Consider the following 72089-nt stretch of genomic DNA (forward strand, 5'->3'; position numbering starts at 1 on the left):
TAGGTGTTAGTTAGGGAAGTAGGTTAATTAGGTTATCTATTTAGTTATGAATTTAGCAATTGTCCAAATCAACATCCCTTGTTAAAGCAAATTTAGGTAGGCTAAATTTATATGCAAATTTGAACTGGACATGTGATATGTGGATATGTCATGTTTTGGACATGTCATATTTGGAATTTGAACATGTCATTTGGACATGTGATGTTTTTGTTCAATTTTGGTAAATGATCCGAGTGGCCTATGTTACGCCGGAATGTTGATTCATTTCCGTTCCGGCGAATTTCAGGTGCTCGATATGTCCATTTTTTAGCAAAGGTCATGCCGAAATTAGCCGTGAATAAAGGCATGATTTGTGCTACATAGTTGGCATATCGAGTGCTGGCACATAAATTTCTTTTTTATGTCATTTCTAATTTATTCATACTTTTAGAAATAAACGAGGACACTTAATCATAGGAAACATGTCGAACAACGAAGAAACTGGGCCTTCTGACCAAGATGCAGACGAGATGGATTATGAGGGTGAACAAGAGTACCTCGACTATTTGACTGCTAAGCAAGGTTTGCAGGTCGGCCTCGATGATGGTACTGACACCGACATCGACACCGACGGCGCCGACACCGATGGCAGTGCTGAGACCGGCGGGCAAGGTACCAGAGGGGAAGATACTGGCGGGGAAGGTACCGGCGCCGATGCCGCTACCGAAAAGAGGAAGCATAAGAAGCAGAGGATACGAAAACCTAACAAACTAGGGATTGGACGACTTGTGATCACAAAGATGGCCCCTGGCAAGTTTGAGCCATTATAGCCGGAAGAACCTCGCAAGTGCTATCGGAACCAATTAGGATGAATCCTACGGGAATGCGTGAGCATCAACGACATTGACTTAAGGAGTAAAGAATATTTGACGCAGTTGCTCCTAACGAAGTTGCACAAGAGATTCAAGTTCCCCGACCAAGATGATAACATAGAACAACCGTGGGATGATCCGAAGATAAAAAAGATTAACAATCATGCCATGGGCATGTTTAGCAATGATTTGGCCTCCTGGAAAGGGAGGGTGAAACGAGCTATTGAGGCTGAGGAACCCCTGTCCAAGATTCTGGAGGAAAATCCAACACTTACGGAAGAGGAGTTCGAAAAGTTCAAGGACACTTGCGCTACCGAGGCAGCCAAGGCTAAGGCTGCAAAATTCAGGAGCCTTCAGCAAAGGAACACGGGGAAGCATCACCTCGGAAGCCGTGGCTACCTCGGTAAAAGGCCCATATGGGATAAGGAGGACGCGGAATGTGAAGCCGCGGGTCTCCTAGACCCCTTTGCGAAGTTTACCAACCCCTTGGACGTGACTTCATCAGGGCCCGCTACAAGTGGGACTAGGAGAAAAAGGTTTTTTACACGGACCAGATCACGAGGAAATTGATTAGACTACTGGAGAAGCATCACCAGCTTGCAGCCGAAAGCCCTACTTCTCCGACAACGCCCAAGTGGGACACCCCTCTAAACCGGGACATGAACGAACTTAAGGGACTCCTTTTGGGCCAGCGGCCGCAATATGGTCGTGTGCACGGCGCTGGAGACGGCGCCACATGGAAGGTGTTTTACAACGAGGGCCCGGAGGCCAAGAAGCAAAAAAAGAAGTTTAGTCAGGCAGACATCAACGGAAAGGTGAAGCTTGCGGTCGAGAAAAAAGCAGCTGAGGACGCGGAAAAAACAGCCGAGGAGAAAAATGAGTTGCTACAGCAGGCAGTCAATGCAGCTGTAACTACCTGCAGAAATGATTCCACTACTAACTTGGTTCCAGCTATCATCAACTGGACGAAGGAAAATCCAGACAAGACGGTACATGATTTCCTGATGCCCGGTTTCATCGGGAGCAACTCCATGAACAACAACAACATCGCACCATCACTTGCTCACGCAACCGGGCCTCCTCTCGTGGTCGCTCCCGCTCATAGCTGCCCGTCCTCAGTCTCTGGCGCGCTAGGTGGGCCTTCGTCTTTGCCTGAGCTCGACGCCGTCACGGTAATTACATGTCACGCCAACATATATATATATATATATATATATATATATATAGAATATTCCATTTCCGTTGCCTTTCGGATGTTTTACGCCACAAACATATGTGTTTGCAGGGCGAAGAAACCCCGTGCACCATACTCTACTTGATCAAAGGCCAGAAGGTGGACGTGGGAAAGGGGATGATAATGAACCTCATGCAACGCACGTTCCACAACCAGCCGATTCCCACTGGGCACTTCAGGGTTAACTTGTCCAGTGTGAAATCAGGGCACGAGCATTTGCCTCGTCCGGTATATCCCGTGGGAGAGGACGACGAGACCCCACCACGGATTGGAAACTGCAAGGGTTGGGTGCTGCTATGGCCGAAGAATCTTATTCGTCTGGAGCCGGCCGAGAGCACACCAATAACCACACATCAACAAGCATGTGCGGAGACCACCACCCCGCCTACGCAATTACCAGCTCCTGTAGTGCCGATTGAGAGCGGCGGACGACGTGATGAAGGGGGTGCAATAGCACTGGCTGATGTAATCAGTCCTATAGAGCAGATGGATGATGAGACGGAGGTCGACCCTATGGGTTTCCTCAATACAAACACGTATGACTGTGACATAGATCTGATGAGTCAACCATATGATGAATCAGGCTATCAGCATGCTAATGAGGATATGGATGATATGCCCGGGTAGGAAGGTCGTTGGAAGGATTGCAAAAAGTCTCTCTTCATGAATTCCTCACAGGACACGCCTGAAGATGTCGCCTCAACACAGGCTCAACTATCCGGGGGTCATACAGTGCTTAGCCCGGGAACCCTGGGGCAGGGGTCAAGGAAGGGTCTGGAAGGTGTGCCCAAGAAAAAGGAGAGGAAGAGATCGGGGAAGATAACTGCCTCCAAACAAGCCAGAGCACAAAGCAGCCAGACGATGCATTCTAAAGAGCGTGTACCCATGAAAGGTGCGGCCATGTTCCATCTCACGGGCGAGCCGATGCTACCGCCGAAACCGCTGGAGGCACTATCAGGGGATCTCAGGAGACTGCACGACCATGTGCTGTCGACTGAGAAAAGCCTACTAGCCTCAAAGGATCCAGGATATCCGACATACGCGGCTCGTGTGCCTGAGGGGAAGTGCTACATCGACACACGGCCCGCGGAGGTGTTCTTCCTGCGGTTTGACCATATCTTTGAGATGTTTCTGACAAGGCGGCTCGATTTTAAAATCGTCCTCCTTTTTGCGCTACATATGAGCTCCGTCATGAAGAGTGAAGAAGTCTCGCAAATCTGTGTGGTGGATCCATACTACATGCACGAGTCTTTCTTGAGTCTCGGCGACTTTCAGCGTGAAACTGCTAGGGAGTACCTCCAAAACTTCATGGTACAGGATAAGGACCGGGAAATTGTCCTTGAGCCTTATCATCCAAAGTAAGTCAGTTCCGGACAACCCTTTCGTACATTTCAATCATTCCTTCTCTCTCATATGGGGAATAATTTGAGGTGTCTTTTCCCCGCAGCAACGGGCGCGTCGTCATTATCGTTCTTTACTCGCAAGTCTCCCACGCCATGTATTTTGACCCTTCTAGAGACTACGAGAAAAAAGTCTACACCCACATAATGAATATTCTAGATGACGCTCTCCAAGGCTTCAGCATTAGAGGTGGCCACATGCAGATCAGGAAACAAAGGAACAAGAAGATGGGTTCCGCGCATAAAACTAACTTCTCATGCATCCATGTCCCAAAACCAAGCAAGAAGGATGGATTCTACATCATTCATCTCATGATTCAGTTCAACACGGATCACCAAAAGCTTCGCATGAAAAGTAGAAATGATGATCATATCCACAAGTGGCTAGAATCTCATGGAGAAGTGGATTATAAACTTAGAGATGACTTCTTTCGCATCCAAAGCGACATTGCGATGATCATCATGAAAGAATTCGTCGATGAGAAGGGGATGTTCCACCACGGCCCTATATCGCGAGCTGACGTCCGAACTTGCATAGGCATGCAACGTCTAGATCTCACGCCATTCAAGAAGCTAGGGTCCATCCTCGATGATAAGGAAGGATGGAACTTCTAGTGATTTATGATGCCGATGATGATGATATGTGTCGGTTGAACTGGTATACTTTTTGTAGCGATGAAACTTTGTGATGGCCACGGTCCCTGCCGAACTTGCGTAATGCTACTTTGTTAGTTTGTGTATGATGACCTGCGTACCTCTAGTTAATTAATTTGCATATTGTATGTTGCATCTAGTTGCTAACCCTTTCTTTTTTGGTGTTGCTCTAGTATATTTTGTTGCATATATATGATTGTACATCCTCTTCATGAACATGCATCTCTAACAGGTACCTAGTATCTTGATGGCGAGATGGAAGTGCTATGTCGTGTACAAAGGGAAGGTTCCGGGGGTGTACAATGAGTGGCATGAGTGTCAGGCGCAAGTGAATGGGTTCTCGGGCGCCAGCCATAAAGGCTTCAAAAGCAGACAAGAAGGAGAAGCTAGTTACTTGAGGTTCACGCTAGCGCGAGAGAGGACTCGTAACCACCACCTCATGTACTGCATAGTTTCGCTCTCACTCATGGTGATAGCTCTTCTCGTGTATACCTTTGTTTAGATAGATGACGTTGTAGTTGCAAGTATTCGAGACTTGCATGTATCACTATTTTCGAGATGATGACAAGATACCACTTTGTGTTGGATGATGATTATGATGAGACTATTTGTATGTATATGCTATGATTACATTTGTGGTCTCGCAGGCATTTGTATGTGTATCATGATGACATTTGTATGTGCTAAAGATTCTTCTATAAAGCCTGTTCAAATACAAAACAAATATGCCAAAAAAACAAAAAACTACTAAAATTAGCAGTAGCGAGTGGAGAAAAGTTAGCAGCAGCGCGGTAGTAGCAGTAGCGCGCACAGGAGAAGCGCGCTATAGCTATTAGCAGTAGCGAGCTTCCATTAAGCGCGCTGCTGCTACACTTGTGTAGCAGTAGCGCTGGTGAGCATGCGCTACTGCTACGTGTTAGCTATAGCGCCTTATTAGTAGCGCTGGTCCCCGCGCTACTGATACACCTAAAACCTGCGCTGTTGCTAGCCTTTTCCCTAGTAGTGATACCTGAGATTGTGAGCATGACATCATCTCAAGATTATGGTATATTGTCATCGTCCGTACCTACATTAGCTACGTCTTTGCGACAAGGTAACAGTGAAGGTATGATACGTCCATTTCGCATCATGCTTCTATATTGATACTTATTGCATTATGGGATGTTATTACACATTATGGAACAATACTTATGCCTTTTCTATCTCGGGGGGGGGGGGGAATCATCGTAATCTTCATCACCAACAATCCTCTCATCGAGAGGGGGTCAATCTCCATCAACATCTCCACCAGCACCATCTCCTCATCAAACCGTAGTCCGTCTCTTGTATCCGATATTTGTCACATGTGGGTTGCTAGTAGTGTTTATTACTCCTTGTAGTTGGTGCTAGTTGGTTTGTTCGGTCGAATATCATATGTTCAGATCCTTAATGATAATAAATACTCCTCTGAATATGAACATGAATATGCTTTGTGAGTAGTTACGTTTGTTCCTGAGGACATGTGAGAAGTCTTGTTATAAGTAATCATGTGAATTTGGTATTCGTTCGATATTTTGATGAGATGTATGTTGTCTTTCCTCTAGTGGTGCTATTTGAACATCGACTACATGACACTTCACCATGATTTGGGCCTAGGGGAAGGCATTGGGAAGTAATAAGTAGATGATGGGTTGCTAGAGTGATAGAAGCTTAAACCCTAGGTTATGCGTTGCTTCGTAAGGGGCTGATTTGGATCCACATGTTCCATGCTATGGTTAGATTTATCTTAATTCTTCTTACGTAGTTGTGGATGCTTGCGAGAGGGGTCACTACAAAAAAGAGACACATCCATGACATTTTGGGCCGAATGAAATTTTTTTCTGTCATACATATGACACTTCTATGACGATAATTGTGACAAAACCAAGTATCATCATAGATGTGGTGGGCTCCTACTTCTATGACAAAAAATCATGACAGAAAATGGGCTTTTCGTCCTGGGCGGGCCGAAGACGCAGCTGCATGACATTCTTTGGGCCGTCCATGACGGAAAAAACCGTGGTAGAAGCGAGGGGGAGGAAAATTTCGGGGAGTTCCCGGTTACGGTGGGAGGTCGGGGGCCGAGCGATGCGCGTTTCTCTCGTACATGTACGCGCGTGTGTGCGAGGCGTTGGCTCTAACTGAACCCGAGCGAGGCGTTCGCCTACTACACCTGAGAGATTGCACTGCAGGCTACGCGTTACTGAACATGAGCGATTGATTGATGGCTGTTAACTTAACCCGATCGAGCGATTCCTTCGCTACTGCTGCTAACTGAAGCCGATCGATTGGATGAACAGTGAGCGTTGCGGGGAGGGGGGGTTGGATGAACAGTGAGCGGTGGCGTTGAATAGGACCCCCATTTTGCGGTACACCACACCCCTCCCGATGAACAGGACCCCCATTTCGATCGTAGGAAGTCCGTTTCCTCCATTTAGCGGTATGCCAGACCCCTCCCGATCAACAGGACCCCGTTCCGAACGTAGGAGGTCCGTTTCCTCTGTTGTGCGGTACGCCAGGCCTCATTTTCATCGGTTGTTCCGTCCAAGCCCTCACCACGCATTCCGTTCCGACCCAGCCCGTTGGCTCCCACGCGTTCCGTTGCCTCCTGATGAACACGACGCATTCCATTGCCTCCCCATGAACATGACGCATTCCGTTGCCTCCCCATGAACACGACGACGACGCTGTTTCTCCGTTCCGACCCAGCCATGTACACGAGCCCTGGCCGTACGTATGCGCGAGTAGGCGTTCGAGACCCCGCCCGTATGTATACATACATGGCCGTATTTTCTTTTTTGCACACTGGCCGCTGTACGTACGTGTACATGCTACGTGTGCGCCTCTACTACGACACGTACGCGCCTCTACTACGACACGTGTGTGCCTCTACATCCACCAGTATATATGTACGTACACATTTGCGACCAGAATGACAACGCTACGTACGCTTCGACCAGGTGGGTCCCGACTGTCAGGCACTTCCTTGCCTACGAAGATGTAGCTGGTGGGTCCCAGCAGTCAGGGGGGCGAATCATTTTTTTTGCCCGGACACACTTCCTTGCGTGCGAAGATGTAGCTGGTGGTCCCAACAGTCAGGGGCAAACGTTTTTTCATGAAATACAGTGGCCTGTCCGGTGTGTCCCAGCTGTCAGGTGGAGGAATCATTATTTTCCGCGTAATAAGGAGGCACTTCCTTGTTGCGGCCGTGGACCCAGTTGCCAGCCTCTCCACGTACAGTCCACGTCCGATGGAAGTCATTCCTTGACCACGTTGACCACGCCGCGCCGAGAGAACCAGGGCGATGGACGACGGGGAGCCGTGGAAAACACGGTAGTGGAAGCCCGCGTAGAGAGGAGTACGAGGGTTCACTGGTTTGGCTGCGGTGTGAGGCTGTCGTCGCTGCAGGGCCTGGCTAGCGGTGGGAATAGTAGGGGGCGGTGAGGCCTCCGCGGCAGCACAGCCGGCCACGGGAGGCAGGAGCATGCGGCATGCCGGCACTGCTTTGGGCGGCTGCAGCAAGAAGACCAGAGGTTGAAGAAGCACTACGGCCGTTGGATGGACATCGTACGGTCACTGGAGCTAGAATTGTTCATATTGACTAAAGTTGACAAAGGCCCCTGTCCCAGTCAACTTAGTAGGCCCACAAGTCAGCCTCCCACCATGGTCGGTCCCAGCTAGCAGGGGGAGTATTCATTTTTTTGTGCGTAATAAGGAGGCACTTCCGGTGGGTCCGAGCTGACAGCGGGGGGGACGTTTTTTTCGCGAAATACGCTGGCCCGTCCGGTGGGTCCCAGCAGTCAGGGGGGAAACATTTTTTTGCAAAATAAGGTGGCCCGTCCGGTGGGTCCCTGCTGTCAGGTGGAGGAATAATTATTTTGCCCGTAATAAGGAGGCACTTCCTTGCGGCCGCCTGGACCCAGTTGTCAGCCTCTCCACGTACAGTACTCTTCCGATGGAAGTCGGTCGTTGACCATGTTGACCACGCCGCGCCGAGAGCACCAGGGCGGTGGTCTGGACGACGGCGAGGCCTAGGAAGGGGACGATGCGGAGCCGGGGAAGACGCAATAGTGGAAGCCCGCGTGGAGAGGAGTACGAGGGTTCACTGGTTCGGCTGCGGTGCGAGGCTGCCGTCGCCGCAGAATAACAGGGGGTGTGGGTGAGTAGAGGGATGGCCTGGCCAGTGGTGGGAGTAGTACGGGGTGGTGAGGCCTCCGCGACATCACAGGCGGCTACGGGAGGCAGGAGCACACGACACGACCAGCGCTGCTTTGGGCGGCTGGAGCAAGAAGATCAAAGGTTGAAGAAGCACTACGACTGTTGGATGGACATCGTACGATCACTACAGCTAGAATCATTTATATTGACTAAGTTGACAAAGCCCTTGGTACGCGTCAACTTAGTAGGCCCACAGCTCGGATTTGGCAGAGAACATATAGCCCATTTGCGATTTGTAAGAATGTACATCCCATTTTTTAATTCTAATAGAATTTACTACAGCCCATTTTTAGTTTGTTAAAAGTACAACCCAACTTCTAGCTAGGACAACGATTAATAATTTCAAACAACCGCTCAAAATAGAATTCAAAAAAATTCCCACATTTTGATGGGATCCGAAATATTTTTATCCGAAATTTCTAGTCAGGTTAAATGTAATTTCAAAATAAAGTTGTATTACGTTAAAATCCAACGAAATATTGCGCGTGCAACAAGTAATGAAATTAAAAATTTCAAATTCCGAAAATAATATATTTTTCAAACTAATTACGTGTTTGGTGCATAGTAACTGTCCAGTTATTATAATTACATCCCATTTATTATTTCTTAAAGTCCATTTTCTTGTTAAGCCTAATGCATACCTCCTAGGAAAGTTTGCGGCCCATCGGGGCGAAGAATAACAAGTTGACCCGGATATTGTGTACAACTGTCGGCCCAGTTGCATTGCTGATGTTCAAAAAATGCCTGTGTAGTACAGTACAACCTAACATGGTTACTCAGCCCACATTCAGCAATGCCGGAAAGGCCCAAACAAGGCTTATGTACAACTTTTTGAAGTCACTGAGCTCAATTAATAACTTAAGAAAAAAGTTAGATTACAGTGGAACCTAATTAAAAGCTGTCACGAGCAAATAAATAATTCAACGGGTCCCACTTGTGCGTGTGCGCGTGTGTGTGCGTGTGTGAGAGAGAGAGAGAGATAGAGAGAGAGAGACCCATCGGTTGATGCTCGTAAATACATCTTTCAGCCATATGAATTGCTGATGCTTAGTAAAAACTTATATAGTTGACACAATCATATAGAACATCATAGCACACTGAACTTGCATACAAAAATTTCACGCAGGCGGCACAATCAGGATGGAAGCAGTGGATCGCTGCGGGAAGGGCTATGTTGAAACCAACGAAGTCGTACATAACGGTTCATCATCTTTATCAATGACAGGGAAATATCTTGAATGTTGTGCAAAGAAAACAGACAGACAACACAATAAGTTCTGCTAGCACATTAAGTTGACGTACAGCCCTTTCTAAAAAAAGTTCAGGTACAAAATTAGAACAAGTCAGAATCAAATGTACTGGCATATCAGTGCTACACACCCATAGCTCAGATTTAACTAGTATCTGACAAGATTTAGTTGTTACTTCAAATTAGCGCACATCCAGGCAGCCAGCCCTGTCTCTTCTCCCAAAGAAGCAGTGGCCTCCGTCGTGCGATGGAGTAGGCCCTGTGCCATCCATCGTTCCGAGCAACACGGGGAAAGTCTGACGTTGACTCTTGTAATGGACATCGTCGACGGACCCTGGCATCAGCGGCGGCGGCGGGACTTTGATTGATGGATTGACCACTTCTTCGACATGCACGAACACTCGATACAGGTACATCCCTAACGTAGTCCGTGGCGGCCTTGGTGGTGATGAATAGTACAACCCCGGTTCCTGCACCGGTATCTCAACACCAATCACCTTCGGTATGGTGGACGGCTTCTTCATCCATGCCATAACCGTCAGAACCCAGCTATTTGGAGGAACAAACATACTTACGAGATCACCCCCAAGGTCGTTGATAAGCTCGTTCATGGACTCGCTATTCCAAGCACGTCGAGGCATGCCGTGGAAGGTAAGCTTTGTTAAAAACTCAAGCTTAGAGGGCACCGAGCCCCATCCTGGGTGCCACCGATCAAAGCTCACCAGCGCGCCATCGCAGAACAAACGCCGGGAAGTTTCGAACACACGACTGCACTCGAAAATTGTCCGGAACCTGACGAAGAAATCAGCCGGTGGTGGACAGACTTCGACGAGCAAGTCACTTATTTGGATGTCGTGCGCAATGCCAAGAGCTTTGACAAGGTCATCCGGCAAGATGGGAGGCCGGTCGCCGTTGATGGTTACCATCAGCACTTTGCTGGCAAACTGGTCGTCAAGTGCCGCCATGCCACTGTTGAGCGATAGCACGCAGCGACCGAAGGCAGGACGGACCTCAGGATCTCCGGCATGGAGATCCGCATTGACTGGCGACATGATAGTGCGCTTGAGTACAGGGAGTACAGGAGGGGGATTTGGAGGAAATGGAGTAGGAATCGAGATTCCATAGGTGGGGGAGGGGCGGGAGACTGGGGATGAAAAGGTAGCATGAATTTCGAGCACGCGCCAATATGCTCTCGGCGTGTAAGCGCACGAAAACACCAGTGGCGCCCATATGTCAGCCTAAGAGTCCTTATTCTTTCTTTTTTGGACAACCCGGCCTTTTTTCAGGATCTTTTGAGAGCCCGGCCTGAGAGTCATAATTGACCTGTTTGACATTGTGTTACTAATCGACCCATATTCAACGACACCTCACTGGCCCAAACAAGTGTACATCATCGAAAAGACACTGAGCTCAAATTATATAACTTGAAAAAAAGGAGATATAGTCTGAACACTGGAGAATGGTGATGCCCTCATTTAGCCCACCAGTAGTTCGAGACAATAAACAGTTCAAAACAATGATATATGCAACATTCTAACACTGAGTAGTGACTACTACTGTAAGTGCATCTAGTACCACCCCTAGTTGGTTTTGGAGTATTGACGACAAACCTAGTTGAGGGACTAATGTGTTTGTGAGAATTGCATGATAACACAGGTAGAAGTCTCTCATTGATTCTGTTTTCCTACCAGAGATGACCCCTAAAAATGTATGAAGACATTGAAGTCAAAGGTGGTATATGAAGATATTCACATTTGAAGACTATGACAAGAGAAGACACCACATGAAGCCTATGGAGCTCGAAGACTTAGATCTTTCGTAGTTCTTTTTCTTTTGTGTTGAGTCATAGGAACCACCGTACTGTTAAGTGGGGTCCAAGAGAACCAGTCAGACTGACTGAAGTGATGCCTAACCAAAAACCTATGTCTTCGAGTGAAGACTATGAGAGCGAATCTTGTCCAGAGTCGGACAAGTCAGCTTTGCTTGTAGCCCAAGTAAAGTTGGCGTGTGAGTTTGAAATCTGACCGTTGAACACGTGTTAGTTCTTAGTGACCCAGGGTCATTTCGCACAAATCAGGTCGGGTTGCCAAGTGGCTATAAATAGCCCACCCCCCACAACCATAAATGGTTGGCTGCTCAGATTGAGAGTACGGCTTTTGTCGTTTGAGAGCAACCCACCTCGAAGCCTTTGAGAGAGAATTCCTTGCGAGGATAAAGCCCTAACCACCCAGAGCCAGAGAGAATTGGGCATCACTTAAGTCTTCTTGTCCGTGTGATCTGAAGACTTATTACACTTGAGGACTGTGCATCCTCCAGCCAGTTAGGCGTCGCGTTCTGAGCATCCAAGAGACATTGTGGATTGCCGGTGAACGATGTCTGTGAAGGTTTGGGAGTCTACCTTGAAGACTTACCAGAGTGATTGGGCGAGGTCTGTGTGACCTTAGCTCAAGGGGAATACGGTGAGGACTAGGTGTCCTGAGCTGCGTGTTCAGGACTGGGTGTCCGGGACTATGTGTCCTAAGGTTTAAATACCTAGCCGCCCCAACTAGACGTACAGTTGTCACAGCAACTGGAACTGGTCCAACAAATCATTGTCTTCAATGAGTCACTGGTTTCATCTTCCCTTCCCTTTACTTATTGTTGCTCCTTGTGAAGTCATTGTATGTTTGCACTATCTTTTGTCTTCACTGAGTGACTGCATGTTCTGTATGGCTTCATAATATCTTCCTACCTGATCCTTACTACATTGCTGCTATTAAGTCATTGTGCTTTCACTTCATTGAATACTTGACTATGGCTTGTCTAGTGTAGTCTACCTTCCGCTGCATGGTAATAGGTTTATTTCTATCGTTTGTCTTCATAACTTCCACGTTTTGAAGACTTCAATAAAAATCGCCTATTCACCCCCCCTCTAGTCGATATAACGCACTTTCAATTGGTATCAGAGCAAGGTGCTCCCTTGTTCTGTGTGATTCAGTTTAACCACCTGGAGTTTTAGCTATGTCAACTGCAGGGATAATTAAAGTCTCTGCTGCGTGCCACGTCTTCGATGGAACTGAATATCCCTACTGGAAGAATAAGGTGTGCATGCATCTTGAAGCCATTGATGTCGACCTATGGTATGTCATCGAAAACGGTGTTCCCAAGGCTGGAGAAGGTGTCACTGCTGCTGACGTCAAGAAATTTGTTCAACTGGACTCTACTGCCAAGAATATCATCTGTGGTCACCTGACCAAAGGATAGTATGGTCGTGTGAGTGCTTTGAAGACATCTAAGCTGGTCTGGGACTGGCTCTCCAAGGTCAATGAAGGCATCTCAACCCAGAGAGATCAGAGAATCAGTGTCCTTTGCAACCTCTTCAACCGCTTCAAGCGAAATGACAATGAGAATGTCCAGCACACTTTTGACCGACTCACTGACATCACAAATGAGCTTCAAGCCCTCGGTGCTACTGAGATCACCAAACATGAAGTCGTCAAGACACTACTGAGATCACTTGATAGTTCGTTTGACATCCTATCCCTGATGATTCAAGAACGTCCTGATTTCAAGACACTCGATCCATCTGACATACTTGAGAGGCTCAACACACATGAGTTTCAGCTTTCTGAAAAAAGAGATATCTACGGTCCAAACTATGGGCGAACCCGTGCCTTGAAGGCAAAAGCTGTCTCCTCATCTGAAGAAGAATCTGACAGCAGTTCTGATGATCCTGAAGACATTGGAAGAGAACTTGCTATGCTTGTGAAGAAGTTCCAAAAATTTACCAAGAAGAAAGGCTTCAGAAAGTCTTCCCGATCAAGCTCAAGGAATGATGAAGCTTCTGCTCATGACTACAAGAAGAAAACATGTCACAAGTGCAAGAAACCTGGCCACTTCATCTCTGAGTGTCCACAGTGGGACAATGAGAACAAAAAGAAGAAGAAGAGCAAGGAATATGACTCTGACGACAAGAAGAAGAAGAAATACTCAAAGTCTTCGTCCAAGTCTTCCTCAAAGTCTTCATCACACAAGAAGAGCTCATCTGGCAAGGCACGTGCGTTTGTTGGCAAGGAAATGGACTCGGAGGAGGAGTCCGCTTCTGAGGAGGCGGAGGTGGAGTCTGAGGAGGAGTCCGATTCTGGTGTCGCAAGTCTGGCTACAGCATACGTTGCCAAGTCCATCTTCAATATTGAAGACAATGACCTCGTCACCGACACCGATGCAAATGACAAGGACTACTCCGCTTCTACCTACTGCTTCATGGCTCGCGGTGCCAAGGTAAACACACGCACTACTCACTATCAAACATCTAGTGACGATGACTCTAATTGTGATTCAAAACCCAGCTACAAAACACTTGCTAAAATTGCAACTGAACAGCAGAAAGCTATGGAACATATTCAAAAACTGTTAGACAGAAGTGATGATCGGTTAGGTGCTGAAATGACTCGATCTGAATCCTTAATTGCAGACATAAAAAATCTTCACGTTAAGTATCAGGAACTTGAAAGTCGTCATGAAACTCTCTCAAAAACTCATCAAAAGCTTTCCTATGATTATCTTCAAAGGAAGCAAGATCTTGAGAAATTGAGAGCGGTTCATGAAGATCTTCAAAAGGAAAACGAGTCACTTCACTCCAAACAGATCAGTCCCGCTCAGGAAGGATTTGAACCACCATGTCTTAAATGCATTGAGCGTGATAATGCTACTTCTGTTGCTGAATGTTCTACTGCTACTACTGTTGCAATATCTTCAACTGTTGATGTGGTAACTAACCCCTCTGCTGAGGATAGCACTGCTATTGCTGATGAGAATGCTAGGTTGGAGACATTGCTTGAAACAGGGATGTACAAAAGTCTTAAAGGGCATCAGACACTATGTGTGTCCTCAAAAAGCAGATTCTGAACCGAAACCCGAGGAAAGAGGGTGTTGGGTACGTAAGGAAAATGAATGCTGATGGCTCTTACTGGAAACCTGAGCAGTACCCCAAAACCATGTGGGTTGCTGCAAAGGAACCTTCAGCAGACCCATCCAATCTATCTGGCTTCACCTGTGCTAACCCCATTATCATTGATGAATCCTTTGATGCAAACTATATACTGTTTAAGAATCAGAATGGTGAAGTATTTGCCAGGTACATTGGTACTAACTGCAGGAATGGACCGCCTATGAAGAAGATTTGGGTTCCGAAAAGGTGTCTGGAGAATCTTCCTGTGAATGTCATGACACCTCACGTGAAGAAGAAAAACCTCAGACCAAAGGCTTCATACGGTCCAAAGGCTTCATACAGATAGAGGACTCACCTGAGTCGCACTAACGCAAATGTTTTGCAGGGAAACCATACTCAGGCATATGAATATGAGAGCGATTCATCAAACCGCCATGTTCATAAGACCAAGAACTATTCTGCTTATTCTTATGAGTACTATTGTCCGCCTGCAAGACTGTTTGCTAGGGCTCCAAAGCCAAAATTCTCAAATGCTGCACTTAGACTTATTGCTTCTCAGCCACCCTTGAAGATGTGGGTGGCTAAGAAAGGTTAACTCTCTTTTGCAGGGAAAGGTCTCCAGCAGAAAACCAAAATCGTCTAACGCCATTGCTGGGGACCTTAAACATCTTGTAGGGCGCAAGATCAAATGCCCAAATGGTCTTACTATGTACTTCGTTCCTGAATCGCTTGCTACTCTCCCTATTAGTCCTAATCTGGACCTAAGCTTTCATAACCCACTGGTTCGTCAAATGTTTTTGCTTCACAATGCTCTTGGTGAAGCCTATCCCCCTAACTGCATTGTAGGGTACGACACCAGCTTCTTCAGAATGGATTATTGATAGTGGGTGTACAAATCACATGACTGGCAAAAGAAGTCTTCTTATGGACTCAACCTTACGTCCATCCGACAAGAGCCACATCACATTTGCTGACACTGGTAAAAGTAAGGTATTGGGTCTAGGTAGAGTTGCAATCTCAAGGGATCAACACATGGACAAAGTCATGCTTGTTGAATCCCTTGGCTTCAACTTAATGTCTGTCTCAATGCTTTGCGATTTGAACATGATCGTAATATTTGGAAAATATCGTTGCCTTGTACTAATGGAATCTGAAAAGTCTCTAGTGTTTGAAGGGTATCGAAAAGATGATCTGTACGTAGTAGATTTCTCAGCAGGACCACAGCTTGCCGTATGTCTTCTAGCAAAAGCTTCAGAATGTTGGCTCTGGCATCGGAGGCTTGGGCATGCTGGCATGAGGAACCTCCACACCCTTGCGAAGAAGAAGCATGTCATAGGCATCGAGGGCGTCAAGTTCAAGAAAGATCACTTATGCGGTGCCTGTGAAGCAGGGAAGATGACGAGGGCCAAACATCCTTCGAAGACAATCATGACCACTACTCGACCCTTCGAACTGCTTCACATGGATCTTTTCGGTCCCACTCATTACTCAACTCTTACTACTACTGCATGCCTCTATGGCTTCGTTATTGTTGATGATTACTCTAGATACACTTGGGTGCACATAATCCTTTACAAGACTGAAGTGCAGTATGTCTTCAGACACTTCGCCAATCGAGCTATGAACAATTATGGCGCCAAGATAAAGCACATCAGAAGTGACAATGGCACTGAATTCAAGAACACTGGCCTTGATACATATCTTGATACCTTGGGCATCACACATGAATTCTCAGCCCCGTACACGCCACAGCAGAATGGCATCGTCGAACGCAAGAACAGAACACTCATTGAGATGGCCAGAATGATGCTAGATGAATACAAGACCCCAAGAAAATTCTGGCCTGAAGCCATTGATACTGCATGCCATACAATCAATCGTGTTTATCTTCACAAGCTTCTAAACAAGACATCTTATGAGCTCCTTACTGGCAAGAAGCCAAATGTCAGTTACTTCAGAGTATTTGGCACAAGGTGCTGGATCAAGGACCCACATCACACCTCAAAGTTTGCACCAAAAGCACATGAGGGTTTTATGCTTGGATATGGAAAGGATTCGCACTCCTACAGAGTCTTCAATCTCTTTCATTACAAAGTGGTTGAAACAGTGGATGTGCGGTTAAATGAGACCAATGGTTCACAAAGAGAGCAACTGCCAAATGTGCTAGATGAAGTTCCATCCAGTGAATCAATCAAGCTAATGGGAACAGGAGAAATTATACCTTCTGAAGCTCATCCTAAAGAAGAACTTATCATCTCAGCACCTGATCAACATGAAGACAATGATCAGCCTAAAGACATTCCTTCTAACAACGACAATGATCAGCAAGAGCAAAGTCTTCACCCTATACATCCTCGCGTTGCCAATGAAGTGCAGATTGAAAGAATAATTGATAGCATCAATGCACCCAGTCCACTCACTCGTTCAAGGGCAACTCAGCTAGCAAATTTCTGTGGGCACTTCGCATTTGTCTCAATAACAGAACCCAAGAAAGTTGAAGAAGCCTTCATGGAACCTGAATGGTTTCAAGCTATGCAAGAAGAGCTTCAACAGTTTGAGCTGAATAATGTATGGGAACTAGTTAAGCGTCCTGATCCACGGAAGCACAATATAATAGGCACCAAATGGATATACCGCAACAAGAAAGATGAGCATGGTCAAGTTGTCAGAAACAAAGCTCGCCTCGTTGCTCAAGGATATACTCAAGTGGAAGGCATTAACTTCGATGAAACATTTGCTCCTGTGGCTAGACTTGAAGCCATACGCATACTGCTGGCCTATGCAAATCATCACAACATACTTCTATATCAAATGGATGTGAAGAGTGCTTTTCTCAATGGCAAGGTTGAAGAAGAAGTGTATGTTGCACAACCGTCTGGCTTTGAAGATCCAAAACATCCTGACATGGTATACAAGCTCAACAAGGCACTGTATGGCCTCAAACAAGCCCCTCGGGCCTGGTATGACACACTCAAATACTTCCTGAAGAGCAAAGGCTTCATACCTGGTTCCCTAGACCCCACTCTCTTCACAAAGACATATGATGGTGAACTGTTTGTGTGCCAAATATATGTGGATGACATTATCTTCGGCTGCACCAATCAGAAGTACAGTGAAGAGTTTGGATATATGATGCAAGAGCAATATTAGATGTCCATGATAGGAGAGCTGAAGTTCTTCCTCGGTCTTCAAATACGACAACAACGCAACGACATCTTCATATCTGAAGAGAAGTATCTCAAAGATTGCCTGAAGAAGTTCGGTATGCAAGACTGCAAAGGCTTCACAACACCAATGCCAGCCAAACATCATCTGGGTCCCGACGACAATGGTAAAGAGTTCGATCAAAAGGTATACCGCTTCATGATTGGTTCTTTACTTTATCTATGTGCATCTAGGCCAGATATTATGCTTAGTGTTTGCATGTGTGCTCAATTTCAAGCGGCACCAAAGGAGTCGCATCACTTAGCTATGAAGCGAATTCTTCGATATTTGGCTCACACCCCAACTCTAGGATTATGATATCCAAAGGGCTCAGAGTTTGATCTGGTTTGACTCTCGGATGCTGATTATGCTGGTGACAAAGTTGATCGAAAGTCTACATCAGGCACATGTCACTTTCTGGGACGATCACTTGTATGTTGGTCTTCAAAGAAGCAGAACTGTGTATCTCTCTCCACTGCTGAATCTGAATACACTGCTGTTGGATCTTGCTGTGCTTAGCTTCTGTGGATGAAGCAAACACTCAAGGACTATGGCATTCATCTGAAGCAAGTGCCACTTTACTGCGACAACGAAAGTGCCATCAAGATCGCCAACAACCCAGTTCAGCACTCGAAGACAAAGCACATTGAAATCCTTCATCAGTTTCTCAGAGATCATGTTGTGAAGGAAGATATTGATATCATACACGTCAACACTGAAGAGCAATTGGCAGATATCTTCACCAATCCCTTGGATGGGAAGAGATTTTGCAAGTTACGGTGTGAGCTAAATATCCTGGAATCCTCAAATGTCCTGTGATCAGGCACACATCCTAACCCTTATGCATATTGATGACTTAGATGTGCAACACACGAAGTAAAGTATATCTTCAATCAATGAAGACATACATTCTAAGTGTGCATACATTAATGTGGAATTTGACTTCGGAGTGCCACGATAATTGTGTGCCGTGTCTGGGTCTAATACTTCCTATACGGTGGGTAACGCCACCACCAAATGTTCTATTTTGAAGTGTTTCACTCATGGCGTTACCTTGCAATGTCTTCACATTTGGTTTGGCTTCGATCTCAACATATCTTCATGATTATCTTCACTATGTTGATTATATATATATATATATTAGTGTTCTGTCCTCTACAGCATTCACTTATAGCTATGTCTTCATTGTTGAATCTTTTGAACTAAGTGAATGTGATCGGACCCTAACCTCTCTATGCTTTCTATCTCAAATTCTATCTCTCCAAATCATATGCATTCTATTGAAACTATCGAATGTCTTCTCTGCGTCCTTGTCAGCAGAAGATACAGAGACAACCATTAAGTCCGTTTTCAATGCTCATTCCTCCACATGAAGTAGGAACGACCACCCGACAATCAAGGCATGCGTGGGACATGGAACAAACCCCAAAATTCCGCATAATGGCCATGTGTTCCTCAGATGCGAATCGCTAGGGGCACCTGTGTAATAGCGCAGTGCCGCCCATGTACCTATAAATACACACTTCACAGCGGTCATTATCTCTTCTTCCACTCTCGCACGAACCCTAGCGCCAGCGCTAGCCCTCGACGACGCCGGCGACGAAGCGCTTCGCTGCCGCAACCTCTCGGACACCGTCTTCACGCCGACCGCGGACATCGTCCTCTCCGCCGTCGCCGTAGGTGTCCTCCGTCACCAAGTTAGGGCACGGAAGATCGAACTGCTCGGCCTCATCTTCCACTTCGTCTAGCAGTTCTTAGTGTGGTAAATAAAACTTCCTTTTTACAGCACCGTTGATCCTATGGATTTGTCACTTTCTACCACAAGCAGTTTCTATTCACACAAGTTAGATCTCTCTCATACTGCATCTCATAACATGCCTAGTATATTCACTTATGCTTCACAAAGTAGTTAGATTCCTCACTTGTACTGATCTGTGGATTCGTACAAATCTGGAACCAACTCCTTATCTATGAGTGAATGTCTTCGCAAAATGAGGTCAATGTCTTCTAAACTGATTTATCTTCAAAATCTTCTGAGAATGCCTATGACCTCTTCCCCTTCCCTCGCACCTTAATGCTGTCACAGGTACATGTCCGTGGGAGAATCCTTTGGTTCTCATAGTCTGCATTCATTTGCAGAATTCTTACAGCATCACATAAATTCTCCCGAAGCCAGTTCCTGTTGGTCCAGCAAACAAAAACCTTTGAAGCCTTTGAACATGTTGAAGCCTTTCAAGTTAAAGTTTATGGCTTCAGAGAAAGCAGCAAGGAAGGGTGGCAGAAAGCGTCCTGGAGAAACATCGAGAGATCTGCCAGATGAACTCTCAGAACTGTACAAGACAGATCCTGAAGAGGATTACAATCAGCGCAAGACCCGAATCCAATGGATTCGAAGATATTGGGCAGAACAATGGTTCAAATACCGATTTGTAACCCAAGAATATGCTGAGAAAAATGCCATCAAGAGACCGTGGGGAGACATCCAATACAAGAATCTTCTACCCAGGTCCAGAGATGAAGCCATTGCTCAAGGCTTCTATCCCTGCATGGTCCGTGGGCCACAGCCAGCTGATGCACACCCATCGTCACTACTATGGTGTCGTGACGACAATCTGTTCAAGCGCAACTTCCAGTTTGCCCAGAACTCAGCGAAGCAGAACAAGAAGACTTTGGGGTTAGACTTCAACCCTGGTCCCTCAGCACCAAGGGCAGATGGCACACGAGATGCAGAACCCAATGTCATTGATCCTTTCCACAACCTTGAAGGCCTCATCACCCGCATCTTAGTTCAAGGGACTATAGTGAATGAGCCTGCAGCTGACGCTGAATCAGAAGAAGCTCCCGCAACACCGAAGACAAAGAAGATGAAGAAGCCTAAAGCTTCAAAGCCTGCCCCCTCACCAAAAATCTCAAGGGCGAAGCCACTGGCAACTGCACCTCCTGAAGACAGTGTGCAGTCCGAAGACTTATCTCGCATCTCCAAGCCCCAGAAAGTCAAGATGCCTCTGCCTCACACCGGACAAGAGCTAACTGCTGCTGCCATTCTGCGCAATGACAACATTGATCTATCAAGTGATGAAGATCTAGCAGATGACGCTCTTGAGCAACTCATCAAGAGCAAAGAAGAAGCAGAAATCTTCAATGATCTGCCTCTCTTTGATGTGACCATCATCCACAACTTCATTGACGAGTGGCTTGACACGCCAAACATCATCTTTGAAGATCTGCAGCTACCAATTGGCCTCAGTGTCGCCTTCCAAGGCGCCATTGCTTCAGAACTCGCTATTGCCCAGCGCATTGTTGAACTGAAGCAAAAGATTGACTATGAGAAGGCTCAGTTCAAGAAGCGTATGGCCAAGCTCAACGTGCAGGAAGTGAAGAACTTCAAGGGTATGATGCACGAGCTCAAGGAAGCCTTTGTAAAGAAACGTGCAGAAGCTCAGGGTCCGCGTGAGCGCATGAAGACTCTAGCTAACAGATGTGTGCAAGCCTACAATGAGGCTAAGGAGCGCAAGGCCCTTGGGCGTCCTGGCATTGACCCCAGGATGGCCGCAAAGAAGAAGAAGAAGCCTGCTACGGCTGAACCTGACTCACCAAGGTAGGAAGCAGTTCCTATTGTCTTCCCAACTAAAATGACTGGCTCGAAGCCAAAAAGCCGGTCAACAGCTTTAGAGCTCAAGAAGACAAGGACTGCTGAGGCTGAAGCCAGGAAGAGGAAACATTCTGAAGCCTCTCCAACTGCCCCCTCCAAGAAGAAGAGGAAGACCAAGAAAGATCGGGCTGCTTCCACAGAGCCCTTGACAGTTGAACCCATTTCTATGGTCTATCCTGAAGCTGAACGCCAACTGACCATCCATGAGCCTGCTTCCGCAGAGGCTCATGAAGCTGAAGACTTTCCAGCAGCTGATCCCATCGCTGCTGAAGACATTGGTCAACATGACAATGTAGAAGATGGTGCAGTCCTTCCTTAGAATAGCGAACTCATCAGCATTGGTCGTCCACTGACGCCAATTGCACAGGATGCTTCATGGGCGGATCGCCCACAAGAGGAAGAAGACTTTGAGGCCCAGCCCATTCCAACTCCATAGGCGTCGCCCGCGTTGCACAGGCTTCGCAAAGGTCCAAGGCCTCAAGTCTCTGCTGAAGACAATCCGGCTGCATCAGCCGCGGAAGAAGAAGTCCCACAAGTTCCCACTCCTCTGTCCCAACAAGAAGAAGTTCTCAAGGAGAACGTGCCTGTGACTGACCCTCCAGCTTGTCAAGTGGAGGATGAAAATCTTGCGGCTGCCACAACCACCAATGAAGCTAATGTGGAGCCCTCCCCAATGGAAGAAGAAGACAGCGAAGCCACTGATCCCGTCACTTCTGTTCCTGAGTCTGCTACCGGTCCCCAGTTCGACTATCATGTTGAGCACAGGGCTCAGGTACAGAAGCCAATCCCAAGACTGCCAAGGTTCCCAGGTCCTGCATCAGCACCTGGCTCCTTCAATATCAATGGCTTCAGGGCAGACAACACATTCTTCGATAGCTCCAGGAACCCCTACTCAAGGGAAAGGATATCATCTGATCGGTTCTGGAGCTATCCTCAACGAAGCTATTACTCATGCATTCTTTACAACCAAGGTCGCATCTTCCCACACAAGCGCCTTGACATTGAAGCCATAGCTGGTCTGCCTTGTCTGGAAGAAGCTTTGGATTGCTTCAAGGAAGTTGGACTGCTGCCGTTCGTTACTGACCAAGAGCATTGGAATGAAGAGCTGCTGCTCCAATTCTATGCCACACTTCACATCCGCAGGTACAGTAGAGATCCGAAGACTTGGGTCCTGGAGTGGATGACCGGAAGTGTTCATCATGAAGCCAATGCATTTGACATCATTGAGCTCACTAGTTTACCCACTCCTAGCGATCTCTACGAGCATGGCTGTCAGCTGCATACTGAAGCTATTGAGAGCATCTTTAAGAGGTCGGAACATGATATGAGTCAGATGCTCAGCATGATGAAGCCATTGCCCCAAGATGCTACTTATCCAATAGAGTTCTTCATTGAAGACCTTGAGTATCTGCCATGAACCATCTATCACATCATCAGGCGAACTCTCTGGCCCATCAAAGGGCACTCTCCAAATGCCAAGCTTGAGGGTGCAATGAATACTTTGGTCTTCTATATTCTTCATGGAAAATGCTTCAATACACAGGACTTATTCATCCGCCAACTTGCTGCATCGGGCTCTGATCTGTTTGGCTTGAAGTTCTACGCCCCATGGGTAATGCGGCTAATTAAACTTCACTCCGATATCTCATATCAGCCATCTGCTCGCAATCATAGGATTTTTCTGCCTGATGTGGATATATCTACTGAAGCCATCTATCCTGAGCCTGCAAAGGAACCTCTAAGTCTTCAGAATGCAGAGCATCAGAGTTTCTCACAGAACATTGAAGGAGTTGAAGCAGTCACTCGGGTGTATCCTTTGGCTGGCACTACACGTGCACCACACCCTGCGTCTACTGAAGCCACTGATTGTACAACTGCTCCAAGACCCAAGAAGCGCACTCGTGTTCTCAACGGCCGAGAGCTTCTTGTGGCTCTTCATCAGAAACAGGATAGGCATCATGACTGGCTGAAGCGTCATATGAAAAGCCTCTTGGTGGAAGTTAATCGCATTCGCAATCTTGCCACCAAGAATGCTTTCGTTGCCCATGAAACATGTCGCCGTACATGGAAAGGGCTAACGATGATGTGTTCTGAAGATGATCTCCAAGAGGATGGCTTCACTGAGCGATTCAAGTTTGACTCCACACCTCCTCGAAGAGCTGTGCTGCTAGGAACTCCACCCCTTGAAGACTCTGAGTTCTCTGCATCTGCTGCAACAGTGACTGCCAGAGTTATCGAGGATGAAGATGATGCTAGTTCACCACCACCTCCTTCAACACGCGTCAACTCTGCTCCAAGTTCTTCAGCACCGCCAAACACCACCAACGGCCCTGCTACTTCACCTACTCCGCATGGGAACGAGTAGGTGCTCTATGTCTTCAAACCTTTTTGGTCCTTACTTGCAAATGGGGAGAAGCATATGAGGTTGATAGTCTTCAAGCGGGTCCATATGGGCGGGTGCTTTATATTTTGCTTCGTGCTTACAACTCTCGTTTTGCTACATTTGGTTCTTTGAGTTGTAACACTTAAACTCGATGGTCGTCTGCTACTTATCTGCCACTTTGTTTTGCGATGATAAATTCCGCATGTGCGACGATAAATTTCGCACTTAGATCATTCTGCAGACGTCCATTTTCCATTATGCATGTCATTATCTTCATATACTTTCACATGCATAGTGGATTGTCATCATAAGTTGAAGTGGATCTCCACAAGTACAACCTGCCATGTGCATTTGCATTCCAAAAGCAAATTACCTATATGCACATCTTTAGGGGGAGCCCTTGCAACTTATGAAGACAATTCCTTATCCTTTGCAATTTCACAGATTATATTCCCCGTTGAAAACTTCAACTAGTTTGTCATCAATCACCAAAAAGGGGGAGATTGTAAGTGCATCTAGTGCCACCCCTAGTTGGTTTTGGAGTATTGACGACAAACCTAGTTGAGGGACTAATGTGTTTGTGAGAATTGCATGATAACACAGGTAGAAGTCCCTCATTGATTCGGTTTTCCTTCTAGAGATGACCCCTAAAAATGTATGAAGACATTGAAGTCAAAGGTGGTATATGAAGATATTCACATTTGAAGACTATGACAAGAGAAGACACCACATGAAGCCTATGGAGCTCGAAGACTTAGATCTTTCGTAGTTCTTTTTCTTTTGTGTTGAGTCATAGGAACCACCGTACTGTTAAGTGGGGTCCAAGAGAACCAGTCAGACTGACTGAAGTGATGCCTAACCAAAAACCTATGTCTTCGAGTGAAGACTATGAGAGCGAATCTTGTCCAGAGTCGGACAAGTCAGCTTTGCTTGTAGCCCAAGTAAAGTTGTCGTGTGAGTTTGAAATCTGACCGTTGGAACATGTGTCAGTTCCTTAGTGACCTAGGGTCATTTCGGACAAATCAGGTCGGGTTGCCAAGTGGCTATAAATAGCCCACCCCCACAACCATAAATGGTTGGCTGCTCAGATTGAGAGTACGGCTTTTGTCGTTTGAGAGCAACCCACCTCGAAGCCTTTGAGAGAGAATTCCTTGCGAGGATAAAGCCCTAACCACCCAGAGCCAGAGAGAATTGGGCATCACTTAAGTCTTCTTGTCTGTGTGATCTGAAGACTTATTACACTTGAGGACTGTGCATCCTCCAGCCGGTTAGGCGTCGCGTTCTGAGCATCCAAGAGACATTGTGGATTGCCGGTGAACGAAGTCTGTGAAGGTTTGGGAGTCTACCTTGAAGACTTACCAGAGTGATTGGGCGAGGTCTGTGTGACCTTAGCTCAAGGGGAATACGGTGAGGACTGGGTGTACTGAGCTGCGTGTTCAGGACTGTGTGTCCTAAGGTTTAAATACCTAGCCGCCCCAACCAGACGTACAGTTGTCATAGCAACTGGAACTGGTCCAACAAATCATTGTCTTCAACGAGTCACTGGTTTCATGTTCCCTTCCCTTTACTTACTGTTGCTCCTTGTGAAGTCATTGTATGTTTGCACTATCTTTTGTCTTCACTGAGTGACTGCATGTTCTGTATGGCTTCATAATATCTTCCTACCTGATCCTTAGTACATTGCTGCTATTAAGTCATTGTGCTTTCACTTCATTGAATACTTGACTATGGCTTGTCTAGTGTAGTCTACCTTCCGCTGCATGGTAATAGGTTTATTTCTATCGTTTGTCTTCATAACTTCCATGTTTTGAAGACTTTCATAAAAATCGCCTATTCACCCCCCCCCCCTCTAGTCAATATAACGCACTTTCAACTAGTGACATAAACAACAAGACATGATAGTTCATAAGAAGTCTTGCTACACCACCAAAACGCACCCATCTGCAGCGCTCAGACTCTCGTGATCCAGACGAGAATGACATTCTAAACAGAAACAACTATTACATAGTAAGAGTGACATAGACGAGGATGACCAAATGACAAGGAATATGCATAACAAAAGAAAGAACTACCCATCCAGAACCAGCAGCAAAGACAACAAAGTCATTCGAAGAGATGATCCAACACCATCATAATTTGCAGCCCCGCTTCAGCGACCAGTGATCCGGAGACACTAGTACTCCACCCTTTCGATGCAACAGCCCAATTACCTATCAACCTGAAGGCTTGAACCACATCACTGCATGTCATAATTGAGACATCCAAGGATCAATGTTAATTCGGATGCCTTTGTCATTCTCACCTTCTTTTGGTTGCAGGCTGTATCGTTGACAATCAGGGGAGTTTGCTCCCGAACTCCTAGGGCTCGCCGTGTAGACACAGTTTTCCATAGCAAACAGAGCCTCTCTGCCATCAAGGTCCTTGCCAACGGTGATCTCCTGGTTAATCGGATAATTGAGTCCGAGAAACAGAGAGTGTGAACCAAGGTTGTTTATCCACCTCCAACTAAAAAATCCTAAAGGCCCAAACAAGCTGGTATCCTGCTCATAGATGTAACAACCACTGTCTGGATACTCACATATTACACGGTGCTTGTATATAGTGGGGTTTTTGCAATATAACTTTTCCGGCTCATGTGTCTGAATGATCATCAGTCTTTTGCCGTCGCCTGATCCAGCGAGGAACCGGTTGTGCTTCCCTATTTTTGGCAGAAATGGTGTGATTACAAAGGGCAGTAACTATAGGGACACTTCATCATATCAAAAAGGACAGGCATTGTTAATGTAAGATCAACATTGTTCAGAGTATGAGTAGGATAATGCAAGAAACAACATTGATATGTCCCTATTGTAACTAGGAGGAAAATACAGGGAAATGTATACTGGGTTCGAAATAAGGAGGCACTTCCTTGCGGCCGCCTGGACCCAGTTGTCAACCTCTCCACGTACAGTACTCTGCCGATGGAAGTCGGTCGTTGACCATGTTGACCATGCCGCGCCGAGAGCACCAGGGCGGTGGTCTGGACGACGGCGAGGCCTAGGAAGGGGACGACGCGGAGCCGGGGAAGATGCAATAGTGGTAGCCCGCGTGGAGAGGAGTACGAGGGTTCACTGGTTCAGCTGCGGTGTGAGGCTGCCGTCGCCGCAGAATAACAGGGGGTGTGGGTGAGTAGAGGGATGGCCTGGCCAGTGGTGGGAGTAGTACGGGGCGGTGAGGCCTCCGCGACATCACAGCCGGCTACGAGAGGCAGGAGCACACGACACGACCAACACTGATTTGGGCGGCTGGAGCAAGAAGACCAAAGGTTGAAGAAGCACTACGACCGTTGGATGGACATCGTACGATCACTACAGCTAAAATCATTTATATTGACTAAGTTGACAAAGCCCTTGGTACGCGTCAACTTAGTAGGCCCACAGCTCGGATTTGGCAGAGAACATATAGCCCATTTGCGATTTGTAAGAATGCACATCCCATTTTTTAATTCTAATGGAATTTACTACAGCCCATTTACAGTTTGTTAAAAGTACAACCCAACTTCTAGCTAGGATAAGGATTAATAATTTCAAAAAACCGCTCAAAATAGAATTCAAAAAAATTCCCACATTTTGATGGGATCCAAAATATTTTTATCCGAAATTTCTAGTTAGGTTAAATATAATTTCAAAATAAAGTTGTATTATGTTAAAATCCAATGAAATATTGCGCTTGCAACAAGTAATGAAATTAAAATTTTCAAATTCCGAAAATAATATATTTTGAAACTAATTACGTGTTTGGTGCATAGTAATTGTCCAGTTATTATAATTGCATCCCATTTATTATTTCTTAAAGTCCATTTTCTTATTAAGCCTAGTGCATACCTCCTAGGAAAGTTTGCAGCCCAGCGGGGCGAAGAATAACAAGTTGACCCGGATATTGTGTACAACTGTCGGCCCAGTTGCATTGCTGATGTTGAAAAAAAATGCCTGTGTAGTACAGTACAACCTAACATGGTTACTCAGCCCACATTCAGCAATGCCGGAAAGGCCCAAACAAGGCTTCTGTACAACTTTTTGAAGTCCTGAGCTCAACTAATAACTTAAGAAAAAAGTTAGATTATAGTGGAACCTAATTAAAAGCTGTCACGAGCAATAAATAATTCAATGGGTCCCACTTGTGCGTGTGCGCGCGTGTGCGTGTGTGTGTGAGAGAGAGAGAGAGAGAGACCCATCGGTCGATGCTCGTAAATACATCTTTCAGCCATATGCATTGCTGATGCTCAGTAAAAACTTATATAGTTGACACAATCATATAGAATATCATAGCACACTGAACTTGCATACAAAAATTTCACGCAGGCGGCACAATTAGGATGGAAGCAGTGGATCGCTACGGGAAGGGCTATGTTGAAACCAATGAAGTCGTACATAACGGTTCATCATCTTTATCAATGACGGGGAAATATCTTGAATGTTGTGCAAAGAAAACAGACAGACAACACAATAAGTTCTGCTAGCACATTAAGTTGATGTACAACCCTTTCCAAAAAGAGTTCAGGTACAAAATTAGAACAAGTCAGAATCAAATGTGCTGGCATATCAGTGCTACACACCCATAGCTCGGATTTAACTAGTATCTGACAAGATTCAATTGTTACTTCAAATTAGAGCACATCCAGGCAGCCAGCCCTGTCTCTTCTCCCAAAGAAGCAGTGGCCTCTGCCGTGCGATGGAGTAGGCCCTGTGCCATCCATTGTTCCGAGCAACACGGGGAAAGTCTGACGTTGACTCCTATAATTGACGTCGTCGACGGACCCTGGCACCAGCGGCGGCGGCGGAACTTCGGTTGATGGATTGACCACTTCTTCGACATGCACAAACACTCGATACAGGTACATCCCTAACGTGGTCCGTGGCGGCCTTGGTGGTGATGAATAGTACAACCCCGGTTCCTGCACCGGTATCTCAACACCAATCACCTTCGGTATGGTGGATGGCTTCTTCATCCATGCCATAACCGTTAGAACCCAGCTGTCTGGAGGAACAAACATACTTATGAGCTCACCTCCAAGGTCGTTGATAAGCTCGTCCATGGACTCGCTATTCCAAGCACGTCGAGGCATGCCGTGGAAGGTAAGCTTTGTTAAAAACTCAAGCTCAGAGGGCACCGAGCCCCATCCTGGGTGCCACCGATCAAAGCTCACCAGCGCGCCATCGCAGAACAAACGCCGGGAAGTTTCGAACACATGACTGCACTCGAAAGTTATCCGGAACCTGACGAAGAAATTAGCCGGTGGCGGACAGACTTCGACGAGCAAGTCACTTATTTGGATGTCGTGTGCAACGCCAAGAGCTTTGACAAGGTCATCCGGCGAGACGGGAGGCCGGTCGCCGTTGATGGTTACAATCAGCACTTTGCTGGCAAACTGGTCGTCAAGCGCCACCATGCCACTGTTGAGCGATAGCACGCAGCGACCGAAGGCAGGACAGACCTCAGGGTCTCCGGCTTGGAGATCCGCATTGACTGGCGACATGATAGTGCGCTTGAGTACAGGGAGTACAGGAGGGGGATTTGGGGGAAATGGAATAGGAATCGAGATTCCAGAGGTGGGGGAGGGGCGGGAGACTGGGGATGAAAAGGTAGCATGAATTTCGAGCACGCGCCAATATGCTCTCGGCGTGTAAGCGCACGAAAACACCGGTGGCGCCCACATGTCGGCCTAAGAGTCCTTATTCTTTCTTTTTTGGACAGCCCGGCCTTTTTTCAGGATCTTTTGAGAGCCCGGCCTGAGAGTCATAATTGACCTGTTTGGCATTGTGTTACTAGTCGACCCATATTCAACGACACCTCACTGGCCCAAACAAGTGTACATCATCGAAAAGACACTGAGCTCAAATTATATAACTTGAAAAAAAGGAGATATACTCTGAACACTGGAGAATGGTGATGCCCTCATTTAGCCCACCAGTAGTTCGAGACAATAAACAGTTCAAAACAACGATATATGCAACATTCAAACACTGAGTAGTGACTACTACTGACATAAACAACAAGACATGATAGTTCATAAGAAGTCTTGCTACACCACCAAAACACACCCATCTGCAGCGCTCAGACTCTCGTGATCCAGACGAGAATGACATTCTAAACAGAAGCAACTACTACATAGTAAGAGTGACATAGACGAGGATGACCAAATGACAAGGAATATGCATAACAAAAGAAAGAACTACCCATCCAGAACCAGCAGCAAAGACAACAAAGTCATTCGAAGAGATGATCCAACACCATCATAATTTGCAGCCCCGCTTCAGCGACCAGTGATCCATAGACACCAGTACTCCACCCTTTCGATGCAACAGCCCAATTACCTATCAACCTGAAGGCTTGAACCACATCACTGCATGTCATAATTGAGACATCCAAGGATCAATGTTAATCCGGATGCCTTTGTCATTCTCACCTTCTTTTGGTTGCAGGCTGTATCGTTGACAATCAGGGGAGTTTGCTCCCGAACTCCTAGGGCTCGCCGTGTAGACACAGTTTTCCATAGCAAACAGAGCCTCTCTGCTATCAAGGTCCTTGCCAACGGTGATCTCCTGGTTAATCAGATAATTGAGTCCGAGAAACAGAGAGTGTGAACCAAGGTTGTTTATCCGCCTCCAACTAAAAAAATCCTAAAGGCCCAAACAAGCTGGTATCCTGCTCATAGATGTAACAGCCACTGTTTGGATACTCACGTATTACACGGTGCTTGTATATAGTGGGGTTTTTGCAATATAACTTTTTCGTCTCATGTGTCTGAATGATCATCAGTCTTTTGCCGTCGCCTGATCGAGCGAGGAACCAGTTGTGCTTCCCTATTTTTCGCAAAGGTGGTGTGATTACAAAGGGCAGTAACTATAGGGACACTGCATCATATCAAAAAGGACAGGCATTGTTAATGTAAGATCAGCATTGTTCAAAGTATGAGTAGGATAATGCAAGAAACCACATTGATATGTCCCTGTTGGAACTGGGAGGAAAATACAGGGAAATGTATAATGGGTTTGAAAATATAGAAGTGCCATGCATGGTTATACTCATGTTATCTCGCAATTGATTCTTCATAGGAAACTACCATGTCATGCATGTTATGTAATCATGTTCTGTCCTCACAAACAAATTCTTCAAGGTAACTAACTGACCATGCATTGTTATATACTCGTGTTCTGTGGGCAAAATTTTTGTGAGGATGTTATTCTAGCCATTGATTGCTGAAGGGCGAATATAGGTATGTACACATGGTAAGCATTGCAGGATTTCACTACTTCCAAATATAGAGTTCTCCATATGCACATTTACTTACCTATTGTATGGTTAGATGAAACCAACAGTGTGGTGCATGTTTCTACATCATGAAAATGAGGAAACTAACATGGCCATTGATACACACTCATATTTAGTAGTAGTATATAGATTACTGTAGAATAAGGATAATATCCATATCTTCCTAACCATTTGATTATTCAGTGTACAAATTGGCTGTAATGACATGGTCACAATGGCACGAATTAACTCATTCCAAATATAGCTGATTTACGGCGTCTCTAATACATTGCCATAGTTCTACTCAAATTCTGCTCAAACAGGGATATGCCAATCATCACAAAAATTTCAAACAGTGTCATGGCGTCATCATTAACATGAGATGGAAACAACTTACACGCGCCGTCCCAGCAATACATGGTGCCATCTGCTTTGTAGATCACGTAGATGATGCCATTGTGTTCAATAGCATCACAGAAGTGTGTATCAGCTTTGACGATGATCCACTGCGAGCCGAGTTGTCTCCAGCTAAAGAAGGCACCGGCGTAAAGATAGGCGAGTCTGCGGTCGAACAAGGCAATTAGCTTGAAGTTTGCATAATTCGCATGTCGTGTGGGCACTTGGCAGATTACAATCTTCTGCAAAACAAGGTCCGTCCAACTGACGTAGTAATCTAGATGACTTCGACCGCGATGGTAATACTCTATATAATCCAACGGAGGAAGGATAATCTCATGGGGGTCTGGAAGTTCACGAGCACCAACTTTTTACGGTCTTCTCTGAAGGCAGCCATCCAGTGGGAGTTCATGCCGACCTAGTACATACCTGCCAAGAAGTTTCGGGCGATGGTGATCGGATCGATGTCGAGGGAAATGATGTACGGCGACCCACTACATACCTGCAAAGAAGTTTCGGCTAATGGAGATCGGATTGAAGTCGAGGGGCATCATGCACGCCTCCGTATCATGGTGAGCCAATCTCGCAAGACCATATAGCAGCAAGCAGGGTGTCTTGAAAAGCTTAGGCCTCGCTTCGACGATGGTCGTGTGCATGTCCCTCAAGCATGCAGCCAGCCGCAGGGTGCTCAACATGTCCATACACGAACAACAGAGGTCGAGGATGTCACTAGGGAGATTGCTCCAACCGCGGCTCATATGGATGTTGCGCGGTTCGCGTTCGGCCATGCTGGAGTTTGGAAGGGGGCTTCATTTATGGGGGAGAAGGATGTCGGTGCTGGAGCGGCTAGTGAGGGAATAGTGGTACTAGGGGAGGCGAGTGAGGCGACGGTACAGGGGGCACAGTGAGATGGAGACGGAGACGGAGAAGGTGATGGAGATGGAGTGGTGCTATTGGAGCGGAGAGGGAGACGAAGCGAGGCGCCAATGTGCTGTACAACGGTGGTGACAGACCGCACAGTGCACAGGGTGAGGCTGACTTTGGTAACCCAAACACGCCACCTGGACTAGTGTCAGGCGCAGGGTGTTGTCACTTCATTGAGGACCATATGAATAGTATTTTGACCATCAAGTGCACCACAGTTGTACTAGTACTACTACTACTACTGGTAGTAGGAACATGAGCACTCCAGTATTGTATAGAGGAAATATGTCTCCCATGCTAGCATGTCTGTTCACTTCATCATTCAGGTATCATCCATACTGCGAGCAGAACCAAATTCTCATGCATGCCCAATCAACGCCCTGCAGCGATGCATGCAGTGGTCGTTCTGGTGCATCAAGGACGAAATGCAGATCGTTCCACACTTGAGAAGAGGAAAAATGGAAAGGTAGAACGCGGCAGCAGAGGAAGAGAACGCTGGCTAACGAGGTTGGGAGGGGATCGAGCAGGAAGTTAATGCTCCATGCCTAAAGGTTTTGGGAAAACCTCATTTTCATAAGGTGACTTATACTCACCTAAACGGAGGGAGTATTCCTTAACTAGAGAATGTTGTGTCTCCCACTCACGCGCTCAAAAAAAACTACAACACATTTTTTATAATTTTGCATAGGTCCCACCTATCAGGAAGGATGGGCACGTACACGAATAGGTACGACTCATCAGTCTACCCGCATAGCCTTTTCGTTTAGTCTACCTAGCCGTCTAATCAACTGTCTGCACGCCACTTCTCCCATGTACTTCTCCATCGGGAACTGATTCTCCTCGGCTTCTTCACCTCCCCTTCGTCTTCATTTGCATCCAAACCCCGTACATATGCAAGCCAATCTCCACTCGCACCAAGCCTAACCTGTGAAATAGTGGGCAGGGGGAGAATTAGGAAATGGACATGGAAGTAGTCTTTAGAATGCATTTACTACGTGATCAAACTCATCTTACGTGCTCATCAGAGGAAATCCGAGTGCCCCTCAACGTCGGCATATCAAGGGGCGTCAACTTGCAACCACGGCCATGCCGCGCTGGAGAGACCCCCAAGGAAACATCCTCTCATGCGTTCCACAGAACATCAAGATGCATTTGTATGAGTAGTTTATCTTGTGAGAGAAAAGGATGAACGAGGGAAGGCCTCTAGAGATAGAGATGGACACTACTACTACCAAGGTGCTGGCCCGTGCATTGCAATGGAGCCAAAGTAGTAGAATAATACTTGTTCACGTGCTTGAAATATAAACACTCTAGTTTTGATATACATGTGTCAGCAGACATGACAGCTTGTCCATGGAAGTTGAACCAGAGTGACCATCATGTTTCTTGTTTCTACCACTGCCTCACCCACACGCGATTCCCACGACACCGCTCCAAGCCACGACACGACGTCCCCCGATGTGGACATGGATCCTCTAACATGGCTATCATTGCCTTGCCCTGCCTTTCCTTCGCTGACAGGTGGGACCCACGCTTATGGGTCCCACATGTTAGTGACAGAATGGTAGGATTGTTCACGTCAGGGGATCCTCATCCCCCCGGATGTGCCCCTCATCCCACTCGGCCCCACCGCTCCTCTGCCTTTGTGTGCATGACATGCGGGCCAGCTGAACTGCGGCGACCATCAACTTTCTACCACAGACACACCCGATTTGACACGGTTTGCCTGCTCCGCTGCTGTGCTCTGATCCGTACTCCCGCACCATCGAATTTTCATCCAGCGGCTGTGACACATTTCATCCCGGGCATCAATCCTCAGCTGGAGTACTTATGTAACTACAGGTAGTACCCATTAGTGTGGCCATCTACGCCTCGTAACGCCCCGATGCCCAGCTGTGGCACCCTCGCCACGGCCACGCCACCACCGGCCAGTTCATCTCGAATGAGTGAGTCGCGAACCACGCCACCACCATGAGAATGACATGTGGGCCAGCCGCATTTAAGGCCCGCATGTCATTGACTCATAGGCCGGGAACTAAGCCACTGAAGTTCGGTCCCGTGGGCCCCGAGAGGGAAATGTAACTCCTGCGGCAGGCCTTGTGGTGCTCCCGGAGTACGAGCTCGTGCCAAAACTGGAATTTGTTTCTTACTACTACCAACTAGTACTAGTAAGGTACACGTGCGTTGCACGCATGAGATTCTGGTGGTTTGTGCATTATGCTTCTACATGTGGAGCTTTCTGGATTCTAACATGTGGCAAAATCTAGTGGAATGTAAGGTTAGGCAAGTTTGATTAACTTAGGTGAGTGTTTGGTTCAAGCCACACCTTAGGCAAGCCACACTAAGGCCCCACATGACATACACACAAAAAATATGGCAAGATTCCCTTAGGCTTGCCAACTTGTTTCTCATTTTGAAGAACTAATAACTTTGCCTAAGCTTAGTTGTGGCAAAGTTAGTCATGAATTAAGTTCAACCATGGAGTCTTCTAGATTATACATGTGGCAGAATATGGTGGATGATATACAACGGCCAGTAGTGCTCGGATTTGCCATCTTTGTACCGTCGGATTGGCTTCATCCAACGACCAACTTTCAAAGTTTTTCACACACTATGTAGGGGTATAGATATAGATGTGCCGGTCTATTGCAATGGATCCAAAGTATATATATCTATTTAGTGGAGTGCACTCTAAACACATTATCTATTTATTTTTCTCTAACCTTCCGTAGCCATGCAACCAAGCCACATAAGCTTCATGGGTGCCCCCCACATCATATTATTCATACTACGCTGACTGGAAAAAAGATAAATCACCCAAAATAAGATCTTCCTGTTTTTTGTTCCTACGATGGTGTGCCGTGCACATACCTACTAGTTGTATAGTGGTAGTACTAGTAATATAGTATTAGGAGTACAAACTTGGTACTAGTAGGAGTAGTACTAGTACGGAATGCTCCTACTCTATCAACGAGCCCCGTCTGACACCAATTTTCTTGGCTTCCGTGCTACAGCTAGATCTTCCCCTCGTTTCTGTTTTCCAACCCGGCAGCGGGCGGGGTGTCGGTTTGCTCAACGGCGGTCCCACATGAAAGTGAAAATGCTAGGCAACACGCCTTCCCTAAGCTATGTGTCGTGCCGGACAGGCCGTGTTGTAGTCCCGATTCCCGGGCGTGTGGGGGTGCGACGCGAACGCGGCAGGCCTTTTCCTTTTACTAGCGATGTGCCCGTGTGTTGCGACAGATCCAAAGTAGTAGAATAGTAGTATTTGTTCACAAATGTGAAAGAAATCACTATTGTTTTTATATACTCCTAATATATTACTCCCTCCGTACCTAAATATTTGTCTTTTTTGAGATTTCAAATGGACTATCACATAAGGATTATATAGACATATTCTAGTGTTTCTAGCAAGATGCCCGCGCGTTGCACGAAGTTGATGGAAAAGGTAAGCACAACTTATAAATTGATGGATGGAGTACTAGTTACAGTGATGCATATAATTAAGGAAAGGGATCGCACATGTCGGTATTGACTATAACGAGAATGCAACATCACAATAAGAATTAAGGCCACGATGATGCGATCGCAGCGGTGGTTACAGAAGGCAAGAAGAAAGATGGATCCCCGAACATACGACCTCCTCCTCCTCAACTTAGTGCGCCGGGCCACCGACCGGCGGCTAAGGAGCGGCGGCTTTTGTGGCGAGGTCGAGGTGCTTCTCAGCAAAGGCATACAAGGCTTCCAGCCGATTGAGGAAGGCCAACGTCGTAGAGTCCTCACTGGCCTTGTAGATACCTATGTACACGATTTCCTTGTACATGTGGATGTGTAGGTCGACGAATTCTTGCAGGGCGAGGCGCCTCATGGCGAGCGCGACCTCCAGGTGGACATTCTTCATGGCGTCGGCGGGCAGTCGCAGGGCAACCAGTGCTTGAAAGAGGTTCCGTCCATGGAGGGCGATTAGGGTGTCAGGCAATGAGGAGCCTGGGCGCGCGGGCTGGAGGAGTATGGCGATGTCGTCCGTGAGCTTCTTGAGGACGGTGGACTTGTTGCTGGTGGCAACGATCATCTGGTCCAACTAAGAGTCGTAGTTAGCGTCGAAGGCGACCATCCACCAGTCGGTCTCCAACACCGTCTGGAGACAATCCTCGGCGCCATGCCGCAGGCCAGCGTCGTGGACCATCTGGCGCAGCCGCTGGCCGCTCACGCGCATCGCCCTCATGGGTCTGGAGTGAGCTCTTTTGCGCTTAGTGTAGGTGCTTAGGCAAATGCTTAGGTGCGTACGATGTGGTAGATGCATTGGAATGGAGGGGCGCCTTTATATGAGGGCAATGAGGGCAAACTGCATTACGTTCACATCGTGCAGCCTCTTTTCTCGGACCTCCTCCCATTACTTCCCTCATGCATTAATTGAAGGAGGATGCATTGGTCGTTCAACATATTGGGAACCACTACTCCCTTCCTCGTCTGCATTAAAGCCGTATCGGGAACTACGCCGCCCACTGTCAAATCGAATACTCCCTCCATCTAGGTGAGTATTAAGTCATCTTACGAAAACCAAATAGTAAACACATAGGCGTGGTGCATTAACTCTCACGTTGTTTCTTATTTTTTTGACATAAATAGAGGAATCAACCAAGAAGAGATGTGGGGCTTGTATGCTTTTAATGACTTGAGACTATCAAACATGACATGAAGTGGTCAGTTCGTTGCACAAGAACAAATACAACCCATGTCAGCACACACGCATCTTACATAGCATCACATCCAATGGCTATAAAAGATGAATGAGACCAAATTATATCTCATCTAGATGAGTTCTAGCAAAACTGTATTAATAATACTTAGTACTCCTGCGCCATGTATCATATATTAGTATCATGTAGTACTTTTTTTATTTATGAGGTATCCATATGGCACTGCACCGCCAAGAAAAGAGGGTAACATCAAAATTATGGACTACTTTTTTGAGTATGTTGGAAAGGTCTGGTCATACTCACTTGTTGGAATCTCTAAAAACACAAATACACCCTCCGTCCGGAAATACTTGTCATCAAAATGGCTAAAAGGAAATGTATCTAGACGTATTTTAGTTTTAGATACATCTCTTTTTATCCATTTTGTTGACAAGTATTTTCGGACAGAGGGAGTAGAAAACAGAGTTGGTGATGATGGTGTTCGTGCCATCCTGCAATATAGGCCGTCGGATTTATATCTAACGGATAGGAAAGAAAATATGGCAATTTTGCAAAAATATACCCACATGTCTCTCCACGTTCGCAAATAAGGCCTTCCCTCGTTCAAACTTTTCTCTCACAAGATAAAGTACTCATACAAATTCTTCTTGATGTTTCGTGCAATGCACGGGCAGCTAGCTAATTTCTTTTAAAATAGTTGTTGCGATAATTGGGTTGAAGTGATATATTTTCTGTCTGCCCCGAATGATTTCAGATTCACTAGTAGTAACAAAGAAAAGGTTGCCTTGTTAATTAACAGAAAACAGGGTGAAAACTATCACATGAGACCGGTAAAAACAAGCCACATTGGGTTCAGCGTCCTCGTCACTACAGCCGTGTGCGCGCGAGAAGTCTACATATCGAGGGGGATACCGAGCGAGGCACCGAGACACAATGTTTGAGAGAGAAACCAATTGACAGATTATGATCAGATCGAGTTGTCACCCTTCTGCTATCATTGTTGGGGGGGGGAGAGAAAGATGTATCGAGAGTGTGCGCGGTAGGCACAGAGGCAAAACTAGCGAGTGTGTGTGTGTGTGTGTTTGAAAGAGGAGTAGATAGATTATTATCAAGATCGATGTGCCACCCTACTCCTTCGGTGTCGGGTAGTGTGTGTGTGTGTGTATGTTTGAGAGAGAAGCCAATCGATAGATTAGTATCAAGATCGAGGTGTAACCCTACTCCTTCGGTGTTGGGAAGTGTGGGTGTGTGGGGGGGGGCAGTGACACTCACATATCTCTACTCTTATAAAAAACAGAGTTGGTGTTCCTGCCATCCTGCAATATAGGCCATCCTATTTATATCTGACGGACAGGAAGGAAACTATGGCAATTTTGCAAAAAGATACCCACACCCCTCTCCGCATTTGCATATAAGGCATTCCCTCATTCATCCTTTTCTCCCACAAGATAAACTTCTCATACAAATGCATCTTGATGTTCCATGCAACGCATGGGCATCTTGCTAGTAGGGAGAAGGAGTTTGTGTGACACATATCAAGCTATATTAAGGGATAGGTAGATAGCATATGTGTGAGAGACATTATTATACTTTGAGACATTAGTGGCTGTGGGTGGGCGGAATTAAAGGGGTGGGCGTGTTAGACATAGAGAGCGTGTGTGTTTCTGTGTGAGAGACTTGTAGGATGGGGTAGAAAGACGAATTTAACCCTGACGGAGGGAGAGAAATACACGAAGTGCGCGTGTGTGATTCCGATGCCCACAGGGAAATGAGATATGTATGTGTGTGAGAGAGATTGCACAATTCATTCACGTGTCATTATCTAGGGATCGTGGACGTGCATCGCTTGAACATAAGTCAATATCTACTTCGTATTGTGGCTAAAGGTACAATATCGATTCAACGCTATAAATATTGGACACTCACATATCACATTTTTTCTATTTAAATAAACCTTTTCAGTTGTGCATGCCAAAGTTATAGTGATGTTTCTTCAAACAACCAATGTAGCTATCATGTACATGCACCATTGTTACTCTTGCATTCAAATTCATTAGTCTTGGATGATTTAAGTTTCTATTTTGAAGTAATATATGTAATATTCATATATGAATTCAACGGGTACGCAATTTATGAAATGGAGGCTATGTAATCATATGAGGTAACACTTTTAAGTAGCTGACTACAATATCCATTTCTTTTTGTGCGCCTCTACACTAACACGTCAATGCATTATGTTTAAAGTAAATAACCAATGACACTAAATTATCTATTTACACGAGAAATACATAGGCTGAGCGTTTGATCCCTTTTTTGTGAACGCGCTACTACACCCGTACAATTGGCCGCGCCTATGTGAACGTCCAGGTTATCGGCGCATCATCCCGAGTTATTGTCTTTTTTTCTGGGGTGGACTTCACACCAGTTATTAACTGCTGACGCGTGCCCCGTGTACACAGTCTAGCATGACCTTCCCGCTAGCACGGTCCAAAATTAGTTGAAACTAGATACGAACGATCCCGCGGGTGGCAAAATCTCCCGCCTCCTTCTAAAATTTCTGTCACCTTAGTCTTTAGCATGCGAAATCCCCCTTTTGTCCTTGGTGCACGGAGACCAACAGTTACAATACCGCCCTCATCTACATGATACATCGGGGCTGCTTTGGTAACTTCTGGTTCCCCCACTACACGATACCCCCATTTCCTTTCCCCCTCCCGCAAAAACGACTAACTCCACAGCACCAGAGCATCTTACATCACGCCGTCCGTACTTCATCGCCCTTCCTCCCCTCCCCTCTTGAAACCCTAGACTGATCATCCACCGGTGTACCATAGCCCATTCACTGCCAGCGGCGTCCACCTCGCCGGATCTGCTTCTCCGTCCGCATCTACCCCTCCCACTTCCCCTAGAAACAAGTAGACTTCTCATCCACCACTGTACCACAGCCCATTCAGTGTCGGCCTTGTCCACGACGCCGGATCTCCTTCGCCGGTACTCTTGTCAACCGTCGCGCATCTGCAGCGGCTCATTCGTACTCCCCACTGGAGACGCTTCGTCCACACTCCCCGGAGCCGCCCCACCGACGCCCCCGTCGACGGCTCTGATCCTCTTCGCTGGCACCTTCCTCAACCCTACCGGAGCCGCTTCGCCGACACCTTCCTCAACCCTACCGGAGCCGCTTTGTTGACACCATCGTCAACCCTACCGGAGTAGCTTCGCCTATACCATTGTCCACCCTACCGGGGCCGCTTTTCCAACTCACAAGTCCACGGCTTCAGATCCGCTTCCTTGCACCCTCATCCAACCTACCAGAGTAGCTTCTGACGCCCCGTCCACGGTCGCAGATCCGCATCATCGACACCACCCTTAACCCAACCACGGGAGCAGCTTCTGACACCCCGTCCATGGCCGCAGATCCGCATCGTTGACACCATCCTTAACCCAAGCACCGGAGCAGCTTCTGTCGCCCCGTCCACGGCCGCAGATCCGCGTCGTCGACACCATCCTTAACCCAACCACCGGAGCAGCTTCACCTACGCCCTCGTCCATGGCCACAAATCCGCTTCGCCCACACCGTAGTCCACCCTACTGGAGCCGCTCCACAAACACCCTACTCGATGGTTCTAGATCTCCTTACCGGACCCCGAAAGCCAGCGCAGCATCATCACCCTCGACGTTTCTAACCTGATTCCCACCATCTGGAGAGATGCCAAGCACCCGCCATGACCTAGGTACTTGTCACCTTTAAACCCGTCCAGCATCACCTGCCCGATGTACTTCAACTATACTAACCGATTGCTGTTACCTGTTATGCAGCTGGCAAAAACTACAAGGATGATGTTTCTTTTGGATCTAACAGCTTGGCCAACCAAGATCCTGGACTGAGGCATTGCTATGATCTTGTAAGCGCGTCTCTCTCTCTTGTATTGTTCTGTGCCTGCCAGCGTGCTTTGCTAGGATTTTCGACCGGTAATCCCTATGTGCAGACAATGATTTCTACTACTGGCTGCTAAATTAAATATGTAGATGTCATACATGATACTACCACATACCTCCATTGCTAAATATAAGTCTTTCTAGAGATTCCACTATAGGCTACATACGGAGCAAAATGAGTGAATCTACACTCGAAAATGCATCTATATACATCTGTATGTGGTCCATACTGGAATCTCTACAAAGACATATATTTAGGAACAGGGGCAGTACATTACACAAAATCGTAGGTGGCATGTAGGAATTCCAGTGCACTACATTAGGCTCCCTTAGAGTGCCTGCTAGTCCAGCATACAGAGTCATGGCTAGTTTATGGTACGCACACAATCGTTAATTGGTGGTTTAAATATGCGCAAGGGATATGCAATGTAGTATCATGTAGATATGTCTGAAATTAGCCATGTCAACTTGCAGATAGGGTTACACAATGAAAAAGTACAAGATGTATGTGGCAATTTCATGGAACATCGCAAAAAAGGAGAGGCAGCGGTGAGCCTATACAGTGTGCTATGGTACGTCACTCCTCCATCGCAATCATTGTGGCATGTTATTTGTATGCCAGTTCTATTCGCCAAGTTTCTTAGGGACATTTATTACGAGTTATCCTAAGAAAATAAGCACCTGTGAATATAAGCTCCATGTAATAAGCCAACCAGTTCTTTTCATTGCGTTTTCAGCTTATCTTTGGTATGATCAGTGGAAAGTCTAGATTGCGTTATATTTTTTCATTTTGCTTCCCATATGGAAATTAATTTGACTTCCAAACATCACAAATTGAACCCAGTGCAGTAATTAATATGATAGGAAAACAGACCATCACTATTTGCTCAAAATGCAAATACAAAGATACCATCTACTTGGCACAATCTACTTTGGTCAATGTTTTCCATAGAGATCCCATTGCCTAATTTAAATGAAGAACGCATGACCCACATTTAAATGAAGAACAATTATTTATTGAAATTCGATGGTCCAAGTGGCTGGTTATTATCGTATAGCAGCACCACCTGAAAGCATCATATAGCAGCAGCAACTCATAGCAACTCATCATACAGCAGCAGCAGTCTGCAATTCATCATATACCAGCAACAGCTCATAGCAATTCATCATATAGCAGGAGCAGGAGAAGCTCATAGCAATTCATCATATAGCAGCAGCAGGAGCAGCTCATAGCAATTCATCATATAGCAGCAGCAGGAGCAGCTTGTAGCAACTCATCATATAGTAGCAACAGCTCATAGCAATCCATCATATAGCAGCAGCAGCAGCTCATAGCAACTCATCATATAGCAGCAACAGCTCATAGCAATTCATCATATAGCAGCAGCTGGAGCAACTCATAGCAATGCATCATATAGCAGCAGCAGAAGCAGCTCATAGCAATTCATCATATAGTGGATCAGAATGAAAATTTGGCAAAAAATCAGAGGCCTCCAAAGAGAAAATAGTTAAGCCCAAGCCCATAACTCAAAAATGACTTCTTTACATCTTTTATGGCTTATTTTGACAATATGCCCTGAAAAGGCGGAATCAAACTGGCCCTTAACCTGCAATTCAATTGTGCGTGCAATGATGAATCACTCCTGCCTGCTATATGTACATTTAGGCATCATCATACATGGCATAACCTAATACATGTGCATTCCATTGTAGAATCTGGAATATGCAATGTTTATGTTAGTTCATATGTTGCACATGATGTTTAAATGCCCCTTAAATCTGGTCAGTCAAGTGATGGTCTTTAAGCCTCCTTCTTTGCTTCTTTTCTTGATACTAAGATTTTCTCACACATCTGTTCAATTGCTTGTTTGCATCAGCCAGCCATACTAGGACTATTTGCTTTGATTACTTGCTGTTCTTGACCTAACACTCTAACAGAGCTTGTCAACGATTTATACACTATGGGCTACTGTAGGGGGGCCTTGTCTAACTCATAGGTGACATAAAGGTTTGGCTGTACACTACAGTAGGCTCTCCAAGAGTACCTGGAGATCCAGTTCAAAGGTATGCCTAGTTTTTACATAGTGCAGACATAGTAAATGCTCATTTCATTATGTGCAAATGCAAGAGATGCAACATGTTTCATTATGTGGTGTTGTTTTGTTATAATCTCATTCTTTTGTGTTCACAGACTGGAAAGTATGCATATTTATCTTCCAAGGAGACGAGTAACTAGTTTGTGTCACCTTGCAGAGGGGGTGCAAAGAAGATAAGATTAAGGATTTCCAAGAGAAGTAGGAGCTGCGCTGAGCCTCTTCAACCTGCTAGGGTGAGTCACTATATGCAACTCAACAGTTCAATTCCTTGGTTGTTTCAGGCATAGTTAATTTTCTCTTTTCAATTGCTTTATTTGTCCTCAGTTAATCAGATGCCCAAATAATCATGCCTGATGTTCGGTACTTGTATCACTATTAGTTGACATAATTAAAGGCCTTACCATTTAATTGCTCTACCAAAGTGTGCCTGAAGCTTTGAAGTCTATTAACCAACTATTATTGCATGAGGCTCACAATCTAGTTTATACTACGCTAATGATTGCATAGTTTTGCCTGATGTATTATGTTTGTATGAAACCATCTGCTATTCATTATGCTCCCTAAGACTTTAATTGAGGCACAGAATGGCCAACTGCTTTCTTACTTATACGCAACGTGTTGTCTAAACTTGTAACTTGTCTGTGTTTTCGATTGGGCCCCAACATCATGCTCCTCTGGTGAGCTAAGAGGGATTTATGTATGCAGGCTGCACAGACTATCTTTTTTATAATTTTTAAAATATCACCTGCTTATGCTTCATGACGTGTAACATTTTTTTAAAGTGACGTGTAACATTATTGTTAGTCCTTTTTGCCATGTAGTACAAAATAGTGTCTTGTTCGCTTCATTGTTGTAATTATATTTTTCCCCTAGTCATGTGTACTTACAGAAACATTTCAGGATGAAGTGACATCAACACAAAGATCTGCGTGCAGTGCGGCATGGCTGTTACCGAATGATTATGGATTGGAATTGGAATGTGCTGATGTTCTCGAGCATCAACTAGAGGTGGCAAGACAACGTGTACATGATTGTCAACGTATAATCAACAAGTTGAGACTGGACATGCAGGTATTAGATGCAGGAGTCAAAAAAATGAAACAAGACACTGAGGTAACCATGAAGGAATTGGAGATTTTGTAGACTGAAATTTGTGCTATCTGAATCCGGCCAATCCTATTTTCTGAATAGATTATAGTTCAAATGGAGTTAAGTTGATGCACGTCCATGATGTATGAGCTGTATTTGCCCAGTGTATGTAATTTGCTGTTTGTGTATGCTTTATTATCACCTGTGCCGAACCATAATGCCCAGTGGGTATAACCGGCTGTAATTTCTTTATTGTATAGTGTAGGATTATTCTACCTTTCTATGCCTTGATCTCTTTGGTGTATAATGTATGCTTTTTAGAGGTGATAGTATTGAGTAGGATTATTCTTTGAATATGCTATATCGTTGAAACGGGGGCCAACTCGCCCAACCATGGCCCTTCACGGGGCGTCGGATCCATGGGCCTTCTACGTCTCGTAGGATACATGGGCCTTCTACGTCTCGTAGGATCCATGGGCCTTCTACGTCTCGTAGGATCCATTTGCCGCCGACTCATCTATGGGTCTTGTACGGGCCTTTAATGGGCCTTAGACGGGCGTTTAATGGAAATTGTATGTTTTATGGGCTGACCATAACGGGCCGTTAATAGGCCGTATTTGGTGATGCTATGAAAATGGCCTAACAGACTAACGGTCCACAAATGGGCCGACTGTAACGACGGGCTGAATTTGGCCCACAAGCAGAAAATGATGTAATGGGTCGTAAGTAACCGAATGCTGCAAATGAGCCCAAGAATAAATGGGCCCTCAGAAGGCCGAAAGTTAACTTGGGCTGGAAACGGCCCAACGGAATAACAAGCCGTTAATGGGTATAAAGTGATACACTGTTCATTACGAGCCAGTTTCACCACAGGCCGTTAATGGGTGTAAAGTAATACACTGTTCATTACGGGCCAGTTTCAGCACGGGCCGCTAATGGGCCAAGAGTTACAAAGGGCCTCATATGGCCTGAAAGACGTCATGCGCTATACATGGGCCAGAAGTGAGAACGGGCTGGAATCATATTGGATGGCCCATATGACACTACTGGGCCTAATTCGGATAGGGCGTAACGGGCCTTGGGTTAGCGGGCTATAAATGGGCTATATGCGAACAGGCCGTTAACAGGCTTTCCATTGGCCGGCCCGCCATCTTTTGACGAAGTCAAATGGGCCGGCCTTTTCACAGGAATGGGCCACTGTTGGGCCGTGCCCCGTGTCAACGTATCATAGGCGCCTTCTGTCTAGTGAGTGGATGACATCTGTCCCAACGGTGAGCCGACACGTGTTTCCTCTAGCCAATGATGATTTTACACGTGGAAAATCCCCATTGGTCGGGGCTGTTAACGGGTTACCGGATCCAAAACCCGACCCGATAGCTTAACGGTGTTCCGTTACGGTGGATGCCATGTGTCGGTCACCCTTGACGAAAGCACTTCTGTGATACGCGATTTATCATCATGGAAGTGGACACTTCCGTGATGATAATTTTGGTAATGTCATGGAACACTTCTACGACAGCACATGTATGACTATCTTGATTCTGTCATAAATTTGTCATGGATGTACATGCATGACAAAAACCGCGACCTACTGTGACAAACACGTATCATCACGAAAGTGTATTTTTTGTAGTGGGTTAATCATAAGTGGGAGGCTTGTCCAAGGAAGGGTAGCAACCAAGCACCGGTCCACCCACATATGAAATTATCAAAGTAACAAACGTGAATCATATGAGCATGATGAAAACTAGCTTGATAGTAATTCACATGTGTCCTCGGGAGTGTTTTGCTTTATATAAGATTTGTCCAGGCTTGTCCTTTGCTACAAAAAGGATTGGGCCACCTTACTGAACCTTAGTTACTTTTGTTACTTGTTACCCATTATGAATTATCTTATGACACAACTATCTGTTACCGATAATTTCAGTGCTTGCAGAGAATACCTTGCTGAAAACAGCTTGTCATTTCCTTCTACTCCTTGTTGGGTTCGACACTCTTACTTATCGAAAGGACTACGATAGATCCTCCATACTTGTGGGTCATCAAGACTCTTTTCTGGTGCAGTTGCCAGGGAGTGAAGTCCTTTGGTAAGTGGAATTTGGTAAAGAAACATTTATATAGTGTGCTGAAATTTACTTCCACTTGTTACTATGGAAACTAATCCTTTGAGGGGCTTGTTCGGGGTATCTTCACCTTGACCGGAAGAGAAAAGAGTTGCTCCTCAACCTACTTCACCTACTGAAAATATTTATTACGAAATTCCTTTGGGTATGATAGAGAAACTGTTACCTAATCCTTACGCAGGAGATTGAACATTACATCCTAATATGCATCTAATTTATGTGGATGAAGTTTGTGGATTATTTAAGCTTGCAGGTTTGCCCGAGGATGATGTCAATAAGAAGGTCTTCCCTATATCTTTGAAGGGAAAGGCATTTACGTGGCATAGGCTATGTGATGATATTGGATCATGGAAGTACAACCGATTGAAATTGGAATTTCATCAGAAGTTTTATCCTATGCATCTGGTTCATCGTGATTAGAATTACATTTATAATTTTTGGCCTCATGAAGGAGAAAGTATCACTCAAGCTTGGGGGAGGTTTAAGTCAATGTTATGTTCATGCCCCAATCTTGAGCTCTCAAGAGAAATTATTATTCATAATTTTTATGATGGCCTTTCTCGTAATGATCAATCCATGCTCAATATTTCTTGTACTGGTTCTTTTATGAAGATGGATATTGAATTCAAATGGGATTTATTGGAAAGAATTAAATACCACTCTAAAGATTGGGTACTCGACGAAGGTAATGAGTCAGATTGGATACCGATGCTTTTCATGATTTTAGCACTAAATATGGACTTGACTCTAAGATAGTAGCTTCTTTTTGTGAATCTTTCACTACTCTTGTTGATCTCCCTAAGGAGAAGTGGTTTAAATATCATCCTCCCATTGAAGTGAAAGTAGTAGAACCTATTAAAATTGAAGAAGAAACTATTACTTATAATGTTGATCCTATTGTTCCTACTGCTTATATTGAGAAACCACCTTTTCCTATTAGAATAAAGGATCACACTAAAGCTTCAACTGTGGTTCGTAAGAGTTATACTAGAACACCTACACCCCCTTAGCAAATCAAAGATGAGCCTAGTATTTCTATGGTTAAAGATATCTTGGTCGATAATATTGATGGGCATGTTATATATTTTTGTGATGAAGCTGCTAGAATTGCTAAACCTGATATTAAAGATAAGCATAGACCTGTGGTTGGCATGCCTGTTATTTCTGTTAAAATAGGAGATCCTTGTTATCATGGCTTATGTAATGTGGGTGCTAGTGTGAGAGCAATTTTTTTTACTTAATATCAACAAATTATGAATGATATTGCACCTGCTGAAATAGAAGATATTGATGTTACTATTAAGCTTTCCAATAGAGATACTATATCACCAATTGGGATTGTTAGAGATGTTGAAGTCTTGTGTGGGAAAATAAAATACCATACTGATTTTCTTGTTCTTTGTTCCCCACAGGTTGATTTGTGTCCCAATATATTTGGTAGACCTTTCTTGAATAATGTTAATACTAAGATAGACTGTGAGAAAACACCGTTACTGTAAGTTTCGGGGATGTGTCTCATGAATTTAATTCCTATTAATTTCATAGAAAACTCCATGATAAAGAATTGCCTAGTTAGGATGATATCTATTGTCGTTCCTCCTACTGATCCTTTAGAACAATATTTGCTACACCATGAAAATGATATGTTTATGAATGAATGAAAGAAAGGAATTAGTTGAAATATTCTTTAATCAAGGGCCTGTTTGGAAACACAATTTTCCTGTTGAAATCCTTGGGGATCCTCCTCCACCCAAGGGTGATCCCATGTTTGAGCTTAAACAATTACCCGATACTTTGAAATATGCTTATCTTGATGACAAGAAGATATATACTGTTATTATTAGTGCTAACCTTTAAGAGCATGAAGAAAATAAATTATTGAAAACTCTGAAGAAGCACCGTGCTGTTATTGGATATACTCTCGGTGATCTTAATGGCATTAGTCCCACTCTATGTCAGCATAAAATTAATATGGAGCCTGATGCTAAACCAGTTGTTCATCATCAATGATGGTTAAACCCTAAGATGAAGGAAGTGGTAAGAAATGAAATACTCATTCTTCTGGAGGCAGGTATAATTTGTTGGATTCCGGGCTCCGCGGACCCTTGATAGATTCGAACTCTGGGGTTCGTGCGAAGAACTCAACCTCCCCAGTCTGCCAACTGGTCGATCCCACGGCCTAGCTCGATGAACAGAAAGGAAATGGGACAGAGCAGTTTACCCAGGTTCGGGCCACCTTGCGATGTAAAACCATACTCTTGCTTTGTAGTGGATTGGCCTCGAGGTGGGGGTGACGATGAACTAGTACAGTGGGAGAACAACCTCAGGAGGTGTGTTCTTGTGCTCGAGTGAGCTGGTGGGTGTGAGGATGGAATGGATCCCGATCCCTCTCTATCGTGGTGGTGCTGCTATACTTATAGTGGCCTTGGTCCTCTTCCCAAAATGAAGGCGGGAAGGGATCCCACAATGGCCAAATTCAAAGGGAGACAACCAGTACATCTTATCCTGACAAAAGGTAGTCTTCGCCTGCAAAGCCTCTGGTCGTGACGCCTTGGTGGGCTTGGTGAAGCCTCTGTCCTGCTGTCTTGGCGGTCTTGGTCTTGTTGCACGGAAATTGGAACCTTTGGCTGATTCCTCGGGACTCCGTGCCTGTGCTTGCCTCTTTAGAACCAAAGAGGAAACTGTTGTACTGCGCCCACTGGCACCCGCCTGGCCTTGATCGTCATGGCTCACGTCATCCGAACCTCACGAGGTGAGGGCTTGCATAGAGATCTCCTCTCCTCAAGATCTAGCCAGAGGAGGCCGCTCCATCTGGAGGTCTTGGCGTCGTCTGCCTCGTGAAGTTTGGCCCCTCACGAGGCTCTTGTGTTGTTGGTGCTGAAGATGGGCCGTGCTAGGCCAAAGAATGGGGCCTCACCGTGAGCCATTGGAAGGAAAGTCTAGGTACCCCCGTTCCCAGAATGCTGACAGTAGCCCCCGGGCCCAAGACGTGCTCGGACTTAGCTTCGAGGCGAAGCCAAAGGGCAAGGGCGGAGCACTGCGGGCCCCAACCGCCTACGGCCTTGGTCGACGCGTGGCGCTTGATGGGACGCGGGCGTCTCCGCTTCCCCACATGGCCTCGGCAACTATCTGTGACACCCCAAAATTTCAACCTTGTTTTATTAATTAAAATTTGCCAGGAAATTTAAACCTTTATTTTCTGGATTTTCTTTTGATTTCAGAGCCATCTTTTCCTTATTATTATGGAGTTTTTACCCCTAGTGAAAACTTTCCAAATATATTATTGGACTTGTTTGCCCCTTCAAGAAAAACATTCCTATTATCAGTGGATTTATTTGCATAACTATTTCTCTCTGAGCTTTATTCCTTAAAGTGATTTTTCATTAGTTTTGGAGCTCTTTTTGAACTACAACCATTTGATAGATTTATCTAAAATTCCAACCAAAATTTGGAGATGTCATGTGATGTTTAAATCACTTTTATGCAAAAATATCTTCTATTCATTGGAAATTTTGAGCTCTACACCAAGTTTTCAAATCTGGTCCAATGGGCAATTTTGCATTACAACCTATTCAAATATTTCTTTAAAACTTTCACCAAAATTATGGGATGTTAATAGGAGTATATCATTCAACTTTATGAAAAAAAACCAGTGATGTTCTTTGAAAAATTTGAGTGAATCAACCTCAGTTTCATTCTGGTCCAACTTGATGATTTGTACTGCAACCCTAATCATTCTTGCTCTAGTAGCCATGAGCTTTTTCCTAATTAAAGAACACCCTACTAAACCCTTAAGTCCAGGAGAGTAGACCCAATGGAGTAATTTTAGTCCATGAAACTATGCCCTTTTCTTTCTGTCCAGAATTGGTTTTCTCAAGAACTTGCACTAACAAGTTCTTGCTTTTGACAAACTTACCTTACCACCCTCTGTATCATCTAAAGAGACACTGGTCTGGAGCTTTTGTCCACCCCAAGAGTTGCCTAGATGCACATGGCATTCTGTCAAACACCTTGAGTGCATGCATAGTTTTGGCATGATCTTTAGTCTGCATTATGGACTTGACCCCCTGACCCGACCAACATGTCCACTAAGCTCCTAGCTAACCCTAACCCAGGCCTACTAATCCCCAGCCTCATCCTAATCATCTAGCATGCTCTGGCATTGCGTCGAGCACGTAACGTGCGTGAGCTGGGCGTGCCTAGAGCGCACGTTTTGCACATGCGCTCACCGAGTCGCCGCGTCCCCACTACCGCCTCCTCGCGCTCGTTCTGGCCACCCCCTCCCACAGCCAGCACGCCCGACCCCTCCCTCGCCGCAGAGCCGCCCTGCCCCCTCCTGGCGCCCTACAGCGCCGCCGTCAGGTCGGCCATGGTAGCAAGCGGGCGGCCACAACAACCTCTGCCGTGTACGGCGCAGCCCGAGCCACACGCGTGCGCCAGCTGCCCTCTGGAGCAGTCCGAGCTCATCCACAAGCTCGTCTGCAAGCGCTCGTCACCGCCATGTCCCCTCCTGCAGCAACAGAACAGCAGTTCGCCGTCGTTCTTATCCAACGCCGTGGAACCGAACTCGTTGCACTATAAAAGGACCCCCCCGAGCTTTCCTAGGCCCTCAGGCAACCTCAAGCCAACCCTTTGGAGCTCCCCTAGCCTGCAATCAACGGCGGAAGGCCGTCTCCCCCATCTCCGGCCAGTACAGCCGCCGCCGCCCTCCGGTCCATTCAGTCGCAACCAGAGCCTCCCCCGCCCCTCCAGAGCCACCATCTTCTTCCCCTCGATCTTATGGAACCGCCCAAGACCTCAGCTGCAACGGGGAACCACCGCAGCCCAGAACCCCAATTCCACCCGAAGCTTCCCCCGCCACGGAGCTCGCCGCCGGTGACTCCCTCCACCCACGCCAACCCAACAACCACCGGGAGGACTGCCCCGGTCTGGCGGATCCATCCCTACCCTCAGGAGCCCACGGGAAGCCGTCGTTCGCCGGTGTTGATCGCCGGAACCCCGCCTCGGCTCGGACAAAGGAGGAAGGAGGCGGGGAACGACTGGTCAAACCTGACCAATGGGCCCCCTGGACACACTGTCAGTGACCCGAGCCGGCCCGCGTGGTTTTAAGTGGAAGCGTAAAACCCCCAAGTACGTCTCCCCAGCTTTGAAAGCGTATTCTCATCAAAACGTTTTCTTTTCTGTTTTATTTTAAAAACAGAGTTAGACTGAAACTTTGACTGCCTATATCTTTTTAAATATAAATCCAAATGACTTGATTCTTTCTCTGTTGTTTCCCAAATATTGTCTAGTTTATTTTTGTATTTATTTCAAAATTTCCCAAACAACTTTTTTGTGCTATTTTTAAAGTATGTGTTAATTCAAATTTATTTAAAATAGGATTTTGCAGAGGGAGAAGCAAACTTTCAAAAGTTTTGGAATGCACCCTGCCTCTCCACAACTTGAAGGCAAGCATTCTGAACCCTGGCATAATATTGTCTGGCGTTGTTGATACGGTTGCAAACCCATCTTGTCTCGGAGATTTCGTTATTCTATGCGATGATATGATCATAATGCATATTGATGATTTCATGTTGTTGGCATTTGATATGTTTGTGATAGAAATCCCCCTCATATGCCTCTCATGCCTACTGGGAAGGATCCGGGAAAGCCTCTGTCTTGGGTAGACACGATCTTGTCCCTTGTCGAGACGATTATGACCGGTGGGGCATGGGGAGGTATGATGAGTGGTGGTTCTGTCTGATGGATGTGAAATATAATTCTTGAGCTAACCATGGAGGAATGCTTAAACCTCCTGAGTCGGATGTAGATCGAGTCTTGTTCCAGTAACCCCCATACTTGTTTCGTGCTGCCACTTGTCCTTGCCGTAGGTAGAGTACGGTTCAGTAAGTTGTCAACCCCTGTCCTATCACACACCGTACAGAGAGGCCATGGTGGAAGATACCGGCTGCATCCGGTAGGCATGCCATCTGGTCCGGGGGCATGGGTGTTTACGGTTGGGACCGAGAGGGGGGCACCCCTTAGAGCGCGCGATATAAGTTTGATCCCATGTTAAGCGAGGTTGTAGCCTCCCCACTTAGAGTTTCGCTTGACAGGTGTCATGGGTGATTCCACACACCGCTAAGTTAAGCTGGTGTGTGCGTTCAGGTGTGTTTTCGAATGAAAGACCGTAGACAGAATTAGTCCCGATGGACTAAAGGAATCCATTGCTAGTGGGTAAAGAGTACACCCTCTGCAAAGATATTATACCTATTCGAATAGCCGTGTCCATGGTTAAGGACTACAGTCTGGGATGGGTCAAGTGTCGGTCTTAGTGTCGGTCTTCGGAGGAAAACTACTAAACTAGAACATTGATTATGACCTGTGACATATGATGATTATGATTATTATTATTGTGGACTAATAAATTGTATTATTTGAAATTAATGAGTATCCCTGGGACAGTTCCACCTCCTAGATATTCACTGTGATTATTTTTATATATAAGCCCTTTATGTGGTGTCGCTCAGACGCCCGACTGTGGCATGCTTGTTATTTCATTTACTTATGAGCCCTTGATGTCGTGTCGCACAAACGCCCGACTGTGTCATGCTTGTTATTCCTTTTATTTATAAGCCATTTATGTGGTGTCGCTCAGACGCCCGACTGCGGCATGCTTCATATTATTATTCTTTCGAGGCGTCACTTCAGACACTCGATCAGTGCTTTTCATTTCTACTCCTGGATTGCTTACTCATGTTTTATTTGAATGATCTGCTTGCGTGCATCATGAACCTTATTTCATAACTGACGAAGTGATCATAGACTATTTCAAAGCATGATTATCAGTGGCTATATTATACCTGTGTTCTTAATGTTTGCGAGTACATTCAAAGTACTCACTGGCTTGTCCCTGGCTATTGTCTTGGCCAGATTTCTTGCATGGAGAGGAGCGTTGTGATGATGCCCCGGAACCTACGCAATGGTGATAGCAGCCTCGCGAAGATAGGAGTTATCCTGGTCAGCTGTTCCTGTGGGAAATGGAGTCCCATAGACGCTGATGGTCCGCAAACCGCTTCCGCCATCAACCACTAGAAACAAATTGTTGTACTCATAGGCCAAAATGGTCTTGTACTACATATTATGTACCTTGCTTGGAATTTCTGTATCAAGTTGGTGCCTCATCAGCTAACAGTAATCCTGGGCCTGGTGAGCACAAGGGCCATTTTCTGGGAAATTTATATCTCGAAAGTCCGGTCCTGACAAACTTGGTATTAGAGCCATTCTGACCGTTGGCTAATCCTATCTTAGCCAGGTCGAAAAACCTAGGTAAACCAACCCACCAGACCTTAACCAAACCCCGGCCAAGCTTCTCATGTAAGATAGCCACACAGTGACCCGACACCTTTTGGCAGTCGGTGCCCAACCTATCAACCTAGCCTGTCGATCACGTGCCAGTGACCAACACCTAAATTGTCTCATTCGCAAGCGTGCGAAGGAAGACTCCGTCCCCTTTTTCTATAAAAAGGGGCACGCAAACCTCAACCCAGCACAGCTCAGCCTCTGCCCAAACCAAGCTAAAATGCCAGGACCCATTGTTCACAATGAGACCACAGCAACCAACCTTGGAGGCTTCCTGACCGTGCTAGCAAACCTCTCCCGCCGTGCCTTCGCGTTAGAAGAGCCCCCAGAATATGTTGTGTACCAAGGGTCCATGAGCGGTGAGAGCCGTCAATTCTGGGCCACTGTACATGTCTACGGTAGGGGTCTATCACTAGAACGCCCCTACAGGTTCACCGGAAGGACAACTTCCTTTGAGCCACAAGACATCCAACTAGCTGCTCGAGAGGCTATAGTTCAACTCCGGCACTTGTCGCCCAGAGTTAACTGTCGCTCCTTCTACTACTACCCCAGCCGTGACGGGTATGGTAGACAACTCCAAGTTGCCAACAGAGATCATGAGACGGATCCTGCATTATTGCATCTGGTGCGCTATGTAAGTGCACTAGAGGAACTGTTCGATCAAATCACCCTTGATCTGATTGCAGCTCGTGGAGAACTGATCCGCCGAGCCCCGACAAGAAGAGAAGATGAGCCCGATGCCGACAACCCAGTCGTGTTGTTCGGACAACCGATCGAGACCTTAAGGTCTGCCCCAGCCATCGCCCATAATGCGTTGATGTCCCCAGAAGTGCTTTGTCACCTTTTGGGAACACACTCCAGCGGGATTGTGGCCAACAACCCCCGCGATGGTCATCATCGCTACCCCGACCCTGCAGCACCTCAACCCCCTCCAGCTAACCCCGACGGTGAGAACCGTGACAAGGCCACGACGTCCTCAAGGCAAGCCCGCTTGGATATACCCCACGAGGTAGACTAAGTCACTCGAGTAGTACCGAGTCTTAATATACCCCATGCCCTGTAATTGTGTGATCATGTATCACCATATTGGAATGCTGTCTGCTTGTGCGTCCCTATTTTAAATTGTAGCCATGCATGAGTGCATTGGTGTATGGCTGCATTTTTAATTCCGGGCGTAGCTACCAAAAAAACCCAACCCCGACGACACCCACAGTAATGCGTCGCTTTTGCGAGATGTGTATATCTGTGGCTTTGACCCTGACCCCATAGAGCATAACCGACAAACCAGTTGCCCTCCACCGCGGTAAATAACCCAGCCCTCTTGCTATATAAGAGGCCACCTCGTGACCTTGCCAAGTACCCCTCACCCTGTGCACAACCCTCACAACCATTCCTTTGCCATGCTGAGCCCTAGTATTTATCTGAGGACTCCAGATGCCACCCCTGGTAGTTTTGTTAAAATATTGTGGGACTTTACCTGCAGTACCATGGGTTCTACCCAGCCACCCCAGTACGAGCTGCTCAAATCGAGGATCACCCCTTCCACCTCGAAATATTGGGCAGTAGTACACATCCCTCCTGTAAACTCAAACCAAGACCAAACAGAAGTCTCCTTCGTGGGGAAATCTATGTCGACTCCGCATATGGCCATAGAAGTTGTTGCATATGAAGCGCCTGTTCGCCTTCTATTCGCGGTACCCTATGCCAGCGATCGAGGGTATTATTACTTTCCGAGTCGCGCAGCACCCGGGGAAGTAGCATCTTTTCTTGGTGGACGAATTGAGAGAGACCCGGTACTGGCCAACCTTGCCCAGTACGTCATCGCACAAGAGCGTCTGACCCAGAGGATAATGGGTTACCTTCAGAGCCTCGCTGATTTAAATCCTCAGATCGCCATCGGCAGACCGCTGAGACCCGACCAGGGGAGACGCGTCCATCGGCTAATCAATCCGCTTCCCCCGGTAAAAGAAGAGTGTGCCCCAGTACCAGAGACGTTTTCTCAGGACCCTGTACTTTTACCATTTTCATTATAAACATCATGGCTATGTTTATTTATGTGTTGCAGCTTATGCATTGTACCTAAGTTCGTGCTATGAGTAAACTATTCGGTTTCAGCTGACATGAGCTATGTTTTTAAGAAAACGACCCTTAGCAAATCTCGAGGACGAGATTTTTCTTAAGGGGGGTAGTGTTGTGACACCCCAAAAATTTCAACCTTGTTTTATTAATTAAAATTTTGCCAGGAAATTTAAACCTTTATTTTCTGGATTTTCTTTTGATTTCAGAGCCATTCTTTTCCTTATTATTATGGAGTTTTTACCCCAAGTGAAAACTTTCCAAATATATTATTGGACTTCTTTGCCGCTTCAAGAAAAACATTCCTATTATCAGTGGATTTATTTGCATAACTATTTCTCTCTGAGCTTTATTCCTCAAAGTGATTTTTCATTAGTTTTGGAGCTCTTTTTGAACTACAACCATTTGATAGATTTATCTAAAATTCCAACCAAAATTTGGAGATGTCATGTGATGTTTTTAAATCACTTTTATGCAAAAATATCTTCTATTCATTGGAAATTCTGAGCTCTACACCAAGTTTTCAAATCTTGTCCAGTGGGCAATTTTGCACTACAACCTATTTAAATATATCTTTAAAACTTCCACCAAAATTATGGGATGTTAATAGGAGTATATTATTCAACTTTATGAAAAAAAACCAGTGATGTTCTTTGAAAAATTTGAGTGAATCAACCTCAATTTCATTCTGGTCCAACTTGATGATTTGTACTGCAACCCTAATCATTCTTGCTCTAGTAGCCATGAGCTTTTTCCTAATTAAAGAACACACTACTAAACCCTTAAGTCCAGGAGAGTAGACCCATTGGAGTAATTTTAGTCCATGAAACTATGCCCTTTTCTTTCTGTCCAGAAATGGTTTTCTCAAGAACTTGCACTAACAAGTTCTTGCTTTTGACAAACTAACCTTACCACACTCTGTATCATCTAAAGAGACATTGGTCTGGAGCTTTTGGCCACCCCAAGAGTTGCCTAGATGCACATGGCATTCTGTCAAACACCTTGAGTGCATGCATAGTTTTGGCATGATCTTTAGTCTGCATTATGGACTTGACCCCCTGACCCGACCAACATGTCCACTAAGCTCCTAGCTAACCCTAACCCAGGCCTACTAATCCCCAGCCTCATCCTAATCCTCTAGCACGCTCTGGCATTGCGTCGAGCATGTAACTTGCGTGCGCTGGGCGTGCCCAGAGTGCACGTTTTGCACGCGCACGCACCGAGTCGCCGCGTCCCCACTACCGCCTCCCCGCGCTTGTTCTGGCCACCCCCTCGCACATTCCGCACGCCCGACCCCTCCCTCGCGGCAGAGCCGCCCTGGCCCCCTCCTGGCGCCCTACAGCGCCGCCGTCGGGTCGGCCATGGCAGCAAGCAGGCGGCCACAACAACCTCTGCCATGGACGGCGCCGCCCGAGCCACACGCGTGTGCCAGCTGCCCTTTGGAGTAGTCCGAGCTCATCCACAAGCTCGTCTGCAAGCGCTCATCGCCGCCACGTCCCCTCCTGCAGCAACAGAACGACGGTTCGCCGTCGTTCTTATGCAACATCGCGGAACCGAACTCGTTGCACTATAAAAGGACCCCCGAGCTTTCCTAGGCCCTCAGGAAACCTCAAGCCAACCCTCTGGAGCTCCCCTAGCCCGCAATCCACAGCGGAAGGCTGTCTCCCCCATCTCTGGCCAGTACAGCCGCCGCCGCCCTCCGGTCCATTCAATCGCAACCAGAGCCTCCCCCGCCCCTCCAGAGCCACCATCCTCTTCCCCTCGATCTTACGGAGCCGCCCAAGCCCTCAGCTGCAACGGGGAACCACCGCAGCCCAGAACCCCAATTCCACCCGAAGCTTCCTCCGTCGCGGAGCTCGCCGCCGGTGACTCCCTCCACCCCCGCCAACCCAACAACCACCGGGAGGACCGCCCCGGTTTGGCGGATCTATCCCTACCCTCCGGAGCCCGCAGGAAGCCGCCGTTCACCGGCGTTGATCGCCGGAACCCCGCCTCGGCTCGGACAGAGGAGAATTAAGGCGGGGAAAGACTGGTCAAACCTGACCAGTGGGCCCCCTGGACCCACTGTCAGTGACCCGAGCCGGCCCGCGTGGTTTTAAGTGGAAGCGTAAAACCCCCAAGTATGTCTCCCCTGCTTCGAAAGCGTATTCTCATCAAAACATTTTCTTTTCTGTTTTATTTTAAAAACAGAGTTAGACTAAAACTTTGGCTGGCTATATCTTTTTAAATATAAATCCAAATGACTTGATTCTTTTTCTGTTGTTTCCCAAATATTGTCTAGTTTATTTTCATATTTATTTCAAAATTTTCCAAACAACTTTTTTTTGCTGTTTTTAAAGTATGTGTTAATTCAAATTTATTTAAAATAGGATTTTGGAGAGGGAGAAGCAAACTTTCAAAAGTTTTGGAATGCACCCTTCCTCTCAACAACTTGAAGGCAAGCATTCTGAACCCTGGCATAATATTGTCTGGCGTTGTTGATATGGTTGCAAGCCATCTTGTCCCAGAAATTTTGTTATTCTATGCGATGATACGATCATAATGCATATTGATGATTTCATGTTGTTGGCATTTGATATGTTTGTGATAGAAATCCTCCTCATATGCCTCTCATGCCTACCGGGAAGGATCCTGGAAAGCCTCTGTCTTGGGTAGACACGAGCTTGTCCCTCGTCGAGATGATTATGACTGGTGGGGCATGGGGAGGTATGATGAGTGGTGGTTCTGTCTAATGGATGTGAAATATAATTCTTGAGCTAACCATGCAGGAATGCTTAAACCTCCTAAGTCGGCCGTACATCGAGTCTTGTTCTAGTAACCCCCATACTTGTTTCGTGCTGCCACTTGTCCCTGCCGTAGGTAGGGTACGGTTCAGTAAGTTGTCAACCCCTGTCCTATCACACACCATACAGAGAGGCCATGGTGGAAGATACTGGCTGCATCCGGTAGGCATGCCACCTGGTCCGGGGGCATGGGTGTTTCTGGTTGGGACCGAGAGGGGGGCACCCCTTAGAGTGCACGATATAAGTTTGATCCCATGCTAAGCGAGGTTGTAGGCTCCCCACTTAGAGTTTCGCTTGACAGGTGTCGTGGGTGATTCCAGACACCGGTAAGTTAAGCTGGTGTGTGTGGTCATGTGTGTTTTCGAATGAAAGACCGTAGACGGAATTAGTCCCAATGGACTAAAGGAATCTGTTGCTAGTGGATAAAGAGTACACCGTCTGCAGAGATATTATACCTATTCGAATAGCCGTGTCCATGGTTAAGGACTACAGTCTGGGATGGGTAAAGTGTCGGTCTTAGTGTCGGTCTTCAGAGGAAAACTACTAAACAAGAACATTGATTATGACCTGTGACATATGATGATTATGATTATTATTATTGTGGACTAATAAATTGTATTATTTGAAATTAATGAGTATCCCTGGGACGGTTCCACCTCCTGGATATTCACTGTGATTATTTTTATATATAAGCCCTTTATGTGGTGTCGCTCAGACGCCCGACTGTGGCATGCTTGTTATTTCATTTACTTATAAGCCCTTTATGTCATGTCGCACAGACGCCCGACTATGGCATGCTTGTTATTTCATTTACTTATAAGCCCTTTATGTGGTGTCGCACAGATGCCCGACTGTGGCATGCTTGTTATTCCTTTTATTTATAAGCCCTTTATGTGGTGTCGCTCAGACGCCCGACTGCGGCATGCTTCATATTATTATTCTTTCGAGGCGTCGCTTCAGACACTCGATCGGTGCTTTTCATTTCTACTCCTGGATTGCTTACTCATGTTTTATTTGAATGATCTGCTTGCGTGCATCATGAACCTTATTTCATAACTGACGAAGTGATCATAGAATATTTCAAAGCATGATTATCAGTGGCTATATTATACTTGTGTTCTTAATGTTTGCGAGTACATTCAAAGTACTCACTGGCTTGTCCCTGGCTATTGTCTTGGCTAGATTTCTTGCATGGAGAGGAGAGTTGTGATGACATCCCCGGAACCTACGCAATGGTGATAGCAGCCTCGCGAAGATAGGAGTTATCCTGGTCAGCTGTTCCTATGGGAAATGGAGTCCCATAGACGTTGATGATCCGCAAACCGCTTCCGCCATCAACCACTAGAAACAAATTGTTGTACCCATAGGCCAGAATGGTCTTGTACTACATATTATGTACCTTGCTTGGAATTTCTGTATCAAGTTGGTGCCTCATCAGCTAACAGTAATCCTGGGGCTGGTGAGCACAAGGGCCATTTTCTGGGAAATTTATATCCCGAAAATCCGGTCCTGGCACTATCCCGGGCTGACAAAAAGGCTGGCACCTGCCACTGAGCTTTCATTGCCTTCCCTTCGTCTTGCTCTAGATCCCCTTCTTTCCCTTCTTAGAGCACCTCCAGATCTGTTGAATCCTTTCCCTGAGCTCACCACCGATGGCCATCGACAAGGCGAAGTCATCAGTCCCTACCGCGCTCTCAGCCTCCTAGTTCGAGCCGGCCCTGAGCGCGCCCACCATTGCCGAGGAGAAGCACCTTGCCGTCATGCTCCCGCTGATGGCGAGTAGCGGCAATGAGGGAGGAGAAACGGCGCTCTGGGCTATCTCCACCAAGCCGGAGACCTTGGGGGAAACTTTTTACCCCTTCTTTCTGCACAGCGTCTTCGCGGGGCTCATCCCCTCTTTCTCCAATTTCTTCTTCACCATCCTTAACTACAACCAGATCCACACCCTTCATCTTAATCCCAAGTCCATCCTCCTCCTGTCAATCTTCACCTTCTACTGCGAGGCATTTGTGGGGGTGATGCCCTCTATGGCGCTTTTCTGCCACTTCTTCTATCTCCGGATGGGTGGCTCCCAGTGCTCCGGGTGCGTATGCATCATCTCGTCTCATGGCGGCAACGCGATCTCGAGGGTCGGGAAGAAGGTGGAGGGATTCAGGCACAAGTAGATCTTCATGGACGCCAAGCGCTCCCACGCTCGGTTGGAGCTACTGATCGCCTTCCCAGCGAGGCTGGACCGGTGGGCTCACGAGAAGTTCCCCAATCCTTGGGCGGGTCCGCTGCAGGAGAAGATGACGGCCGACCTGAAGGTGGAGAAGCTGACAGGGGCCATGCTCATCGGGGAATTCCTAACGCATCGTCGAGCCCTGCTCCAAGCGCACTCGCACCTGCTGTGGACCTTCAAGGGTGCAGAAGAAGGCCTCCAACTAAGCCCAGATGACCTGTCTGACAAGGAGCTGAGCTAGGCCGTGCGCACCTTGCTCGAGAAGGATCCGGGCATCATCACGAAAGCCCATCTCCCGTTGTACCACTGCATCGATGGGGGAAGGTAGCCGCCTCCATGCCCGTCTTCAATGAGCGGGGGCTCGTGCCGCTGATGCCTTCCCAGCCCCCGGGCTCCTCAGTGCCGGTGTCCTCTGGCGAGTCTGGTGAGGAGGAGAAAGCGGACTCAGAGGCAACCTTGGAGGGGGCGGGGGAGATCTCTCCCCTATGGCAGAATGATCTCCTCCACGCCTTCTCCATGACGACGAAACTGGCGAGTACCTGGTCGAGGGGTCACCGCGCTCCACCGGGGTTGCCACGAGGTCTGGGGGCACCCCCCTGAAGAGGCTGAAGCTGGGGACCCCGAAGAAGCTGGGGACCCCTGAAGAGGCTGAAACCGAGTCACCAAGAGGAGGGCATCGTTTCCTCGGGGCGGCCCGTCCGCCTTATCGCCGACCGCCGTTGTGGGCTCGTCCGCTCCTGAGAGCATGGCGAAGCTTGTGCCCCCGAAGCTTGGGGCCGTCGCGCTCCTGGCCAAGAGGAGGGTGTACGTCGCTGATGATCAGTAAGTGATTTTACCTTGTTTCTGCTTCTCTTCTTAAGTGCCATGCTCACGACACCCTCCTGGTGGCTAGGCTGTAGCCGATGCCGAAGAGAAGGAAGGAGGACGCCAGGACCGTCGAGGCCAAGTGGCCTGCCACGGCCACGGCGACCCTGGTGCAGGAAGAAGAGGTTGCCTCGCATCTGGAGCTAGCCCCTCGAGGCTCTGAGATCTAGGCTCAGGTGAAGGCTGCCCCTGTGGCCAAGCCGACTCCCGAGGTGCTCGTCTTCAGCACACCTGCTAAAGATCCGAGTGCTCCGGAGCCCCCTTCCGTCCTTGCTGCTGCTGCTTCGCCGGCCCAGGCGTAGGTGCCGCTCACGACTCAAGCCATTGCGTTGGTAGGCCACAGCTCCTTTGCCGTGCCCGGCACTCTGAGGATGCCTTCGCGGCACTGGACCGGCTCTGGGTTGATCTTTGGGGTGCCGACCAGTGCGTGGCAACGGGGAGTCTGGAGCTAGTCTCGGGGTGGCTCCAGGCCGACTCATCCGTTAGGGTGGCTTGGGGCCAGGCCGAGGCTGCCGCCGAGGAGGGCAGGAAGGTGGCCGGCGTGGCTGCGGCCGCTTGCGACGAGGCGTTGGCTGACGCAAGGACCGCTGAGGAGTCCTGCCGCTTAGTGCACACCGAGCTGAAGGCCCTCCACAACGAGCAGGGCGTCTGCACCCCTCAGTTCAAGGAGCAGGAGGAGAACTGGAAGACCCGGGAGACTGCGCTCACCGAACGCGGCGTCGAGCTGGAGTAGGCAGCTGGGGAGCGGGCCATGGAGCACAGTCGCCTGGATAAGCTGAAGGAGGAGGTGGAGGCAGACCAAGCGTCCCACACCAAGCTCGTCTCCAAGGAGAAGGCTCGGCTAGAGGCCAGGGAGAAGCTCCTTGCCGTGGCTGAGAACGCAGCCGCCGTGGGGTTACGTGACCAAGGGATGAGGGGCTACGTGACCAGTTAGTCTCCTGAGTCGCGATGCTCAGGAGTCCCCCTTGACATACGAACAGTCGTCGGGAAGGATATGCTGTAGTAGGTCTTAGTGTTCTGCATCGGCAGGGCTCGGCCCCTCTCATACCTCAGCCACCATTAGGTCGTTCGGATCGCCAGGACGAGACCAAGGGGTGAGGGGCTACGTGACTAGTTAGGCCCCTAGGTCGCGATTGTCGGTGTTGAAACCGGCCGATCTCGGGTAGGGGGTCCCGAACTGTGCGTCTGAGGAACGAAGGTAACAGGAGACAAGGGACATGATGTTTACCCAGGTTCAGGCCCTCTTAATGGAGCTAATACCCTACTTCCTGCTTGATTGACTTTGATGAGTATAGGGGCTACGAGAGTTGATCTACCTCAAGATCGTAATGGCTAGACCCTAGATGTCTAGCCTATATGATTATGATTGCCTCTACGGACTAAACCCTCCGGTTTATATAGACACTGGAGGGGCCTAGGGTTGTACAGAGTCGGTTTGCAGAGAAAGGAATCTTCATATCCAAAAGCTAAGCTTGCCATCCACGCAAAGGAGAGTCCCATACAGACACGGGGGAAGGCCTTCTATCTTGTATCTTCACGGCCCATGAGTCTGGCCCATGTCACATAGCCCGGACGCCCGGGGACTCCCTAATTGAGGACTCCCTTAGTAGCCCGTGAACCAGGCTTTAATGACGATGTGTCCGGCATGTAGATTGTCTTCGGCATTGCAAGGCGGGTACCTCCTCCGAATACTCCAAAGTAGCTGAACAAAAGAACTATATCTGGCTCTATAGAATCAGTTACAACCCTAAACCACAAGGGTGAAATACTTAAACAAAATAAGTCATGTCCGCTAATAGCTTTTTCGGCGACACGTTATGTTCTGGTCTTATCATTATTTTGAACCGTTTTGTGGCCTCCCGCTTCACGACTCGAGGCACGGCCTCTATTGACACGTCTTGTCAAAACATAGATCGTGTCCCCTTATTGCGGGATTCTCATCAATACGGGTTTGGGTAATCCAACCATGCCATTTGCACGACCCCTTGGGAATAGGCGGGTTTTAAGGCCTGTGGGGGGTGCTTGATATTCACTGCCATTATAGAAGGATAAGGATCCATCTTTCTACCCCACGCCTTCTTCTTCCTCAGCCCATCCGCCCTCGAGCTCTAGCACCCAAGATTCAATCTTTTCCGTTCCCACCAAACACTCCAGGCATTTCCGGATCGGGCGCGTAGGGCAAGTGGATGGCTTCCTTCGTCACGGAGGGGAACATCAAGGAACTCCGGGAAGGGGGTGGGGTACTTGGCCACAGAAATCGTCCACCGGCTCCCTGCCCAAAAGCAGATCATTCCCACTCTGGAGCCTAATGAGAGGATAGTGTTTATCCCCCACTTTCTCCGCAGACTAGGGTTTGCCCTCGACCCTTTCGTCCGCGGGCTCATGTTCTATTACGGGCTAGATTTTCACGATCTAGCCCCGAATTCCTTCCTCCACATTTTGGCGATCATCGTCGTGTGTGAGGCGTTCCTCCGCACCCCCCCACTTTGGCCTGTAGCTCAAGGTCTTCAACGTGAAGCCGAAGGTGGTCGATTGTCAACACGCGGAGTGTGGCGGTGCCATGGTGAGCAAGCTCCCCAACGTCACCTGGCCCAAGTGGGCCTTTGTGGAGACCGTGATGGGATGGCAACAGGAGTGGTTCTATATCACGGAACCTCTAGACACCACATGGGTCGCCATCCCTGAGTTCAAATCCAGGCCTCCAATGCGGTTTACACCATGGATCAAAAAGGGCCTGTACTGGGCGTCGTCTGACGAGGTGATGACGCTGCGGAAGTAGGTCAAGAGTATGATAGAGAAGAATACCAGTCTTGCCGATGTGATCTAGGTGATGCTTTTTCGCCGGATTCTCCCCTGCCGGCGTCGGACTCTCCATATGTGGGAGTTCAATCCGGTCGGCCCTCGATCCTTGCAGCGATTTTTCAGCACGACACACGAAGAGATATGGAAGCTGCTCTTCAAGGCCTAGAAGTCGAGGCCGGGAACGACCGAAGACCTCGTCCTCGACTGCGCTCATCTACTACTCCAGTAAGTTTTCAGATTTCCAAACATAACCTCAACTTGTAGATCCAAGGAGTATGCTAAGCCTTCCCCTCATCCTTCAGGGTTGGAGGAAGAAGGTGGAGCGAATCCAATGTCCGACTCCACTACCCAAAGATCCGGCTATTCCTCTACTAATGAAGACGCTGGTTCGGGCGCAGTACCAGGCGTCGGAGAAGAAGGCCTAGAAGAAGGGCAATGAGGCAGAAGTGGCCTTCACCATGAAGGTACTTCAGACATTGCGTCCAAAGATACCGAAGCTCTCTCCTCCCACGAGGGAGATGAAGACGAAGAGGAAGAAGAGGAGAGAAATGCTCCCCTTAAAAGGGGGTGAAGAAAAGGGCGGCGTCCGTGGACCTAGAGTTGGAGGCGTCCAAGAAGGGGAAGATCTCCCTTTTGGATGATTCGGATTCGGACACGGAAGTCATCCCCGAGCGGCGTCTCAGGCCGAAGCCCCTGGCCAAATCGTAAGTATTCAAAGATACAATGCATATATATGTCCTTTTACAAATTGTAGGATAACATATCATTTACGTATTTCAGTCCAGCCCATAATCTTCCCCAACAATCGTCGTCTTCGGGGAACTCATTGGCGCCAGAGATGATGCAAAGCGAAACGCCTCCGCGAGCATCTCCGCCACATGCCACGGATGACACCGAAGTGTTGTCCAAAAGGACCTCTCCAAGCCAGGGAGAGGTGCGGAAGGCCGCTGAAACGGTGCCAGAGGGTAATGCCTCGGCCGCCGACAACTTGGGGGCACAACCGCCATGGAAACTGATGACGGAGACCCGCATGGCTTCGGAGTCGAGCGAGCAGCCCCCTTTAAGGGAGGGGGGAGTGCCGACTCCACCGGCGACCTCTATCAATTCAGAGCAGCCGGATATGTTAAGGGAAGCACTTCAACGTGCTTCCATCATGGAAGAGCACCGTACCTTGATGGGTATGGTAGTTGAGAATGTTTAGTCCACCAAAAGCGGACTGAACAATGCTTTCACTAGCCTGTTAACAGGCTTTGAGGTATGTGATAAAATATGCTTAGCCGCTTTTTGCATTGGAAGAATGTGCCTATATTTAGATAGTAGCCCTTGAGACTCTGTTCGGATCTTTGGAAAAAGGAGCGGGACAGAGGATCAAATATTCACTGGAGATACCGTCTTTATCTATTTTGATAAATAGGCTTCATTGTTGGCGGCTTCAGCCAGGGACGCTAAAGTTTTTGAACTCCAGCGGAAACTGAAGCTGGCTGACGATGAGATTGGCCGTACTAACAAGCAGTTCGATGAGGCCCAAGGTATGATTTTTCAAAGACCCCTTACAAGCCTAAATTATTATGCAAACTTAGAGTTTAAGCTCATGCGCTTCTATGTATATGATTGTAGGCAACGCGACCGAGGTCGAGGCCCTCAAGAGTGCCCTTGCCGAAGCCAAGGAGGAGGCGAGGGCAAGCAAAGTGGCCATAGACAATGTTGTTGTGGATGTAGAGGCCAAAAAGGTCGCCCGCCGCCAGTATGAGGCGAGGCTGACCGAAGTGGTTCAAGCGCTCCATGATGCCGCCAACAAGTGTGTGTCCTTGGAGGAGAGTAACAAGGCCCAAGCGGCCGAACTCACAAAGGCTCTTCAAGAGGCGAAGGAGGCGCGGTTTGAGTCCCGGGTGGCTCGCGATGAGATCAAGCAAGCCGAACAGATAGCGGATGGTAAGTCTTTTCTTTTATAGAGTATATTCGGCGGTCGAAGATATGCTTTGCTAAATCGACTATGGAGTGCTCTAGACGCCTTTGCGGATCTCCTTAGGAGTTCTGCCGATGCCGCCCAGTATTTCTGGGCCTAAGAAGGGAACGCGACAGAGAAGCTCTTCTGGTCGGAGTACTCGGTGCCGGAGCGGCCAGTCCTGCTAAACAACTAGATGATGTAGCTGGCGGAGCTGCATAGGATGTTCCGTTTGGCCATGAAGGACATCATAGTCAGTCTATGGCCGGCCGGACCCCTTCCGAGCAGCTACTTAGGCCTGGTCAAGCGGCTTGGCGGTGCCTTGCCCCGCGTAGAGGCAGTGAAGCGCTCGGCGTGCATAGAAGGTGCGTGGATGGCCTTTGCTCGTGTCAAGATGCACTGGGCGAAGATGAAGGCCGCCGTCGTGGCGGTTGAGGGTCCGCCTGGAGGCAACGACAATCGCAAGCCAGAGTGCTATTTCTAAGATGTCCTCGAGGGTGCCCGTTTGATAGAGGGTCAATGCTCGAAGGATATTATGTTCGAGTAAATATATCTGGGCTACCCAAACAATGTATTATAAACCAATGTTGTATAATATATTTATGCTTTTTATCTTGAAGTGTTGTTCCTCCAGTGTGGCCATTTTTATCCCTGAGAGTTTGCCAGTCATCGGCTTCAGCCCCCATGTAGATACTACGGGGGTGTTCATGCTAGCACATAACCACACTTGACCCAACGTCTTGGTCCATGAAGGAGGTGTTAGTGCGGCGAACAATGCAATCGGACTATGTGGCTTTGCTGCTCTCACTTAGCCATAGGAGTTTGACAATGGGACTGTGAGATAGCCCCTGGTGCGTGTGCGGCTATCCGAACTTGGATGTCTTAAGCACATGACTGGAAAGAGCCAATCCTTCGTGTAATACAGAAGAAATCACTAGAGATTTACTAGGTCGCCGAATTGCTGACTAGCTCTCGCCGCATCATGACAGTAAGTTTTCGGCTTTCCCTACTGAGGTGTTTGACCGGATGAACCAAAAACACAATCGCAGTAGTTCTCCCTTTACTACCTTAGCCGAACAAGCAGAACGTAAGGTGGTAATCACAGGAGCCGGGCAACCCAACTATTGACCAAAGTCATGATTGAGAGCCGATGCATATAGTGCCATATTCGGGACGCCGAAGCATACTATAAAAGTGTTCGGAATTATTTTATTTGAAAAATGTACATGGCCGGATAGAGCCCCTGGTGATTTGAATCGTGCCGAGGTATATACAACAATCTAGCGTAAAGAGAGAATACGGATTAGGAAAGAAGCCAATACATAACAGGGTTGGGCGAAATTGTTTCCATTATAGTGTGATTGATACGTCAAAGCATATTTTTATAGAGGATGCGATAAGCATCTAGGCTATTTTACATGCTAGGCAAAATGGAAAGCTGTATACAGGTCCTAAAAAGGGAAAGATGATCTTGACGATCCTTTGGATACTCTCCCGCACGTCTGCGCTGCTTGTCGCCTTCATGTGTGATCCTTTGAGAGGATAAACGATTGAGCATACATAAGGGGCTTGGAAGAAGGTCCCTTGGTACCATCGAAAAGTGATGTCGGTTGTAAAGAACCTGGAAAATAAAAATAAGAAGAAGAAAAGTAAGAATATGAGGGTCCGGATAAGGTCGAACCGTATTGTGGACCTTATTTTTAGTAGGTCTTCGTCCTAACCCATGGTATCTTTAGTGCGTAGTTATGTATGCGCGGTACATATGACGCTATCAGGTTGGGGTTTTGACGGAGGCTGAATTGCTAGTCTAGCTATGGACGAGCCGGACTTCCATTCTGCAGGGTAGACCGTACTCGTTTGACAGTGTCAGGGGGCTTGACTGCTGATGTAGTATTCGGCTTAATGAGGCCACCCTGTACTTTGGCTGTGAGGGCCGCGGTATGCTCCTCCGTACGGAGGGAGCGCTCCGTGTTTCCATTGACTGTTATAACGCCATGTGTTCCAGGCATTTTGAGCTTTAGATAAGCATAGTGTGGGACTGCATTGAAACGGGCGAAAGCGGTTCGTGCGAGCAGTGCACGATAGCCACTTCGGAAGGGGACAATGTCGAAGATCAAGTCTTCGCTTCCGAAGTTATCTGGGGAGCCGAAGACGACTTCCAGCATTATGGATCCTGTGCAATAGGCCTCTACGCCGGGTATTACTCCTTTAAAGGTTGTTTTAGTGGGCTTGATTCTAGATGGATCGATACCCATTTTACGAACAGTGTCTTGATAAAGCAGGTTAAGGCTGCTGCCGCCGTTCATAAGGACTCATGTGAGGTGGAATTCGTCAATAATTGGATCGGGGACCAATGCGGCCGAACCTCCATGAAGGATACTGGTCGGATGGTCTCTGCGATCGAAAGTGATCGGGCAAGCTGACCATGGATTAAAGTTTGGAGCGACTGGCTCTATGGCATAGATGTCCCTTAATGCGCGCTTGCGCTCCCTCTTAGGGATATGAGTAACGTAGATCATATTCACCGTTTTGGCCTTGGGGGGAAATTTCTTCTGCCCCCCTGTGTTCGGCGGGTGAGGCTCTTCATCGTCGTCCTCGCTGGGCGACCCTTTCCCCTTATGTTCGGTGTTTAGCTTACCGGCCTGCTTAAAGACCCAACAATTTCTGTTGGTATGATTGGCAGGCTTGTCAGGGGTGCCATGAATCTGGCAAGGCCTATCGAGTATTCTGTCCAAACTGGATGGATCGTCTTTGTTTCGTTTGAACGGCTTCTTCCTCTGACCTGGTTTAGAGCCACTGAATCTGGCGTTGGCCGCCGTATCTTTGGTATCTTCATTGTTGCTTCGACGCTTGTATTTGTTGCGTCGTGGCTTGCCGTTGCCGTCTCTGGCTTCGGAGGTGCCAGGTTCGCTAGTGTTGTTGCTTCTACGAGCGAGCCAGCTGTCTTCTCCTATGCAAAAGTGGGTCATGAGTGTGGTAAGGGCTGCCATGGACTTCGGTTTTTCTTGGCCGAGGTGTTCGGCAAGCCACTCATCCTGGACGCTGTGTTTAAAGGCCGCGACGGCTTCGGTGTCCGGGCAGTCCACAATTTGGTTCTATTTAATTAAGAACTTGGTACATAGCTTCTAGGTGATTCTCCGGCTTGCTGCACTATGTGACTGAGGTCATCGGCGTCTGGAGGCGGAACATAGGTGCCTTGGAAGTTATCTCTAAAGGCATCTTACAAGTCTTCCCAGCTACCAATAGAGTTTTCTAGGAGGCTGTTTAACTAGTGCCGAGCTGGTCCCTTTAATTTTAGCGAGAGGTATTTGATGGCATGCAAATCATCACCATGGGCTATGTGGATATGGAGAAGAAAATCTTCGATCCATACTGCGGGATCTGTCATTCCATCGTATGATTCAATGTTCATGGTTTTAAACCCTTCTGGGAACTGGTGCTCCATTACCTTGTCAGTGAAGCATAGGGGGTGTGCAGCGCCTCTGTATCAGGCGACATCACGAGGCAGTTCAGATGAAGTCCATATGCGGTTTTCGGCCCAAGTGAGGTTGTGCCTGCCGCGCCAGGCCTAATGGCCTTCTTCGCACGTTGAAGCTGGCCCCCTCGATCAATAGATCGATATGCCTTGGCCTGCTCTATTGTCCAAGTCCTGCCATAGGTCATAGGTGTATCTTGGAGCCGCTGTCTCTCTGCCTTTACGACGAGGTGGTGCGGGTTGGTGTTCGGTGTAGGTGGATGCTTTATCTTGTCCACGTGGTGGCCGGTCTGGTTCATCGGCACGATCATATCTTGACGGTATGGGCTCGACGTCCTCGTCATCGAATTGTGGAAGTAACCAACGCTTTGAATAACTCCTAGTTGGGCGTTGAAGGTCGTATTCTTCGGCAGCCAGGACTTGGGTCCATCTGTCGTTGAGTGTATCCTGCTCGGCTTGGAGTTGTTGCTTCTTATTTTTTAGGCTTCTCGCAGTGGCGATTAGCTGGCGCTTAAAGCACTCCTGCTCGAGTGGTTCCTCTGGTACATGAAGTCTTCGTCACCGAGGCTCACATCATCCTCGGAGATTGGTAGATAGTTACTATCCTCCGAGTCCTCATTCCCGACTGGATCGTCAGGGTTAACTTGCCCATCCTCCCTATCATCTTGTTCGGATATTGGCTCGACAGGGGCTTCGGGGTCTTCGGCGTTCTCCGGGGTGTTATTATCTCAGGTGCCGGTATGGCTGTCTTTCTCACGACGCGATTTAGAGCGGCGCAGCTGACTTCAGCGCTTTGGAGGTGCTTCAGCAGGCTTGTCCTCAACCGGATCCTTCCTGCCATCGTCGTCATCCTCTTTGGGTGTGTCCACCATATACACGTCATATGTGGAGGTGGCCGTCCAACATTGGGTTAATGGCGGGTCTTGGCCTTGTTCCTCTTCGGCATCGTCGTCCATGCCGTCGATATCTTTGGAGGCATAATCCAGCATGTCAGTTAAGTCTTTGACGGTGTCTATGAAGTGGGTGGTGGGTGGGATGTAAAATTTCGCGCTCTCAGCCCCTAGTCCAGGTTGGGTGTAGTTCGAATTTATTCCTGTGTAATAGCAAGGTATCACATTAAGTCTAGGGCCTTGTTTAAGAGCGAGGTTTGGACGTGGAAGCGAGAGTCCGCGGGGCTGGCCGGGGTGAAAGCCTCCTGGCCCTGCCTACTTGGCACGGACTTCAAGAGTTTGGATCTGGAGTCCGGGGGCTAGTCCGGCCTTTCAATGATAGGGGGAACCTGGACTAATTCTGAGTTCGCCATGGACACGATGGCCTCCGGATCCTTGATAATGCGGTTTGCAATGGAGAGTCCGGTGGGCTTCACCCTCCCATCTTCGGACCTGATGGTTTGCTCTGGATCTAAGGCCAGAGCGATGGTCGGGGCCGCGAACTCTTCCAAGATCAAGTCACCTCGGATATCAGCGACATAGTTTATGTTCCCGAAACTGATCTGGTGACCAGGGGTGTAGATGTTGATCTGTTCGCGGTGTCCAATCGAGTTGGCACACAGTGCGAAGCTGCCAAATATGAAAATTTGGCTGCGGAGGAAAGTCTCCCCCGAAACAGCATCATTGTAGATGATCAATCGAGCCATCGAACCTTTTGTCGACGGCATAGTGGAACTCTCTATGAAAGCAGCAATGTCGGTGTTAAAACCAGCCGATCTCTGGTAGGGGGTCCCAAACTGTGTGTCTGAGGATCGAACGTAACAGGAGACAAGGGACACGATGTTTACCTAGGTTTAGGCCCTCTTAATGGAGGTAATACCCTAGTGCCGCTTGATTGACTTTGATGAATATAGGGGTTACGAGAGTTGATCTACCTCGAGATCGTAATGGCTAAACCCTAGATGTCTAGCCTATATGATTACGATTGCCTCTACAGACTAAACCCTTTGGTTTATATAGACACCGGAGGGGCCTAGGGTTGTACAGAGTCAGTTTACAGAGAAAGGAATCTTCATATCCAAGCGCCAAGCTTGCCATCCACGCAAATGAGAGTCCCATCCGGACACGGGGGGAGGCCTTCCATCTTGTATCTTCACGGCCCATCAGTCCGACCCATGTCACATAGCCCGGACGCCCGGGGACCCCCTAATCCAGGACTCCCACAACGATGCAAAGGGGTCCCCCTTGATGTACGATCATACCATCATACCTTTCCTCACTGGGCTCTTGCTCGGGAGGGGTGCGC

Source organism: Triticum aestivum, chromosome 2A (genome assembly GCF_018294505.1).
Source record: "Triticum aestivum cultivar Chinese Spring chromosome 2A, IWGSC CS RefSeq v2.1, whole genome shotgun sequence".
In the NCBI taxonomy this organism is placed as follows: Eukaryota; Viridiplantae; Streptophyta; class Magnoliopsida; order Poales; family Poaceae; genus Triticum; species Triticum aestivum.